Source organism: Nicotiana tabacum, chromosome 13 (genome assembly GCF_000715075.1).
Source record: "Nicotiana tabacum cultivar K326 chromosome 13, ASM71507v2, whole genome shotgun sequence".
In the NCBI taxonomy this organism is placed as follows: domain Eukaryota; kingdom Viridiplantae; phylum Streptophyta; class Magnoliopsida; order Solanales; family Solanaceae; genus Nicotiana; species Nicotiana tabacum.
Window position 1 is genome coordinate 117181284 of NC_134092.1, and position 71688 is coordinate 117252971.

General features: G+C 38.4%; 4 protein-coding genes across 6 annotated transcripts; 3 read left to right on the top strand and 1 right to left on the bottom strand.

Annotated features, from left to right (window-relative positions):
* Window positions 1-492: 492 nt before the first annotated feature.
* Window positions 493-6848, top strand: LOC107818104 (calcium-dependent protein kinase 1-like). The gene is made up of 7 exons (XM_075228380.1): window positions 493-1973; window positions 2765-2908; window positions 4082-4234; window positions 4707-4822; window positions 4927-5094; window positions 5462-5686; window positions 6568-6848. Exons 1-7 carry the CDS (start codon window positions 1172-1174, stop codon window positions 6691-6693), a joined length of 1734 nt encoding a protein of 577 aa, XP_075084481.1. The 5' UTR covers window positions 493-1171; the 3' UTR covers window positions 6694-6848.
* Window positions 6849-9929: 3081 nt separating this feature from the next.
* Window positions 9930-20136, top strand: LOC107818101 (uncharacterized). Of its 2 annotated transcripts, XM_075228382.1 has the most exons (11): window positions 10007-10378; window positions 11775-11821; window positions 12620-12735; window positions 13463-13655; window positions 13776-14078; window positions 14165-14251; window positions 14385-15023; window positions 15492-15853; window positions 17835-18070; window positions 18159-18446; window positions 18534-20136. In XM_075228382.1, the coding sequence occupies exons 1-11, from the start codon at window positions 10108-10110 to the stop codon at window positions 19871-19873; spliced, it is 3882 nt and encodes a 1293-aa protein (XP_075084483.1). In that variant the 5' UTR covers window positions 10007-10107; the 3' UTR covers window positions 19874-20136. The 2 variants fall into 2 exon arrangements, with proteins under 2 accessions (XP_075084482.1, XP_075084483.1); XM_075228381.1 differs by having other exon boundaries at window positions 9930-10378; window positions 18159-20136.
* Window positions 20137-24457: 4321 nt separating this feature from the next.
* LOC107818102 (mitochondrial acidic protein MAM33-like) lies at window positions 24458-44393 on the top strand. The gene is made up of 3 exons (XM_075228384.1): window positions 24458-24736; window positions 40753-41087; window positions 43923-44393. The coding sequence occupies exons 1-3, from the start codon at window positions 24569-24571 to the stop codon at window positions 44104-44106; spliced, it is 687 nt and encodes a 228-aa protein (XP_075084485.1). The 5' UTR covers window positions 24458-24568; the 3' UTR covers window positions 44107-44393.
* Window positions 24751-31036, bottom strand: LOC142167905 (uncharacterized). Of its 2 annotated transcripts, XR_012698158.1 has the most exons (3): window positions 27179-31036; window positions 26188-27098; window positions 24751-26102 (listed from the first exon to the last, which is right to left on the bottom strand). XR_012698158.1 is itself a non-coding variant. In XM_075228383.1 (2 exons), exons 1-2 carry the CDS (start codon window positions 27498-27500, stop codon window positions 26386-26388), a joined length of 1035 nt encoding a protein of 344 aa, XP_075084484.1. In that variant the 5' UTR covers window positions 27501-31036; the 3' UTR covers window positions 24751-26385. The 2 variants fall into 2 exon arrangements, 1 of the variants encoding a protein (XP_075084484.1); XM_075228383.1 differs by having other exon boundaries at window positions 24751-27098.
* Window positions 44394-71688: the final 27295 nt, after the last annotated feature.

Consider the following 71688-nt stretch of genomic DNA (forward strand, 5'->3'; position numbering starts at 1 on the left):
ATTTATTTGTTTGTTTGTTTTTGTTCTTCGTACCATGAAAATGAGCTTTAACTTCTATATCTTGATTATTATATTATTTGGTTTTTAAAAATTTCTATAATTAATAACTTACAAAAATATAACTGGTAACGCACTATAATAAATTAAGATACATTAATGGCGCAAAAATATTTTACACTATAGTATACAAGTTAAATCCTAGTATCTAAATATAGTTCGTTCCGATGGAAAATAGTTGGTATGAAAGTGGCCAAAACCTTGTGCGACGGGAGAGTACAACTATGCAAGAGCTGGGCCAAAACCAACCGAAGTTGACATAAATGGCAAAAAGACACCCAAATCCCAATAAGGCTTAAAAATAACAGTCCTAGGAAAAATCTTAGGCCAATTTGGACAATCTGACCAAAACGCGTTTTTCTTGTAAGTCTTGTCTGAATTACTACAACTATTTACTGTTACATCAGCACATACATATAATAGCAACTTCCCCTCTATCTATGGTTAAGCTGCATGTAAATATAGTATGTCAAATGCTAATGCTACAATTTTCCTTAAAATAAATGAAAACCCAATAAGAGTTTAAAGACCAATTCTTACTTTCTCGAGCTTAAGTTTTCACTATTTATTCTTCTAATCAAGATCTCAATTTTTTCTCCTTTCTCAGTTCTTTGACCTTCCCATGTCATAGCACAAATTCTCTTTCTAGTGATTTATCTTGTTCTTTGTGATTGTTGAAGCTTTATAATCAATTTACTATGTTTGTGCTTTTGATTACTTGGAAACTTTGATTAATCTTTTGGTTAATTGATTCTATTTTGTATATATCAAGGTTAGTTGCAGGGATTTGGATATTGTTTTTCAGCTCATTTTGAATCTTGATTTGGTAAGCATAGAATTAGTGCTGGATTTGAATTCTTGTTGACTTGTTTGTAGTTAATGAGGAGAAGTTTGACTTTATTTTTGGTATTGGATTATTTGGTTGAAGTATCAAGATCTTGTTGATTTCTAGGGACATTATAGAGCTCTATGAAAAGAAAGATCTTAGTGTTGGAAGGAAGTACAGTAACAACAACATATACAGTATAATTCCACAAGTGGTCTGAGGAGGGTAGTGTACTCCTACCCTGTGGAGGAGTGTAGGAAGGAACTATAGGGGTAATTTTAGGAACAAATGGGGAACACTTGTGTAGGACCAAGTATTTCAAAAAATGGAATCTTTCAATCAGTTTCAGCAGCAATGTGGCGATCCCGGTCGCCCGATGACACTGCGTCCACCACTAATGGTGAAAGTGCTAGAATTGAAACACCAATTTCCGTTAATGAACCTGATTCACCTTTGCCAGTTCAAGAGCCACCGGAGCAAATGACAATGCCCAAGTCAGAAAAGAAAGAAGAGGAACAACAACCAAAAAAGCCCAAAAAGCCTGCTGAAATGAAGAGGGTGTCAAGTGCTGGCCTTAGGACTGATTCTGTGTTACAAAAGAAAACTGGCAACTTAAAGGAGTTTTTCAGTATAGGAAAGAAATTAGGACAAGGGCAATTTGGAACTACATTTAAATGTGTCGAAAAGGCAACAGGGAAGGAATATGCTTGCAAGTCGATTGCCAAGAGGAAGTTGTTAACAGATGATGATGTGGAAGATGTTAGAAGGGAAGTACAGATAATGCACCATTTGGCGGGGCATCCTCATGTTATATCGATAAAAGGTGCTTATGAGGATGCTGTAGCTGTTCATGTTGTTATGGAGTTCTGTGCTGGCGGTGAGCTTTTCGATAGGATTATTCAACGGGGACACTATACTGAAAGAAAAGCAGCTGAGCTTACCCGGACTATTGTTGGAGTTGTAGAAGCTTGTCATTCTCTTGGCGTCATGCATCGTGATCTTAAGCCTGAAAATTTTCTTTTTGTTGATCAGAAGGAGGATTCACTTCTCAAAACAATTGACTTTGGGTTGTCAATATTCTTCAAACCAGGTAGTCTGTTTGATCCCTTCTTTGAAACTGCTGGGAGATACTTACTCAGTTGATGGGTACACAATGTGCTCAGAATCTAACTTATTTATTTAACTTATTTTCACTATTACTATTATTTTATTTTGGCATGATGATGATATGAGTTTAGCTTAAAGAAATAAATGAGGATTCATATCGGCGACGCCAACTTTGTTTGGCTTTGAGGCATAGTTGTTGTTGTAATGTGCTCGGAAACTATTAGAAAGAATAAGCATGAAATTGAAATGTGTTCTTCATGATTTTGCTCAGTATAGCTAAAACATGAAATAAGATTGTGATTTTCTTTTTGTGAAGTCCAAAAAGTATCTCCAGTGGCAGTGGCTTTAAGGAACCAATTCTTTACTCCAACCCTTTTCCTTCATTGGACACATTGATAGGATAGATTGACATTGTCTTTCTCTGTTAAAGTGCCTCTTTTTATTAGTTGAAATTTCCACACCGTGAACAATTTGAAGTTATTAAGTGTTTGGGTTGGGGTGTCTTCAAAATGTTGTTTCACTAAAGCTGTCTCAGAATAATATTGGGATTTTAATCAGGTTCTACGCGTAATCGTACTAGCAGTCTGTTATATTGACTTATATGCATACTATCCTTTTAGTCACTTTGATTGGGATTTTTGAACTCGTTGGCATCTTTAAAAAACACACTGTATAACCATCTAATCCATTTTAACATTTTTTCTCCTTTATTCTATGTTGACCTTATTTATTCTTTCCAAACTGCTTATTAATTATTATATTTCTCTTTTCCAGGTGACAGATTTACTGATGTTGTTGGCAGTCCATATTATGTTGCACCAGAAGTTCTCCGAAAACGTTATGGTCCTGAAGCTGATGTTTGGAGTGCTGGTGTAATTATCTACATCTTATTAAGTGGAGTACCTCCTTTCTGGGCTGGTAAGGATTCCCAAGTCATCAAAATTGGCACTTGTTGGACTCTTTTCACTTCATTCTGTAGCTCTTCTATATCTTGTACTCTAGAGTTCTTTGCTTTTCCACTTCTATTTCATTTTTAAGAAACCTAGAATGTGCATTTGTTATCCTACTGAATTATTTTAGTACATGGACATTCCAACACCTCTATCAGCCATCTCTTTCACTTCTTCACTACTACCTCTCAATCTAACCCAATTTAGTAGAGAGTGGCAGTAATTTCTATTCATTCGTGCTGCCGTTGTTTGTGTCAATTCCGGCTGCGCCCCACAAGGGAAGATGTGCAGAAGATTGAGATCTTTCCCTTTGTGAACCTATTCCTCCAGTGCAAGAAGGGAAGTGGTTTTATAAAACTCACGGATGACGAAATCAATTTAAATCCAAGTAGCATATTCTTTCTTCATTAATTCATTCGTGTGATTATTCATTGGATTTTAAATAGGCAAAGTTATTACTTCGTTTAAGATCTCCTTGCGAACTGTTTTGGAATTGGCTTCTGATTGTGTTCTGGTACTTAAAATTACTTAGTTACTGTCCAGATTCAAGGAGTGCAAGAATGAATGAAGAAATGATTCACAGAGTTTCAGTTTGTTGAAATAAAAGTGCAAGTATGTATTTAAGGACCATAGGAAAGTTTTACCAGGCTAAGATTGATGGTGTGATGGCCAAAGGAGGCTGAAATGTTCTGTTGGTTTATTCATTGGTAGAGAAGTGGACGGTAATAGAAAGATGACTGATGTAACGGTTGGCTAAAACAAGAACAGATGAAAGGGACCTCCTTTTTCTTTTCTTTACTTGATTTTTGGTGTAAGGAGAAATACCAGGTTGTATAGACAGTTGGTCAAACTTGGTAGATGACTCTGGATGATTCGGGCCAAGTCATTACACAACTGGTGCATATTCTTTGAGACCGACTTGTTTTTTTGTTATGAAATCTGTGTATGTTTGTACATTGTCCAGATAACTGTATGTTCAAAGCAAGTCTGTCAACTATTGCACTTAAGTAAAAAATGAAGTCATAAGTATGTTCATGGAACGGAACATGGAAAGATTTTCTGGAATCAAATACTGCCCTACAACCACGTATCATCTTTTTTTTTTAATCGTTTTCCTGAACTCATTTTTTTTATCATACAGAAAATGAGCAAGGAATATTTGAGCAAGTCCTGCACGGTGATCTTGACTTCACGTCAGACCCATGGCCAAGTATTTCAGAAGGTGCAAAAGACTTGATGAGGAGAATGCTTGTTCGAGATCCAAGAAGACGTTTAACTGCACATGAAGTTTTATGTAAGTAGTTAAACAGTTTAGTTTTCTCTGATTTTAAAGTGTAAATAACGACTGAGCTAATGGGGGTGAATTCAATAATATTTCATACTTGGATATGATTATCAATCTCTAGATTTGTTACAAGAGCGGCTGGCTTAAAGCTTCTCTCTCTCTCTCTCTCTCTCTCTCTCTCTCTCTCTCTCTCTTATGAAAAGATTAAGTTTTTCAAATTGACTAAACTAACTAGAATCTGTACATATTCCATAAGATTGCGTCTACAATGTAATTTGCTATAATCTCTTACGCTTATCATCTTGTGTAATTATCCGTCTTTAGATCATGTAACTGGAAAAAGTGCACTCTTGCCTTCTGGATTTTTTCCTTTCCGATTATTTAGAATCCTGTCAATATGACCTCAACCGTTCCATTCCATACATCTTTTGAGATGAGCAATTTGGATAGTCACTGAGGGTCGATATTGAAACTTTTGCAGGCCATCCTTGGGTTCAAGTTGATGGTGTGGCTCCCGATAAGCCTCTGGATTCTGCAGTTCTGAGTAGAATGAAGCAATTTTCTGCAATGAACAAGCTCAAGAAAATGGCTTTGAGAGTGAGTCTATCAATATGCAAATACTAATTTATGAACATATTGGAGATAAAATAGATTGGTTGAAACTAGTCTGCTAGATATTAGATATGTTATACGTGTTACAGGTCATTGCCGATAGCCTATCCGAAGAAGAAATTGCTGGTCTAAAAGAAATGTTCAAGATGATAGACACAGATAATAGTGGTCAAATAACTTTTGAGGAGCTCAAAGATGGATTAAAAAGATTTGGCTCTAATCTGAAGGAGTCCGAGATCTATGATCTTATGCAGGCGGTAAGTCTCTTATTAGTCCTTGATCCAGCTCTGAAGATATGTAACTTACTGCAAAAGAAACTTTTTGGTTGATGCTACCATTGTATTAATCCAACTGATATATAGCATATTTTTTATGCAATCAAAGTTTCTGTAAGTGGGCGTACTGGTGACCTATTCATTGTTCGGGGAAGGGAAAGAATTAAGACAAAAATTCATTAATTTAATCCTTTTCATTGTTGTGATACTTTATATTTCCAAATCTGTCATCAGTTTATAATCAAAGGTTTAGATTGGTTTAGCTTTGGGACATTCTTAAATCTCTTATTCAGCCAACACAAAGATGATGGCATACTTCAGTAACTCTTTAAATTGACTGAAATTGCAGGCTGATGTTGATAACAGTGGAACAATTGATTATGGTGAATTTATAGCTGCAACATTACATATGAATAAGATTGAAAGAGAAGATCATCTATTTGCTGCTTTCTCTTACTTTGATAAAGATGGCAGTGGCTACATTACTGCAGACGAGCTTCAACAAGCTTGTGAAGAATTTGGCATTGGGGATGTCCGCATGGAAGAAATGATCAGAGAAGCTGACCAAGACAATGTAAGTCCCATTTCTCACCACTTGATATTAAATCCTATTTTTTAAGGGGTTTCAGGGAAGGTTTTGATCAGAGAGAAAACATAAGTAAGTTGTCATAGTGAAGTCAATGGCCAAGTGGCTGAGGCATGGGAGTAACAACCAGAGATCTCGAGTTCGAACCCCAGCTACAACACTTTGGTGTGAGTCAATCTTTTCTAGTCTTGGAGGGTAGGATTATCTTTCATTAACTTTGCTTATGGGCTGGACAGGGTGTCTGGTTTACTAGTCGATTTACGCGCAATCTGGATCAAACACCGCCTATATTAAAAAGATGGTTTAGGACTTGCTCGGACTCTCCGAAAATTTCGCCGGGTGCGTGTCGGATCCTCCAAAAGTAGTGTATTTTTGGAGGATCCGACAAGGGTGCGGCAACATTTTGGAGAGTCCGCGCAACATAGCTGATTAAGACTAGTTTCTCTTATCACCAAAATTATCGGGATCTAGCTGCAATTTAATTCACCAACAAGGAACTTTTGATAGGATTAAAAGGATTTACTTCCTTTTTACAGAATTTCAAGCAAGTTATTGGTTCCAAAAACACTAGAGCTTTGTTGCCTTTCTCCTCTTCATATATTCCATGATTCATACTGGTTTCTTAGCATTCACATCATTAGACCTACTTAGAAGATGTCTGAATCCTAGTAATAGTAAACGTTTGTTAAAGAACTAAAGAATGTCTTCACTCGAAAATGGAAGATATCCAACAATGGCGGTGTTATTCCTATACAAATTGGTTTATATTGGCTTAATGATGAATTTTCCTATTAATTGTGATGATGCTACCATGTGCAACATGCGCTGATTGAGTGTGTTGATAGCAAATTCTCTTATTAAATTTTCAGGACGGGCGCATTGACTACAATGAGTTTGTTGCCATGATGCAAAAGGGAAATCCAGTGCTTGGTGGTGGCAAGAAAGGTCTAGAGCATAGTTTCAGCATTGGATTCAGAGAAGCACTAAAACTATAGAGATCTTTAAAGAGAATTTTTTTTCCTCCTTAGTGTTTGTCTATTTTTTTCTTCATTTCCTTGTGGAAATTTTTGTGTTTTTGGGAGTGTATAGTATTAAACAAGTGCTTTGCTAAGCAGCATCGTTGTTTCCAGCATTTTTCATTTCTTTTCAATCTCGTGCAATTTTCCCTTTAATTTGCATTAATTAATCTGGAAGTGATCCTACGCTCGGTAACTTGTTTAACATGGAAGTAACAATATTCAACTCCAATTTTTAGTCATCCTGTTTATTTGAATCTTCATTTACTCAAGGGGATGCTAACTATCATTGTATTCACAAATCTTCCAAGATACAAACCGTTTGTTTCCCCTAACCGTGGGTTTACACTAGGAAACTCCAAATTATTATGGATGATGTTGGCCAAGTTGAAGATTTGTGATGAGCTATTTCCCTCCCTCTTCCCTATGAAGCTGATCTCCTATTGTCTCACAAGCTGATCTTGACCCATGTTTTATCTAGTATTTACAGTTTACCTCGATTTAGTACTGCTCTCGTGATCCGCACTGAAACAATGCTTTACCCTAGATGTTCAGTCAACTACTACACCTCTATGCATTTCAGGGGAAACTAGTTAGCTCCGCGTTCAAGTAGCATTTCATCCCTAATCACAACTCATCCAATGATTTTTCAATATTAATCTATTTGGACCTCCACTTAGTTTCATGGAAACGCCGTCTTGGTCATGGATAGATCACCTAGTTTCGGGTCCATAAGCAGTAACAATTGCTCTACAAAGACTCGCTTTCGCTATACGGCTCCGGTTGGTTCCCTTAACTAAGTCACTGCGTATGAGTCGCCGGCAATGGATGATTTATACAACAGATTTCAATGAATTTGAGATTCATGCATGCAACGTTGATTATTGAAAGTAGCACTGGCTATTGATGTAGTAGAAGATGACAACTACATAATGACACAGTCTTTAAGTTCTACATATAAATAGGGAACGAAGTTACTAAATCAAACTGTTCATAACACGAGATACTATTCTTCTTCCTCCACTCTTATTTTACAACTGATAAAGTTATAAGAAAAAAGCCCTTTCAACCACTATGTGGCTGGGCAATGTGCATGGATGCAACTCTATAGCACAAAAGATATTCAGTGCAACGATTGCCTGAAAATGTGTTTTATTCAACAAAAATATAGATTAATGAATTAACTCATCAACTCAGGATTACGCTGGGTAGTCATGTGCATGTGACATTTAATGAAGTATAGCTAACATCTTTTCATGTGCATATTACATTTTATGAAATACACCTAGCATGTTTGAGCAATGTCTAATATAATTTCAAGGACTCAGGATTAGTGATAAGAACTTAACACGTGAAATATAAGTTAGACGCATGTCACACATTCGAACCTTGTTGCAGTTCAAAACTTTATATTCAACTGAATATATAAAGGATAAAGAGATCGAACCTTGCATTTCTGAATTATAAACAAAGGCAGAATACATTGACAACCACTTAAATCTGTCCACACTTTTCACCGAGACGCTCCATTTTAAGTCTGTCTCATTTGAACACTTCAACCACATCTCAAAATATGTCATTTAGACACAAAATTGATAGGCGGCCAAAATACAAAAATGCCTGCCATTCACACGCTTGACTGACACATGTAACTTTCTTAAAAAAGAACAATTGTAATTAAAAAAGAAAAAAAATAGCAGAAAACCCTCTCCCCTCCTCGATAAAATTCTTCTCCGACAAATCCTTTCCCTCCCCTCTCCTCCCCTCCCCACGCTGCTGCTTCTTCTCCCCTTCCCACCCGTTTTTGCTATATTAATTCTTTGGAACTTGTCCTAATGGCAATATTCTGGAAATAGCAAAGAAATTATTATGACTTTTACTGTGTGTTGCAAAAACTTGAAAGAATTCTGTTTTCCCACTTGTTCTTTCAAAACATATTTTTGGGTTGAGTTTGTTTTTCAAGTTGAAAAGGAAACTTGTGATTGGAAGACATGGCAAGGAACAGAGTATTCACGGAGGTGGAGGGAAGAGAAGATGGAGGAATTTGAATTTGTGAGCACCTATGAATTCTAAAGAAGTCCATGTTCTTGCCATCGATGATAATATCATAGATAGGAAAGTTCTTGAATGGCTACTCAAAATCACTTTTTGTAAAAGATTGAATGAAAATTCACACCCCATAATCTTAACCCAGCTCTTTTGCTTTTGTTTAAAATTACAAAAAGAAATCTTGATATTAATTTGCAATCTGAATTTGCTGATTTTGTTTTGGCAAAACTTGTTGGCCACAATTTCAATAGATAGTTTGGTTGGATTGGTCGATGCTTGGGTGTGAAAATATTAAAGGAGTTTGAGGAAGAAGGTGAAGATATGGGGCCACAGATCTGAAAAATGAAAAAGAAAAGTTCAACTAAATTTTTTTTGGCAAAACTATTCATTTTCCGGCAAGAAGTATGTGGAGTATGCTTTTTGGATGATTTTCATGCACGGCAGAAATGTGAGATACACTTGACCTGACATTTCAGCACATTGTGTTTAAACTACACATTTGAGATGTTGAAATGTTCAAATGAAACAGATTTAAGATAGAGTATCGAAGTAAAAATAATGGACAAATTTAAGGGGTTGTTATTTTACTATAAACAAACTAAAATACGGTACAATTCGCAAGAGCAAAGTGTACTTTGGTAAGTACTACTGAAGTAAGAGTCAGGGGCGGAGCTACGGTAGTGGGCGGGCTAACTCAGTGACTTTTTCCGGAACCATGCATTTGCATTAAAATATTTACTAAATCTATATAAATATATACTGCCAAACCTAAAAACAAAAGAAGTCTTGGTTCAACGATAAGGACTGTACATTTGGTAGAAAAAATAGGGATTCGATCTCCACTAAAAATAATATTTTATTTTAAAATTTAAAACTTACATATTTTCAATCCTAACTCCGCCCGGTATCACAGCACCACAAATATTTGTAACTTTGTGTAGTTGATCAGTACAGTCCAAGGCTACAAGCTTAGCAATACTAAAATTACAGTCACAGGCGGCCAAAATTTGGTCACCCCACTGGCCCGCCCACTTTTGTCAATTTAACAACATTCAAATTATACAGATACTCACGCTCCTCAGATCTTTTAAAAAAAAAAAAATTTAACTCCACACATTTTAAATTCATTTATTTTCCCCTATTTTACAAAATACTACAGTAGTGGAGTTTTTTTTTCTTTTTGCGCTTAATGCTTATTCCATTAAATTAAAAAATAATAATAACGGGCATCGCTTTCTGTGTCTATCCAACGAAAATAAAACCCTAATTTTCCCATCTCTCCATTTTTCTCTCTCCAATTTTGGTAATCGGTGCGGTGTCCTCTCTCTCTTCTCTTTCAGTAAAATGGCAACGGCGGGCGACGGCACGGAGACGGCGGCAGCATACGAAGGAGGAGGAGCCGGAGGAAAGTTTAGGAAAAGGCCGTTACGTCGGAACCAGAATAATACTCCGTACGATCGTCCACCGACGGCACTTCGAAACTCTAGTTGGCTTACTAAGCTCGTGGTGGACCCCGCATCAAAGCTCATAACTTCCGGCGCTCAACGCTTCTTTTCCTCCATATTCCAAAAGCGCCTTCCCCCTTCCCCCACGCCATTACCTCCACCTCCTCCAGGTTTTTACTCTCCCTGTGTGATCTTTTTTAACATTTTCTACCGTATATTGATATATATAATTGCGTGATTTATCGATTAATGTGATTATTGGTCTCATTTAGTGGAAAATATTGGATAGTTTGGAGGATTTTCAAGAGTTATTTTGCTAGGAGGTAGTTTTAGTACTATTGGTCTCATGTAGTGGGAAAGATTGGATATTTATGAGGATTTTGAAGAGTTAGTTTGATTTTTGTTGGAGGAAGAAAGGATGAGTTTTTTCATGATGATTGGATCTGAGTGTATGTTGGTTGTTCAATGATAAATTGATGCTTGAAAATAATTGTCTTTCGTTGTCTGTGATTTGTAGCTGTAAATTTTGGGTTCTTAAGGGATATAGTTTGAGATTTAGAGCTTCCAATTGGTAGTATTGCTTTGTCTAACTACGAAACTTGAGAAACTGATAGTTGTGTTCATTGGGGGTATGCAGCAGAACAGTTGATTACTGATTTGTGCTGCTGCTTGAGCTTGTATAGTTAAGTGGGTGGAGTTTTTACCATGTTTGATGTCGTTATGAGGTTTGACTTTAATATATGATTGTTTCTGCTTGCTACTCGAGCTTATATAGTTGCGAGGATGGAGTTTTTATTTTACCTTGTTTTTAATTGTTATGGGGTTCTAATGAAATAGACAATTTTTAGGTCTTTCTACTTGAGCTTATATAGTCACTGAGACTGAGGATAGAGTTCTTACCATTTTCGAGATCATTATGGGGTTTGACTTTAATATATGATTGTTTCTGCTTGCTACTCGAGCTTATATAGTTGCGAGGATGGAGTTTTTATTTTACCTTGTTTTTAATTGTTATGGGGTTCTAATGAAATAGACAATTTTTAGGTCTTTCTACTTGAGCTTATATAGTCACTGAGACTGAGGATAGAGTTCTTACCATTTTCGAGATCATTATGGGGTTTGACTTTAGTATGAAATTCTTTTGAATTTTCACTACTCTTAAGGTTTTATAGAATTAGTTGAGAAAGCACTGGAAGGGATGGTGAGCTGTACATTTTTACAGATGTGGATTGAACTATTTTCATAGAATTGGCTGCTTGTGGCTGAACTAGAGAATCTTTTTGACCTTGTTGAGTCAACTTAGATGTTCCTTTCTCCTTCCATCTGATCATTGTTGTCAGCTGAGAAACCCACTGGCTATTCAGCTGTTTGGTTGGAAGTGGCGATAGTTTCTGTTGGGATGATACCTTTGTTTGAGACCAACTAGATTGGAATTAAGATGTAGTTTTATGGATTGATATTATTAAACTGAAGTAATCTTTGAATGGTGTACTAGTAGCATTCTCTTAGCATTCTGCTTTCACCAATGACTTCATTTGAGACATGATTTCATTTTGATATAAACAGGACCAAGCCAAGAATCAAAGGATCTGCGTCAGGAGTCAAGTCCCAATGTAAGTTTATTATTCTTGAATTTTGTTCTCAAAGCTATGGTGCCTTATAATTGATTATGTGATTATATGTCTTCCAAGACATTGCAGCCTGTGTATTTTTTTTTGTTTTTCCTGCTATAATCATAATCTATTAAGAAATGTATGTTTCACTCAAAATTTATGATGAAAGCTGATAAACATCCCCGTGCTATTCTTGTGGGATCATTGTGCTGATGTACTAATTTTTGATTATGTGGATCATCTGTTTCCTAATTGGCAACTTTTGTATTCCTTCCGTGCTGACTGTCATCCTTTCTTTTAGTGACCATGTGTCCAAAAGAGCTCAATAATTTGTCCATTAAGTAGTTTTATTGAAGTCATCGCTTTCTTGCTCAAGCCTATGCAAAGCAAGGCGTTATTGTTTCCAGGTTGAAGTCACGCCCCTTGGAGAAATCTGTGCTCCAAACAATGACGTGCAAAGTGATAAAACGAAAAATCTGGATGGTCTTTGGATCTTAATCTGGAGGAGTTGGAACAATATCAGTATTACTGTATATTTGATACTGAAATTAGCTATTTTAGTTACAATTTGAGTAATATAGTACTAAATTCATATATGTTTGGTATTATTAATTTTTCGTATATTATGCGCTTCACTTATGACTTTTCACCTCAAGCCCCATGAACTTTGTCACACCTCTGGGCGCTTTGCTTTTGAGAACACTGCTATTAAGAAATGTATGCTCTACCTTAGATGTATATATGGTCAATGCTGATAAAAGTGTCCCCTCGGGGGAACATTTCTTCCTCTCTGTGAAGGAGTATACTGGAGCACTAGTGATGGCAGGACAAGGAGATGACCATGCTGCATGCAGCTTGGGGGACGACACATTCTCAGAGCTTGAGCAGCTGTTGAAACAGAAGACATTTACAAGGTAAGATTTGTGATAATTGACTGGGTCACCTAAAAAAGAACTTTATGATAACCCCTTTCCAGAAATTCTGGTAACTAGTCGTTGTAGAAGCATCTGTTTTTCTTTTGATGCAAGTAACGTAAAATCTTCTTCTTCCAGCCTCTAGTGGTGCTGGGCCTCTGCATTACAAAATAACAAAAAATCAGTATTACTGCACATTTATTGAACTAATAAATTCTATCATTTGATCTGTCTTATGTACATCTGCCTCATTTTGTATTGCTTCACTGCTTTGACCGACAAAATGATGGATTTAAAAACACTGATAAGTACCGATTTACCTCCCAATGACAAGTATCGTCTTTCCAATTTGCCAATTTCCTTTCACATTTACCTACAATCCTTTCAGCTTTGAAGCTAGTGGCATGCCCAGGTATTATTCCTACCTTGCATCCTGATATATCTTCCAGTCTTAGTATGTTGCATGCTTCATTGACCAGGAATCGGTGACTTTTTGATAAGTTTATGTAAAGGCTAGTTATCCCTTAAAAAACCAGCAGAATTAATCTAAAAAAAGGTTTTCCTTTTCTTTCTGCTTGACACAAGAGGGTGTCGTCTGCATATAAATTCTGACGTATGTACAATTCTCCTTGCCGTATAATTACTGGCATTAGATAGTGTTTAGTGGAATTTTCTGTTGCTCGATTTCAAGGTGGATGTTTACTAACATGAAGTGTTGTGTGCGCAGATCTGAGATTAATCGCTTGACAGAACTTTTGCGCTCAAAAGCTGCAGACGTGCCTATGGGAGATGAGGAGAAAAGAGCCGAGGCCATTCTATCTAGACATGCATTGGATTCTTCGAGCCGCTTGATGGAAGGAAATAGGTCTGTGAAGGTTACATCCGGTGGAGTTGTCGCAATTCCTGTCACGAATTCCAGGGTTAGATCCTATTCTCTAGTGTTCGTTTCTGACTATTTTCTCTGGATACTCAATCTGTTGACTTTGCCAGAATCGAATAGATTCTTGGTAGCCTGACATATTTATGGTTCATCTTTCCAGATTCTTGAAGATGATATTGCATCCCCTGCTGAGCTTGCAAAAGCTTACATGGGGAGTAGGTCATCAAAGGTGTCGCCATCAATGCTGAGCACGCGTAGTCAAGCTGTGAGAGAAGATACACCTCTGCTAAGAAATGTACAGTATGTCCAAAAATCACCTCTTCCATCAGCAACAACTAGGACTGCTGGTCTTCTCGGGGTTCGAGAGAATGAGTTTACTACTCCAAGATCTCATGGAAGATCTGCTATATACAGCATGGCTCGTACGCCATACTCTAGAGTTCGTCAAACTGAGGTTCAGAAGGTTTGTTTGTTTTCTGCTTACTTCGATCTTGGAAATCGTTTTATGTGTGACTGAACTTTTTTGTTTTAAAATTGGTCTACTACCAGGCTACCAGCTTGACAAATTATGTCAATGGTGGGTGTTCATCATCTAGGTCAGTGTCGGAGCACGATGTACTTTTTGGGTCTAAACAGGTATTTATTTACAGATTACTATGTTGTTCTGAACTCCTTTGCGTTGTGTACCTGTGTTATCATCAAATGAGCTTATTCTTTTCACTTCTTTTCCTTATTTGCTTATTTAGTTTGTAATTTTTCACTCTTTCAGGCCCTTAAACGAAGAAGCTATGTTCTGGATGATGATCTTGGATCTGTTGGTCCCATGCGTAGGATTAGGCAGAAACCTAATCTTCTATCTTTTGGAGTTTCACGTCCCAGTGCTGGAGTTGCTTCAGCCAGCAACCTGCATCCGGAGGTATCAAAAGTTGTTGGAGATGTCCAAGATAATAAAACCACGCCTACAAGGCATATTGCCGTTCCTCCAAAGTCCAGTGAGACTGCTGCAAAGATATTGAAGCATCTCGAAAAGATGACCCCAAAGGGAAAATCATCAGAATCCAAATTAGCTGCAGGGAAAGAGAATAAACTGACACCGAACATGCTTCATGGACGAGCTCTTAGAAGCTTGGAGGATTTGGATTCACCCAAGCTGCTGCAGAGCGCACACGATAGCTATAAGCTGGAGAACTGGTCTAAAATATTTCCTCCCAATCCCCGTGAACCGAAGCAAGGGGAAATTGAACAAAATGGGCGTAGTTCTGCTAGCGAGTCAGCTGCTAAAGGAAAAAACGACACAATCTTTTCATTTAAAGATACTCAACCCACTGTTGAAACCAATTCCACGGTAAACAAGTCTGCTACTCAACCTCCTCCCAAGAAACTAGCTTTTAAGATGAGTGCACACGAGGTGAGCATTTTTTTTCTCACTGCATGTAGATCCTTAGACTTTAACAAGTTTTAAATTGACATTGGATAGTGCTTTTTTCGTGGATACTGCTGACAACTTCATATTGTACTTATTTTTGGAAAATAATCTTCTGTGTATGAATGGTTATTTTTCTATAGATAAAGTTCTCTCCCGTTGTAGAGATCCATGTGATCATTTTGTTAGTTATTTAATTCTGCTCTATAATCATTACCACCACTATTCTGGTATTAGCATTTATGTAGGTGTGATATATTATTTGCTTGTTTCTTTTGTGTGACTTTAGCTGCTTCACTGGCCATTATGAATTCAATTTGCGGACTGCTTTGCTATTTTGTTCTTATCCGTTTATGCCTTTACGGTTCTTTTGAGGTTCAGGTCTTCACTGGCCATTGCCATTTAGATGGTTGACATTCCTTTTTATCGTGTCTGTTGTGGTGCATTCTACAGGATTCTTTTGAGCTAGAAGAGGACATAAACTCTAATGGGCCTTCATCTCAATTAGCTGAAGGGAGAGGGAAGCTGGAAATATCTGCTGCGGACCAGAAGCCATTATGTGCTGCTGAACCCACGAGCAAACCTGCTGCTTTGCTGGAAGTAAGGACACCTTCTGGTGTTTTAGGCAAAAAATCTGATACAGAGACTCCTGATAGTGGTGCCACCGCTGTCAAGAACACCATTTTCCTGCCTATTGCAGGTTCCCAATCAATAGAAACGGTGTCTAACAAGGAGACAAGTGTTGACAAGGTTCCACCATTTGTATTTTCGTCATCAACCCAAGTCACTGGGTCAAAGCCAGGTAGCTCGAGCAGGTTAGTTCTTGCTATAATATACTCCTAAATATGATCAACAATATTCTAACCATTTTATCATCTGATGCTTTCATTTATTTGTTCTGATAATAGTGTTAGTAGCTATCTGTTCCCTTCTGTTGCAAATATCTTGCTGTGACAACCTTATTTCTAGTGATATCCTAGTTGTACTTCTCAATATATATGGGTCTGGATCACTTTGTTTCCTTGAGATGCATTTACTAGCTGTTGTTTGCACTTGATTCAGAGCCCGTTCGGTCAAGCTGCCAAAAACTACTTATTTTGAAAAGTACTTCTCAAAAAAGTACTTTTGAAGATTAGTAGTTTGTGTTTGGCCAATTCGTTTGAGAAGTACCTTTTGCGATATTTTACAAATTGTGCTTGGGCAATCTTTCCAAAAAGTACTTTGAGTGCCAAATTACTATAAAAAATCGTAAAGGTTTAGTTTACAATTAGCATTATTTAATAAAGAATTTTTTTAATATGTATTATAAAAGAATTTAATTAATTTTTATTTTATTTTTATGCAATTATAGTAAAAACATAAAGTAATAATATATTAAAGATTTTAATCAATATAAAATATAAGTATATAAAAGCAATAATATTTGTAGGAACATATGTGCTTACAAGTTACATGTTTGAAAAACACTGTCAGTTCTTGACAAAATTACAAACTAGGTAGTATTGCATTATGTTAACTATATTACATGCATGCACGCCAAAACAAATATAAATAAAACTACAAACTGGAGATCCTATAATATAGGTAAACTATGAAAGAAAAAAAGAAATCTTACCTAATGACGAAAGTGCTTGAATTTGGTGATTAACCTTGTTATTTCAAAGAGTAATAGGAAACGAAGAAAAGAAGAAACGACGGAAGAGAAAAGAAGAGATCTATTTATAATAGAGAGATTATTCTAAGAGAAGAAGAATAAAAATACGGTAAAAATAAAAAAGAGAAAAAAGGGATAGTAGAGATAAAAAAAAGTAAAAAGTTAAATTAATAAGGGATAATTTTGGAAATATAATTTATGGTAAGGATATTTTTGTCATGAAAAAATTATTTTGTACTACTGCTTCTTGGAAGCTAGAATTTGTAGCTTCTTCCCAAAGCAGAAAAACTGCTTCTGCTGCTGCTCAAAAGTACTTCTCTGTTTTGACCAAATACCTCATATTTCCAAATTAAGTACTTTTGGCAAACAAGCACTTTTGACCTCCCAGAAGCTTGGCCAAACAGGCTCAGGGGAACTAGTGTTGGTTCTTTTCCCCCTTTTTAAATTTAATTTAAATCTGCGAAGTGCAAACTATTTTATCTGAAATAGATGTGGTATGCGAATTATAACTGTGAAATGCAATGGTTGACAAAGGTCAGTAGTCAACCAAAAATATAAGCAATTAAATGTTGAATTGTAAGCTTCTGAAGAATTCTAAGGTGGATGAGAGCTTGTATTTTGTTTTTCAAATTTATTACAAAAGTGATGAAGCATGCTTAGTTCTGAGTTTGTGTTATGATTTCGGGGTCATTTCAAGCTTCTTGAACCCTGAATTTGTAGTGCACAAAGACGAAAGAAGAGAAATTATTGCCGAGTATCATGCTGACATTTACAATTTGTTCACTGCCACTACCTGCTATCTCATGTGTGTCTTAAGTATCTGATATTCTTCTTATTATCACTCATCCACTATCAATTCATGTAAGAGTAGTAGTTTTGTTTTTCAATGTGGTTGATGAGTAAAGGAAACCCAAGAGGAAATTGTTTCTCGTGATTAGCAAAAAAATAAGAACTTTTGCATCCAAGAGTGTGGTCTAGCAGTTGCTGTAGTTTGTGTGGAGAGAAGATGATGACAGGTGTCAGAATGTTTTACTAGTTAGCTGTTAGGGAGTAGTTGGAAAAACAGTCCATTCTTCTGTGTTTTGTGCACCCTAGTTTATACTACCTGAAAGTGCATCTGAAATTTGTTGAAATGTCTGCAGCGTATCCAATCTAGCGTCCAGCCCAACTGATGCTCGGCCTAATCCTTTTCAGCTGGATAACTCACAGAAGGCTGTGGACAGCAATGGCAAATTAGAAGCATTATCATCTGGTCCATCAAGTTCAATATCAACAAGTGGTATTTTCTCATTAGGTGCTCCATCCAGTACTTCAAGTTTAAGTAATGGACTATTTGCTCCTAGTCCTGCTATCTCAACCACCTCTGCCTTGTTGTCAGGTAATTTTACAAATGGTATTTCTTACTAGTAGCTCAAATATTTTTGCCCCTTTGACGAGCATTGTGAGTATGATTGGTGCCACAACAGGCAGCTCTACCGCTTCCGCGAGCAGTCTCTTTGGTTCCAGTGCAGCATCCTCAGTTTCCAAGGAACCTCCTATCAAATTTGGTTTTTTTGGAGTTCCTTCAGAAACAGTTTCAGCACCATCAACAACTTCCACCGCAGAAACTACAGACGTGAAAGCCAAATCCGAGACTGGAACTACTTTTGGCAATTTGAAGAGTTCACCTTTTGTGGTTGCGTCTTTTGCAGCTACAGGCTCTGGAAATAGTATCTCTGGTTTTAGTTCATCAGTAATGTCAGTGGTTACTGCAGGTAGTACACAGTCTCAGGGTTCTGTTTTTAGTACAGGAGGTGAATCACTTGTTAGTGCACAGTCTCAGGGTTCTGTTTTTAGTACAGGAGGTGAATCACTTGTTAGTGCACAGACTTCTGTTGCTGGATCTGGCACTTCTGTCGTCTCTGGGAGCATGCCTGCTCATTTCGGTTCATCACCATCCATAGCAAACTTTCCCGTGTTTGGTTCTGCGCCTGGTACTACTGGCCAAGTTTCTGCTTCTCCTTCGAAAAACAACCTAGTTGGCACCAGCAATGCTGCTTCTGGAATATTTAATTTTGGTGCTAGTTCGTCAGCTTCCAGTGCAGCAGGCAGGTTAACTGGGTCTATAAATGGCACGGCCCCGTTGGCATTTGCTTTTAGTGCCAGTTCTGCAGCTCCTGCTTCGGAAACCAGTGTACCTGCCACCTCCAGCAGCGCTACTCCTGGGACATTCAATTTTGGTGGTAGTTCTTTAGCTTCCTCAACAAATGCTGTTAACATCTCCAGCAGTACTACCCCCAATATATTTAATTTTGGTGGTAGTTCTTTAGCTTCCTCAACAAATGCTGTTAACATCTCCAGCAGTACTACCCCCAATATATTTAATTTTGGTGGTAGTTCTTCAACTTCCCCTACAAATGCTGTCAACACCTCCACTAGTGCTACTCCTGGCATCTTCAATTTTGGTGCTAATTCTTCATCTTCCTTGACAAATGCCGGTAGCACAGTCAATGCTAGCCCATTCACCTTCGGTGCCACTTCGGCCTCTTCACAAGCCTCTAGCACTGCTGGAAATTTTGGATCCAGTTTGCAGCCCCATAAATCTCCTGGCTTCACTTCCCCATTTAGTTCTTCTGCCCTCTCTGGGTTTACATTTGGAGCATCTTCATCTTCTTTTGCTACTCCAAGCACTTCTCCGGTGGTCTTTGGAGCAACACCCAGCGCTGCAAGTGGTTCTGCTTTTCTATTTGGTTCAGCTTCTTCCACAAATTCATCTTCTCAGCCCATGTTTGGTAATTCTGCTTCAGCTTTTGCTGCGTCCCCTGGAAACAATGATAACATGGAAGACAGCATGGCTGAGGATCTTATGCAGGCTCCTGCACCGGCAGTTTCCTTTGGTCAACCTTCCGTCTCGCCCTCTCCAGGTGGCTTTGTATTTGGTTCAACACCTAGTACATTCCAGTTTGGAGGTCAACAGAGTCAGACTGCACCTCAGAATTCTTTTCCATTTGCAGCATCAGGCAGTCTAGTTCAGGCTGCTTCTCAGAATTCTTCTCCATTTGCAGCATCAAGCAGTCAAGAATTTGGTGGTGGAGGGAGCTTCTCGTTGGGTAGCAGTGGCCTTGACAAATCAAGCCGGAGGTTTGTGAAAATTAATAAAAACAAACACAGAAAGAAATGTACACCAAGCAAAGATAATTGATTCGTTGGTAGATATGAGTGGCAGGAGACAGACTAATCATTTGATTACAGCGCAGCAATCAAATGTCACAATTTTGTTTACAGTTTTTAAAAGTCAAGAATGATTGTATTTGTATGAGTAGGGGGGCCATGAAGGGTCCAAATTGTTTAGTCAACTTTGCTTTCTGTACTTCTACATGTATAATGGGAGGGAAGTGGTTGTGCTTCTAAACATATCTTTCAATGGATTTACTGGTAAATTGATCAACAGAAACTTCCCTCTTCTGTCTTAAAGAGTATAGGAAACTTCTCTGTCAATGGCCATCGTGCTTCCTGTAGCCGTCTAGCATCTGTTTTAGTTCATGATGTTGTGTGTATATCTATTAACTACCAGACGACAGAAAGTATTATACGGAAAGATGAGGTATTTGATGTCTGGAAGTCGTTTTCTTTAATGAAGTATTTCTAATGTTTGCTTACATTAAGATTTGGATAAATGTTTCACGAAATATATGTTTTCCACCAACTGGATGAAAATGATTTCCCAGAATTTATGAATTGTAGTCATTTTCATTACAGTTATGTGTGTAATGAATTTATGAATTGCTTACTTGACCCTTGATAGGAGGGTGTGGGGGTTGAGGATTAAGGTAAAAGGTTAGTTGGTAGTTTATAGTTGTTCGCCAATAATCTTAGTAGCATGCATGTCTCTTCATATTCTTAGATTTTTATTACGTTATGTGGTTTTGTTCGCCTCCTTTATTGTATTTTCCTGTTGCTATTATTGGGTACTACTTATCATTTATCTCTCCCTTTTTCTTTTCTCTTCCATCTTTCTTCCTTCCTTGCTTTCCTCTTTTTCTTCTTGCTCTTCCTGAGCCGAGGGTTTATTGGAAACAGTCTCTCTACCTGCATTAGGTAGGGGTAAGGTCTGCGTACAGACTACCCTCCCTAGACCCCACTTGTTAGGATCAAACTGGGTTAGTTGTTGTTGTTGTAGTCATTTTCATTACAGATTTCAGCTCTTTCCCGTATCAGTTGCTTCAGGCAGCATTAAAATAGTACTGTCAACCTAAAATGCTGAAGTATTACCAAAATGCGATCTTTGTATCCTTACACTTTGTATAGTTATAACACTTCGTCTATTTTTACCCTCAACTAAACACTAGAAGATATTCCAAAAATGATGTTGCAAAATAAGCTATTTTCCGCAGAATCCATCGTTATGGACATCGTTTTCCTCCAACCAAATGCAAATTAAAACAATGGAGCCAAAAACTCAGAGGTAATATGAAAGGAGCGACATTTTGGGTGCTATTCCAGCCATCGAAGCAAGTACGCGATACAATTTATTTCCAAGAGGAACACAAGCCACAAATTAATAAATTAATTAACTATCATTAAGTGATAAAATTTAGGGAAAATGGCCAAATATACCCCTAGACTTTCAAAAAATATTTAAATATATCATTCGTTATACTATTAGTTCAAATATATCCCTGCAGCTATACTTTGGGTTCAAATATACCCCTCATTTAAACGGAGGAACACGTGTCATCATCCTATTGGCCAATTCTAAATATCTCCTAATTAATTAAAAAGACTCATACCCATAATCATACCCATTACCCATACCCGAAAAGTAATTTTCTAAAGCAAGTTTTTGTAAAAACTGAAATTATTTTTACTAAAAACTGAAAAAAAACGAAAATATTTTTTTTTCCAGTTTTTACAAAAAATAATTGCTTTAACAAAAAACTGAAAAGAATTTTCTAAAGCAATTTTTTTGTAAAAAATGGAAAAAAACTGAAATTATTTTTACTAAAAACTGGAAAAAAAACGATTTTTTTTTTTCAGTTTTTACAAAAAATATTGCTTTTAAAAAAAAGCTGATTTTTTTTTTGTAAAAACTGAAAACTGAAAAATATTTTGTTGAATCTTTTTTTTTTTTTTCAATTTTTACAAAAACAATTGCTTTACAAAATTGTTTTTCAGTTTTTACAAAAAAATTGCTTTAGAAAATATTTTTCTGCTTTTTTCAGTTTTTTTTAAAGCAATATTTTTTGTAAAAACTGGATTTTTTTTCTTTTCGTTTTTCAGTTTTTAGTAAAAATAATTTCAGTTTTTTCTAGTTTTTACAAAAAAAATACTTTAGAAAATTATTTTTCGGGTATGGGTAATGGGTATAAGTCTTTTTAATTAATTAGGAGATATTTAGAATTGACCAATAGGGCGATGACACGTGTCCTTCCGTTTAAATGAGGGGTATATTTGAACCCAAAGTATAGTTGCAGTGATATATTTGGACTCATAGTATAACGAATGATATATTTAAATATTTTTCAAAAGTACAAGGGTATATTTGGCCCTTTACCCTAAAATTTAATGTAAAAGATCAACTATTATTTTGTGCTAACATCATGTACTAGAGAGTTGTATTTGTCAAAACCATACTCAAAAGTCAAAATCATCATCAATACAAATAAGATTGAAAGGGTTTTTTAGGCAACAAACACTACGCTGTACCTATGATCGATGGAAGGTAGCGGGTACCTAGCGAAGATTTAAACTCTATGGGTTAATCTTTAAGATTTTCAGCATTAAACCCAATTTTTTATAAAAAAAATATGAGTTCATATATACTAATAACTTTAGTGGATTTTACACATAAATACGTGCCCCGTGTCAAAAGAATTAGATTCAGTGAACCCAGTGTCCGTAAACTATATTCCCCCCTGAGTCGAGGTGCACGTAAGCTGTCAAAGGCACCATAGTCGTCCAAGAGAAAATTTGTTAGGTGGTAGCTTCTAAAATATATGTTGTACTAAAGTTTTTTGGGATTTTTACCTTCCTAAACTATATATGAAACTTTATTACCCTCCCTAATCAAGTTTTAACTCAATTACATCGTCATATATAATTTACCAATTGTATACAAATTAATTATAAATGAGTATCCATTTATATTATGAATTGAATAGGGAATTTCATCCATGCTCTTTCTCTCCGTCTCTCTCTCTTTCTCTCTCTCCGTGTCTCTGTGCTTTCCCCAATTTTCTTCCTTCATTTTCTCTACTTTTCATCCTTTATTTTTTAGGGAATTCATCAAAGAATTTAAGTTGTTATAATATATAGTTTAACTTAGCAATTTCCTTTCATGTTGCACAATTGGTGTTCGAATTAAAATTGTCAATCAATAAATTTTGAAGGTATTTGATTCTCCACCATTGACAGCCATTAAAAAGCTCCGAAGCTTTAAATTCGAATTTGAATTTTCATAAACTATTGTTTGTTTGGATTGGGTGTTGTTGCAAACAATTGAAAATATTCTTTGGAGTTTATATCTCAATTTTGATGGTGTTTGGTGAAGATTAGACTTGATTTTGTCTGAATATCATATTGAAACTCGAAGAAGAAGAAGACATGACATACAATATACTTACAAAATTGTATTAAAGTTGTATTTTAGTTATATGTAAATTGTATTATATTGTAGTTGTATATTTTTTATTTGAATATTGTATGAAAGTTAAAAAATAGTTGTATAATATATGAATCATTATATGAAATTTGTAGTTAAGTTATAAATACTATCTTTTTACATAAAGTTATTGATATATATCAAAATTATATTAAAAATTGAATGTTTGATTGAAATTTCCGAGAGGAAAAAGAACACGTCGCATACAAAATATATACAAAATACATACAAAAGACATATCGTATAAAAGTTGTATGAAAACTGTATTTAAGTTGTATGACATTGTAGTTGTATTTAATAGGGTAAACATAATATATGAAAGTTGTAGATAAATTATAAAAAAATTACATACTATATAATTAGTCGTATAAAATCTGTTTTTAGTTTATATATTGTTATAGATGTATCAAATTTGTATCAAAATTAAATATTCTGACATTTAACTTGTCTAGTTTAGGTTCCAAATAAAGCCATCGATAGCTCACTGAAAATTCTTTGTATAGTTTCGAAAGCATATATACCCTCCAAATACAAATACATAGATGATAATCGCAATGATTACTGTGGGTAAAAATTATTACGATCATGAGTTCTAATCGCACCCTTGCATTAATTCGGGGGAATAGTTTAGGATACAAGAATATTTTTGAGCATTTAAAACAAATTCTTTCGACTTGTCCTCTGTTTCAGAAAAGTCAAACCTTATATGTGATTTGTTCCTTTCATTATCGTCCATATATATGGAGGAAGTGATTCTTAAATAATACTTTCCTCCTTTTCATTTTTCATAAATACTACAGTTAATGCCTATGGAAAAGAGGAGAGGAGAGAAAAAAAGGAAAATGTGTAACTGAATCTCCTAATTTAAGGCACTAATAATAGATTATATATGGAAAAAGAGGACAAAGAATATGGAAAGAGGAGAGGAGAAAAAAAAAAGTGTAACTAAATCCCCTAATTTAAGGTACTAATAATGAATTGTATATAATTTGTAAGCAATTCTTATTTAGGGCGGGTAATATATAAAATTAGGATAATTGTGATAAATAAGTTTTAAATATTGTATAGGAAAAAATCCATTTTTTCACCAAGTATGGTTTTAAAGTAATAGACCTATAACTGAACTTTCAACAAGGGCTAAAAGAGAAGTTTCGGCACTCGCCACTCTTCTGTCCCCAACTCCAAGGCCTAAAGCACTAAAAACAGAGTTAACATAAGCTCCGAAGGAAAAAAAAAATGTTGCGGAAGGCTCTAACATGCGCCGGAAGCGCACTGCAACAACGACAGCCATGGCGTACAATAGCATGGCGGCGGTCGTCGAGTGTTTCCTCAGCCGTCAACAGTATAATTCTCCGGTCCCTTAAAGACCACTATCTTGAAGTCTCCAAAATGACCCCTCCTCCGGTAATCTACCACCCTGAAGGTCATATGTGTGCATTCATTTAACTGAATAATGTCTTCTCTTTAAGTTAGAATTTGATAATTTTTTCCAAGTTTAAATCTTTTGTGTATGGGGGTCACCGGGTCAGTGCTGCGTTTTTTTTTTTTTTTGTGTGTGTGTGTGTGTGTTATTTTTTTTTTGTGTGCATATGGAGACTGTATTGAAGGATTGGGGTTCATTTGTTAAATTTATGATAAGAAAAGGTGATTGATCCTCTTTACATAAAGTGGGGAGCAGTGGAATATAAGCTAGTCCATCCGTCCCCCAATTTATGTGAATGTGTCTGAGTGAGCATGTAGTTGTCTGAGTGAGCATGTAGTTTAAGAAAGAAAGGAGAGACTTTTGAAACTTGTAGTCTAAAACAAGTCATAGATAATGTTGTGGCTATAGTCTATAAATTATCTCATTAATTGTAAAATGGAAAGTCTAAAGTTAAATTATGTCTAAATATAGAAATGTGTCATTCTTCGTTGGATTAATAAAAAGGAAATGTGTCACATAAATTGGGATAAAGGGAGTGTGAGTTAAAAAATGGTTATGATAAAGGAAGTGAGAATGGTGGTTAAGAACTTAAGAGAGAGAGAGAGTTGAGGATGATGGCTCAAAGAAGGGTGTAACATTTTTGCTTTTAGTTTTTGTTGGGTGGATTCTCTAGCAGTGTTTTGGATAGCGTACGACGACAAATAGCGACGAGGGCCCGCTTCACTGAGGCGAGAAGCGCGCAGCGAAGCGCTCGCCTTTTTGATGTGAAGCGACAATTTATACAAAAACATAAAATATTATATACATATAACTAAAAACTCAATAACAATAATATATTAATAAATATATCATTCAAAAATTAAAGACTCAATAGATAGTCATAGACTCATAGTAGATTCATAAACTAAAGTCTAATAGTCTAAAACAAGCAACATCTATTCTTCTTCAAGATTTTCAAATTCTACAACTTCATGAATGTTAGCATTATATTGGCTATCATCTTCTTCATCCTCGGAGTTTTCATCAATTAGGGACCGGCTTGAACTTGCTACTCCCTTTCCCCTTGTAACTTGAAGAACTCCCTCTAAGACTATAGATATTCTCCTCAACTCCAACCGCCATAGAAACAGTACCCCAATCAAGATCATCTCCTTCATACACTTGTTCATCTTCATGATTTTGGGGGGCTCCAGTTAACCATTCATTTGCCTCGTCAATGTTGTCCAACAAAATTAGATCAATGGTATCGCGAGCTTCATAACGTCGCCTCAATGTTCTATTGTATTTAATATACACTAGATCATTGAGACGCGATAGCTCAAGCCTATTCCTTTTCTTGGAGTGAATCTGCGCATAAGTTGTTTAGATTAATTAATCGATACTAATAATAATACAATATAAAATATATTAATATAATAAATCTACTTCTTACATGCTCAAATACGCTCCAATTTCTCTCGCATCCAGATGCACTACAAGTTAGGCTTAGTACTTTGATGGCAAACTTTTGCAAGTTTGGAGTTTGATGTCCAAATTGCTTCCACCATTCAACTATAGAAAAATATTTTAAAAGTTAATAAGTATAAATCAAATAAATTAATTTAAAGTTATAAGGATATCTATATTAAAGTTAGTTACCTGACGACCTTATGTCTCTGGCTCTAATGACCGCTTGTAAACCAAATAGGCCCTCTGCTTGTGAGTACCTACCAAACTCCTCCCCTATTTGATCTATCGTCGCTGAATTAGGGACCAACTTCTCAAGACATGCATGGTATCCAATCCACACCTCTGAAGCCAAAGTTTCATCTCTAGTGTTCTTGTAAAATAATCCCGGGTTCAGAAGATGGCCTGCTGCATGCAAAGGTCGATGGAGTTGATTCTCCCACCTGATATCAATTATCTCAAAAACTTTCTCATATTTTCTAACATCTCCCTCAAATGACGCTGCAATAGTCTCTTTGGCTCTATCCATAGCCTCATAAAGATAGCCCATTGGTGGTTTTCTCTCCCCATCCACCATACGAAGTACCTTAATCAAAGGACCACCAACTTTAAGAGCCCGAACGACGTCATTCCAGAATGATGGAGAAATAAGAACTTTGGCAGTTTCTTTTCCCGCAACTTCCTTTGCATATCTATTATCTTTCCATTCATTTGAAAGAACTAGCTTTCTCAATTTTTTCTTTTGCAAGTAAAAACTATGCAAAGTTAAGAAAGCCGTTGCAAATCTAGTCTTGGCCGGTCTCACCAAATTTCTTTCATTTGTGAATTTCCTCATCAAATTCAACAACAACGGCCTCTGACTGATGTAAGAATATACCCTGACGGCCTTAGTGAAAACTGTAAAAGTAACAATAACAATTTTATAGTTAATACTTAATAGGATAGGACATAAGTATAAATAACTATATTAAAGTTACCTGAAGCATATGGGTTTTCCTTGAATATGTCACCAAACATCAAGTTGATACAATGGGCAGCACATGGAGTCCAATAAATGTGTGGATACATAGCTTCCATCATCCTACCCGCACTAACATTCTCACTAGCATTATCTGTAACAATTTGTACAACATTTTCCTTTCCAATTTTATCAATAGTCTTTCTAAACAAGCTGTACATTTTGCTTCCATCCGTAGAAGAGTTGCTAGCATCGTGAGATTCAAGAAAAACACTCCCTCTTGGAGAGTTCACCAACACATTTATGATCATTTTTCCATTCCGTGCTGTCCATTTATCCATTATAATGGAACATCCAAACTTGTTCCATTCCACTTTATGCTCCTCAATAATTTGGTCTATCTTCTTCACCTCTTTTTAAAGATGAGTTACTCTAACTTCATGATAGCTAGGAGGCTTCATTCCTGGGCCATATTGTCCTACAGCTTCAATGAATTTATCAAAAGTTTTGTAGTTAACACAGTTGAAAGGAAGCCCTGCATCATACATCCATGCTGCAAAGGCACTTACGGCGCGGTCTCTCAAAATCTTCTTGGCTTCTAAACCTAGACCTTCTTCACCTTTTCCCTTTTCTTGTTGTTTTGCCGAGAAATAAAGATTGAGAGGACCTTTTGTCACTGTACGTGCCGTCGTGGATGACCCACTAGAACTATTTGAAGATATCTTATGAGTTTTTTTGGGGGGGGGGGGGAGGTCTCATTTCACCATCTTCATCCATTTCATCATCTTCATCAATTAGATTCACCGATGCTTCAAAATTCATTTGAGTTCTTGTCACATTTTTCTTATCAACAAACGCTTTTACTTCCTCCCTAACCTCGGGCGGACAAAGGGGACATTGTACTACATTTTTAAATCCACCTATCAAATGTTGCTTGTGACGAGTTATCCCACCATTATATGTTTTTTCACAAAACACACATTTAATTGCGGATCTTGATGAGCCTTGTATAGCATAATTCCAAGCTATATCATTTCGTTTATTACTATCGGATGACGTCATTTCAACGCTGTTTTATTGAAAAAAAAATTATCAAGTCAATATGCAATTAATTCTACTCTATAAGAGACTATAAGTCAATAATTGAAAAAAAAAAAGCAAAAAAACGGGGCCCGAAAGAAACAGAAAGTTTGTTAAGAGAAGAAGCAACCTCTGTTATTTTGCAAAAACAGGGCTTCGAAACAACCTCTGTTATTTTGCAAAAACAGAGCTTCAAAACCTCTGTTATTTTGCCAAAACAGAACCAAAAAAAATAGAGCACAAAAACAGACCTCTCTTTCTGTTAAGAGAAGAAGAAACCTCTGTATTTTGCTCGAAAAATAGAGCAGAAAACAGACCTCTGTTTCTGTTCTTTTCGACAAAAAACAGAGGAAAAAAAATAGAAAGAAGAAGAAGGAGAAAGGAGAAAGGAGAAAGAAGAAAGAAGAAAGAAGAAAGAAGAAAGGAGAAGAAGCATACCTGGACTTTCAATGGCTGGAACCTCAAGCTTCTGAAAGAAGAAGACGATGGCTCGCGAGTTCAGAACGTCAAAGAAGCTCTGTTGTTTTGTTCAAGTTGAAGAAGATATGTTGTCAAGCCCTAATCACGACCCTTTTTGTTGAGTCTTTGCTTTTTTTCTTTTTTTTTTTTTAAAAAAACAAAAGGCGACGCTATGGTCGCTTCTCGCGACACTGTCGCCTCTCGCCACGCAGGCAGAGGCGAGCGCTATTTCGAAACGCAACGCAACAGAGGCTCTGTGGCGACACTGTCTCGCCTCGCCTCGCCTCAGTGCTAATAGCGCTGAGGCGAGCGCTATTTATAACACTGTTCTCTAGATACTAGAGTAATTCTTGAGTGAGTGAAGAAGGTATCAAGCACAACGGTAAGGGTTAAGGGTACACTGAACTATGGACAACTCATTCAGTTACAATGGAAGTATGTAATTGCCCTAGTGAGCTAACATGATATGCATACAAGGTGAATGCAGTTTGGCAATAGTGTTCTCCTGGTAGCAGCTAGTGTGTATACACCCAAGTACAATATCTATAGGTAATACAATCAACTGTTTTGAAATGTAAGAACACGGGGTTGAATTCTATCTCGGTGCAGTGAATATCAAGCTAAGCAGCTAAAGAGCGATCTGTGATAAAGAGCATTTAGCATCTTGCCTCAAGCTACATAGCCACTGCCACATAAGCTTGATGGTTACTGTTACAGGGTCAATTTTTTTCCGTTTTGACACTGCACGACAGTCACACGACAATGACTCAGCCCTCTTCCTTTTTCCCTTGCGTTTTGGTTTGATACTTAGAATATAAAAGGCAACAGAAACTAGACAAGGCACATGAATTACTTCCCAACTTTGTATTAAACTCGTACTACAAAGAAACACGTACAAAAGCCTTACAAAAAAAAGCCAAAGACAACCAACACTCTGCCTAGCCTAAGCATATATATGCAAACGTTTTTGGCTCACAACCTTATCCTAACCAGCAGTTGACATCCCCAACTGCAAAGGAATTCAAGCTGAAAAACAGGAAACTGCCCAACTGCCTTGCATGTGCGTGGCACATGCTTTGAATTTTGACGTCAACATGCCAACTCTTATCGTGTCTTCGCGCCATGTCCTCGTGCAGCATGCCTTGCGCGCATGTCTGCCACTGCCGCATGCCCAGCTTGCCCATGACACTGCCTTGCCCGCGCCCATCTGCCTTGCCACGCCCTACCTTAGCTTGCCTTAGTTTTTTCAGCCCTTGCTATGCTTTTGCTGTCCGTTGCCTTTGCCTTGCCATGGCCAATGCCATGGTCTTGTCATGCCTTGGCACCTAAGCCACATGCCGTCGTGCCACAGTCCATGCCTATCAACACCTACCCATGTCGGACTGCCTTGTCAACATGATGCCACGGTCATCATAGGGCCGTGCCGAGGTCCATCATGTAAATCCCTCGTCACGCCCATGCCATATTCGATCAATCAAGTCGAGGGGCTAACAAACTTCCCCCACCAGATGAGCTCGTCGCCTCGACGAGGCAGAATCCAGATACGCCTTGATTTGATCCTGAAATTGCCATAGAGACGGTCCTTTCTCCCAAGTTGCATCACACTCCTGCTTTCCCCTCCATTGAACCAGGAACTCTGTCCGCCTGTTCTTTTTGCATTGACCTAGTTTACGGTGATCCAAAATCTTCTCAATAGTCTCCTCAAATTGCTTGCGCTCTATTGGAGGAGCACGTTTTGGCATCGCTCTTGTAGGATCCTCAGCATCTTCATGGAACCATTTCAGGAAACTCACATGAAAAGTTGGGTGAATTTCGAGACGTTCCGGCAGATTAAGCTGGTAGGCCACTTCACCCACTTTCTTTACAACTTCAAATGGGCCGTCATACTTTGGACTCATACCAAGATGACGCGTCATGCTACTGATTTTCTTCTCAAATTTGTGTAGTAAGCTTCAGCAACACCTTGTCACCAACATTGAACTCCAAAGGCCGCCTATTTCTGTCAGCATTCCTTTTCATTCTTTTAGCCGCTCTTCTCAAGTTGTCTCGCGCCTCAGCCAGCAACTCATGCTTGTCGCGAGCATATCTATAAGCAGCAAGACACTTGCCCCCTGATTTCAACTAAGCAACTTCCAGCTGTGTGTCAGGCTGTCTTCCCAACACAATCTCAAAAACAGACTCATTTCAGTTGCCGAAGATCTGTGCAAGTTGTAACAAAACTGTGCACTGTTTAGTAACTCAACCCAGTTCCTCTGATTAGCAGTCACATAATGCCTCAAGTACTCTTCAAGCAGATGATTGATACGCTCGGTCTGCCCATCGGTTTGTGAGTGATTTGTAGTCGAGAATTTCAAATCAGTCCCCAAGATTTTGAATAAAGCAGTCCAAAACCGGCCTGTAAATCTCGGATCGCGATCACTCACAATATCCCTTGGAACCCCAAAGTGTTTCACATCAATTTCACATACAATGGATCGTTCATAGCACATAACTTGATTGTATCCAGAAAATCAGATTCATTTCGAGTAAGTGCATAAGTTGCAGCAAATACCTCTTTGCCACCGAGTGCATCGACAACCTGATTTTATTTTCCAGGTTTGTGCACCCAAACGAAGTCATATTCAACTAAGAACTCTTGCCACCGGGCCTGCTTCGGACTCAATTTTTGTTGAGTCTTGAAGTATGTATTAGCCACGTTGTCTGTTTGCACCACGAACTTTGTTCCCAGTAAGTAGACTCGCCAAACTTGAAGGCAATGAATTACTGCAACCATCTTTCTCATGTGCAGAATAACGTTGCTCCGCATCGTTCAACTTTTTTCTTTCAAATGCAACTAGATGATCTTCCTGGACCAGCACACCGCCAACAAGATAATTTGAAGCATCAGTATGCACTTTAAATGGCAAATCAAAATCTGGCAGCTTCAAGATTGGTTCAGATGCAATGGCCTCCTTCAATGCATTGAAAGCTTTGTCACACGAATCCGACCAAACCCATTTGACATTCTTTTTAAGCAAATCCGTCAAAGGAGCAACCCTTTTTGAATTACCCGCAATGAACTTCCGGTAATAATTTGCCAAGCCCAAAAATGATCTAAGTTCCTTTATCCCGCTTGGTGCTTGCAAATCAACTATTGCTTGCACCTTCTTTGGGTCCATCTGCACTTGGTTTTCACTAACCAAATGACCTAGAAATTTTATTTCGCGACTTCCAAATTCACACTTCTCCATCTTGACATAGACCTGATAAGCTCTAAGTCTTTCCCGCACTTCCCTTAAGTGAGACAAATGATCGTCAAGGGTCCGACTATAGATGACTATGTCGTCTAAGTAAACAACTACAAAGTCATCAAGATACTCGTAAGGAACGTTGTTCATTAAATTACAAAAAGTGTTCGGGGCATTGGTTAGCCCAAACGGCATTACAAGAAATTCAAAGCTACCATATCTACCATATCTAGCCCCTCGGCTATCCTAACCTGGCAATGGCATGACCTTAGGTCTAACTTAGCAAAAAAACTAGCCTTGGAGAGCCTGTCCAGCAGATCTTGAATCAAAGGGACCGGGTACTTGTTTTTGACAGTCACTTTGTTCAACGTCCTATAGTCAACACACATCTGCAGCGTACCATCATGCTTTTTCTGGAACAAAACAGGAGCACCGTATGGAGCCTTCGATGGTTGAATCAACCCAACATCAAGTAACCCAGACAATTGCTTCCTTAATTCAGTCAGTTCCATGGGCGACATGCGGTAAGGAGGCCGCGCAGGCGGCAGTGATCAATCTCCCTCCTCGATGGTAACTCCCTTGGCAATTGTGGAGGCATCACATCTTTGAATTCCTTCAGCAAATCTGCAACACAATCCGGGACCTCAATCTGCACATCTGGCTTGACTTCAACGAGTGCAGCGAGGTAAGTCTCCTCACCCCTCTTCAAGCCTTTCTCAAATGCAATGGCAGAAATCAAAACAACAATCCCAACGTTCTTTCTTTCATCCCCGTAGGGCCGAATACCTTTCACAAAGCCTGGGTTTGTCTCCTTTATGAACATAAGTCCATCCAAATGAGGAATTGGAGCGACTTTGTTCTTCTTCAGAAAATCAATTCCCAATAGCACATTGAAGTCATCTAATGGCACAACAGTCATGTTGAACTTTCTAGACCAATGGCCCAATATCATCGGGACATCTAGCGCCACCCCATAACCAGGTTGCGCCTTTGAGTTCACAACCCGTACTCTTGAACAATTCTGGAGGCAACAAAGGTGTGCATGACTCCAGTATCAACCATTGTCACGACACTCTTGTTTCTGATTTTCAGATCCGCATACATTAGTGTGGAAAAAGCATCAGCCAAATCATCCCCCGTAGCATTCACTTATGCAACCTCTTCCTTGGCAGCATCTTCTTCATCATTCGCCATAATTACACAAGCCAAAGTGTTCAACAGCCGCAACAGATTCGCATAAGCAGCAACTTCCTGTCCCTTTCCTTGTTTCTCCTCTTCAGCAAGAAGAGCATTTATTTTTCCTTGATTTGGACAGTTTCGTGCATGATGTCCAGGTTTTTGACATGTCTAGCAAACCTTTTCACCACTCGTTGGCTTGTTTGTTTTTGATGAAGAAGCATCCATCTTGCCTTTGCCTTTGTCATTTCCATCTTGCTTCCGATTGTCCTTCCGGTCCTTACTCTTCTCCTTTTTCTTTGACTTAGAAGAAGAAACAGGATTAAAAGTTAGACCAATTGAGCAAAAATCCACCATTGCATCCGCTGCCGCAATTGCACTAGGCATATCTTTAACTTTCTGCCTACGAATTTCGTTTTGTGCCCAGCCTTGCATTCCGAAAATGAAATTGTGCAGTTTATCCTCATCCGACATGTTTTGGATGTCCAGCAACAAGGATGAAAAATCCTTCACATAGTCCCAAATAGAACCAGTCTGTCTTTAACTGCTTCAAGCGATCCCTAGCAACCCAAGACGAGTTGCTAGGCAAGAACTTATCCCTCAGCGCGTCACGAAGTTTCTCCCAAGTATCAACCTTGGGTCTGCCAGCACTTTCATCGTCTGCATTTTTCGTACGCCACCACAACAATGCATCTCCTCTGAAATAACGCACCGCTATGGTCAATTTGTCCTTTTCTGGGACGTGAGCAGTAGAGAAGTAATTCTCGAAGTCCCATAAGAAGTTTTCCAGTTCCTTGGCGCCTCTCATCCCATCAAATGCCTTTGGCTCTGAAATCTTAATTTTGGTGTGTTCTTCACCTCCTTGGGGCACATTTGCAACAACCCGTCGAAGGATCTGAATTTCCGTCTTAAGATCCTCATTTTCCTTCTTTAATTTTTTCAACTGCCCTGCAACAGTTTCGTAGAAAGCCTGCAATTCCACTAGTTGGGTATCAGCACTCTCACGAACGTGTTGAAGTTCTGTGTTAACACCGTGGATCTGCGTCAAAATATCCACCAGATCCACAACGTCATCAGTTATTCCCACCAGCGCCTCCAACTTCTGAAGTCTTTCACGAAGTTTTGCATTTCCAGCCATGATAATTCCAAGATCTTGTCGACGTTGCTTCGTTTTGACACTGCACGACAATGACTCTGCCCTTTTCCTTTTTCCCTCACGTTTTGGTTTGATACTTAGAATATAAAAGGCAACAGAAATCAGACAAGGCACAGTTTACGGGAATTACTTCCCAACTTTGTATTAAACTCGTGCTACAAAGAAACACATACAAAAGCCTTATAAAAAGAAGCCAAAGACAGCTAATACTCTACCTTCACAAGTCTACCTAGTCTAAGCATATATAGGCAAACGTTTTTGGCTCACAGCCTTATCCTAACTGTGAGAAAGCACGGGAGAAAATATATTATTGATATTAGTATTTCAATATAATACAAGAAGTCCTATTTATAGCTATACTCTACAAAGTATATATTACTCCTATTCCAATGTGGGACTAGACTTACTTATATACATAACTGTGAACTAACTAACACTCCCCCTCAAGCCGGTGCATACAAATCATATGTACCGAGCTTGTTGCATATATAACCAATACGAGGACCAGTGAGGGACTTGTGAGAATATCTACAAGCTGATCATTCGACTTTACAAACTTTGTAGCAATCTCTCCTGAGAGTATTTTTCTCTGACAAAGTGACAGTCACTCTCAATGTGTTTAGTTTTCTCATGGAACACCGGATTTGATGCAATATGAAGGGCAACTTGATTATCGCACACAAGTTCCATTCAGCTGATTTCACCAAATTTCAAATCCTTGAGCAATTGATTTCACTATATTCTGTTTCTGCACTAGACCGAGCAACTACATTTTGTTTCTTGCTATTCCAAGACACCAAATTGCCTCCTACTAAAACACAATATCCAGACGTAGAACGTCTATCAGAAGGTGATCCTGCCTAATCAGCATCTGAGTATCCAACGATCTGCTCATGACCTCGATCCTCAAACAATAACCCTTTGCCTGGAGCCGATTTTATATACCGAAGAATGCGGACAACTACATCCCAATGACTATCACAGGGAGAATCCATAAACTCACTTACAACACTCACAGGAAAAGAAATGTCAGGTCTAGTCACTGTGAAATAATTTAATTTACCAGCCAACCGCCTATATCTTGTCGGATCGCTAAGCGACTCCCCCTGTTCTGACAGAAGTTTAGAATTCGGATCCATCAGAGTGTCAACAGGTCTGCAACCTGTCATTTATGTCTTCTCAAGAATGTATAAAGCATATTTTCTTTGTGAAATAACAATACCTGAGCTAAACTTAGCAACCTCAATACCTAGAAAGTACTTCAATCTGCCTAGATCCTTAGTTTGGAAGTGCTGGAAGAGATGCTGCTTTAGATTGGTAATACCATCATGATCATTGCTAGTAATAACAATATCGTCAACATAGACCACTAGATAAATACAGAGACTTGAAGCAGAATGCCGATAAAACACAGAGTGATCAACTTCACTACGAGTCATGCCAAACTCCTGGATAACTGTGCTAAACTTACCAATCCAGGCTCGAGGAGACTGCTTTAGACCATAAAGTGACCGGCGCAAGCGACATACAAGGCCACGGGACTCCCCCTGAGCAACAAAACCAGGTGGTTGCTCCATATAAACTTCATCCTCAAGGTCACCGTGAAGAAAAACATTCTTAATGTCTAGCTGATAGAGAGGCCAATGACGAACAATAGCCATGGATAGAAGAATGCAGACTGATGCTATTCTAGCGACGAGAGAGAAGGTACCACTGTAATCGAGCCCAAATATCTGAGTATATCCTTTGGCAACAAGACGAGCCTTAAGTCGATCAACATGGCCATCCGGACCAACTTTGATCGCATAAACCCAACGACAACCAACAATAGATTTACCTGAAGGAAGAGGAACAATCTTCCAAGTACCACTCGTATGTAAAGCAGACATCTTGTCAATCATAGCCTGTCGCCAGCCTGGATGAGACAATGCTTCACCTGTAGAGTTAGGGATGAAAACAGAGGACAAAGAAGAAAAGTATAATGTGGGATAACAGACGATAACTTAAATCGACATAATGAAGATTAGGATTAAGTGTGGTCTGTATACCTTTTCGAAGTGCAATCGGTGTACTAGGAAGAGACAAGTCCGCAGTAGGAGCAGGGTCAGGTGCAGGACGAGAATCAGCTGGGCTTGATATTGGGCGCGAACGATGATGATGAGTCAAGAGTGGTGTTCCTGTGACTGGGGATCTAGGAGGAGCAACACTAGACTCCTCAACGGTTGGTATGGGTAAGACTTCTGTGGCTGAAGGTGGAGGAGGAGCTATAGTAAATTCTTCAAAGGTTGGTATAGGTAAGACCTCATATATATCATGGTGGTCAGAAGAGGTAAAGAAAGGTTTAGACTAAAAAAATGTGACGTCAGTTGACATAAGGTACCTACGAAGATCAGGTGAATAACAACGATATCCCTTCTGAACACGAGAATAACCAAGGAAGACACACTTGAGAGCACGATGAGCTAACTTATCTTTCCCAGGGGCTAAGTTATGAACAAAACATGTGCTCCAAAAGCATGAGGGGGAAGAAAGTATAAAGGTGACTGGGAAAATAATACTGAATACGGAATCTGATCCCGGATGGGAGATGAAGGCATCCTATTAATCAAATAACAAGATGTGAGAACTGCATCGCCCCAAAAATGCAACAGAACACGAGATTCAATGATAAGTGTGCGAACAGTCTCAATAAGGTGCTTATTCTTTCTTTATGCAACCCTATTTTGCTGAGGGGTATAAGGACAAAATGTCTGATGAATAATTCCTTGAGAAGTCATAAATTGCTGAAACTGAGCTGAAATTGAGAGGATAAATATTCTAAGGCATTATCACTGTGAAAAGTGCGAATAGAAACACCAAATTGATTTTTGATTTCAGCACAAAAATTCTAGAATATAGAAAATAACTCGGAACAATCTTTCATTAAGAAAAACCAAGTACATCTTGAATAATTATTAATAAAACTAACAAAATAACGAAATCCCTAGGTTGAACTGACTCTACTAGGACCCCATATATCAGAATGAACTAAAGAGAAAACAGACTCTGCATGACTCTCAACACTACGCGGAAAGGAGGCTCGGGTATGTTTCCTAAGCTGACACGACTCACAATCTAATGTAAACAAACTAGATAAACTACGCACCATCTTCTGAAATTTGGATAAACTAGGATGTCCTAAATGTCTGTGAATTAGGTTTGGAGGATCTGTACCTAGACATGCTGTGGAAGGATTGAGTGAGTTAAGGTAGTAAAGGCCTTCTGATTCATGCCTTGTGCTAGTCGTCTGTCCCGTACTGCGGTCCTGCATAATAAAAGAATCATCAATAAAATATATACCACAATGGAGGACACGAGCCAAACGACTAACAGATGCAAGGCTAAAAGGACAGCCAGGGATAAAGAACGGAATCTAGGGAGACAAAAGATATGGGATTAGCTTGTCCAACTCCTTTTGCTTTAGTTGACACCCATTGGCTAAAGTAACAGTGGGAAGAGACTGTGAATATACAATATTTGACAAAAGTGATTTACTACCAGAGATGTGATCAGAAGCGTCTGAGTCCATGATCCATTGTCCAAGAGTACGAGACCGGGAAACACAAGCAAAAGAATTACCAGCAACAGAAGTATCAGTCTGAGCAACCGAGACTACTTGTGGAGATGTCTGCTTACTTGCTCGATACTAAAGGAACTCATTATATTCCCCTTCAGTCTCGGTCTGGGCAACATAAGCATTTTTGGGTGGACGACCATGTAAGGAATAAAACACTTCACGAGTGTCCAAGTTTGTGACAATAAGAACACTTCGGCCTAGATCTTCCAAAACGACCTCCTCATCGTCTATTCTCCATAGTTTGAGATGCCCGATTGTCCATTGTCTGGGATGCGAGAACAGGGGAGTCAAGTGTCTGTGATGAAATCATTGGGTGACTTGGTGCTGCAACAAGGCGGAGTAATCAAGAGAATAATTCATCAACTGTGGGGACAGTCGGACTAGCCAAAATCTGGTCGCGTACTGAATCAAGATCATTAGGAAGTCCAGCGAGGGTAAGAACTGGAAACATCTTCTGCCGCTGCTATTGTTGCTTTTCAAGACTAGCAGAAATTGGAATCAACTTTTCAAATTCCTCCATGACTGCTTGTACTTGTCCCAAGTAAGAGAAAGAATCAACTGTAATCTACTAAAACAGATGAAAGAAACATTGTAGTTACCGGAAATTTACTGTAGCTGCTGGAAAAAATCAGTGTAGTCGCCGGAAAAACTCAAAGTGGTCAGAATCAAACGAAAACAGTACGGGTGGGGTCAAAATTAGTAGACGACCCAACTGTTCTGAAGAAATTTTTAAAAAAATGGCTGGAAGTGGTCGTACTCGCCGGCGCGTGAGCTCACGCGCTCGCCGAAACCCTAGCTTATGACGGCGTGTGAAGGCGCGTGAGGAGGCTGCTGCTGGAGATGTTCACTGGGGTTTGGTCGCCGGACGATGACGGATCTTGTGATAGTGTTGGATTTTTCACAACACTGACTGAGAGAGATGACGCAAACAACCTTGTAAAGTCGTCGGAAAATTGAGGCACGGTGACTTCTGACTCTGTATTCTAGTTCCTGGATGTGTCTCACCACCATGGCTCTGATACCATGTGAGAAAGCACGAGAGAAAATATATTATTGATATTAGTATTTCAATATACTACAAGAAGTCCTATTTATAGCTATACTCTACAAAGTACATATTACTCCTATTCCAATGTGGGACTAGACTTATATACATAACTGTGAACTAACTAACACTAACCTAGCAGTTGACATCCCCAACTGCAAAGGAATTCAAATTTCGAATTTCAAAACAAACAACTGCCCACAACCCCACACAGCCACTCATGTTGAAAAACTGGAAACTGCCCAACTGCCTTGCATGTGCGTGGCACATGGGCGCAACCTTTGAATTTTGACACCAACAGGCCAACTCTTATCATGTCTTCGCGCCATGCTCTCGTGCAGCATTCCTGATTGTTTGACTAGTATTTTGTGGGGATGAAACACATATTTTATATATATATATATATATATATATATATATATATATATATATATGCGCATGCACCGTGTTTAGCTTGCCCATGACACTGCCTTGCCCGCGCCCATCTGCCTTGCCACGCCCTGCCTTAGTTTTTCCGGCCCTTGCTATGCTTTTGCTGTCCGTTGTCTCTGCCTTGCCATGGCCACGCCAATTCCATGGTCTTGTCATGCCTTGGCACCTAAGCCACATGCTGTCGTGCCACAATCCATGCCCATCGACACCTGCCCATGTCGGACAGCCTTGTCAACATGATGCCACCGTCATCATAGGGCTTTGCCGAGGTCCATCATGTAAATCCCTCGTCACGCCCATGCCATGTTCGATCAATCAAGCCGAGGGGCTAACAGTTACACAAGCCTACATGCTTTTGAGCAATGATATTTGATTATTTGTAAATTGTGTTAGATATGAGTTTTTTTGACTTCTGTTGATGTGATAGTGAATATTGGTCAAGATGGCGTTGAAATAAGAAGCATGGCTGTTTGCATTAGGTTTAGGGAGCACAGAACATCAGTTGTTTATTTTTAGACCTTTATGCTGGTCTCTAGGAGCCAGATGTTTGAGCACTTCTATAAGACTAGCTTTAAGGCGTCTACTTCCTAGACTTACTGCGAGGAGGGAGTTCTTATGCAAGTCACTTTTGTAGACTTGGATTGTCAGTGGTGTTAAGTTATGGACCATAAAGATGATTCGAAGCCATGTGTCCATAATGGCAGAAATTCCTCCATTATGGCACAAATTATCAATCTATTGTGAAGCTTGTGTCTCAGGTATACTAGTAAGGGACTAGTGTTGTACAGTTAGGGATTACAGTTTTTTTGTGTTTACACACTTCAACTCACATATGTATTAGCAATAACTGTGTAGGATAGTCTTATAAATTTATAATAGTTCTTCTCTTAGGAAATATGGGGTGGGATGGCAATACGATGCAATAAGTTGCCATGATGCTGGGTGCAATTTTGTTCTTCTGGGATCTGTTAGAGTTTGTGAGTGAAATAGATAATTATGGGGGATTGTTGTGGGAAGAAAATTTTCAATGGAAAAGTGTAAACCATGTCTTTGTTTTAGTGTACGGTTCTTCTTGTACCTAGAAAAATATCATCTAAGATTTATTATCAAAACACCCAAAAAAGAAAAACAAAAAGGAACGATCAATGAAATTTGAATATATTCTTTAATTGATTTTGTTACTGTTTTAAGTGATAGCCTCGTAGATGATGACATCCATACCTAACACTTGTAACGAAGGTCGTGATGCTTAAATCTGAAGCAATATCTTGTCATTGAGTGTGGAATTTACAAACTTCAGTTTTAAATTTTATTTAAGCTTCAAATGATTTGCTGCTATTTGTGACAACTCCTGTTAATGTGATTTTTGATTTCCTTTTTGCATTTTTCGGGTGATTGACAGAAAGTTAGCCCTCCTACTCCATTCACTGTGGTCAAGGGGGCACTTGATCAAGGTGGTCCCGTTCTAAGACGAACACATGGAAATGAGGAAATCAGTATCTCTGTCATGCGGTTGGCCAACATTATTCCTGGAGGTGGTGGAGCTGAGGAGGAGGATGGTATCAATCAGCTTTTTCTACATGTTGATATTTCAAAGCCAGGACAGAAGGAATCTCTGCATTTTCTTTGCGGGCTATATCCAGATGCTCTGGGAATACACTCGGTTTCATTGAGGCCAAAGGCTGAGTCTACTGGGTTTCTTGCTGTTCCAACCAATTACAGTGGCCCAGTTTTTCAGTAAGTCTTTTTCCGATGCTTGTTATGCTGTTGGGTTTGGCTGTACCCATTCAGACATCATGACCTAGTTGTCTTTTCTGTTCATTCTTCTGTATACAAGACGATTATATTTGGATGTTTGGCTGTCCGTCTGTTTCTACTGATTCAGACACCATCACCTAGTTGTTTATTCATTTGTTCTATATAAAAGGCGATTGGATTTGGATGGATGGAAGTCCAAAATTCAAGCTCCTTAGTTTAGTGAGACACCAATTGATACAAAAGTGAATTTTTTTTTTTGAGTCCCATATTTGATAGCATAATCAAAATTCTTAAGCACACAATAAAAAATAATGGCACATTTTATTTGGTGGGCAGTGCTTTTGACTTGCTGTGCAACTGGAGTACACTATACAATAGATAACTGCTGATTTATGTTTGCTTGTCATGTTTCCGCAGTTTCTCGTCCATAGAAATCTTATTTCACCCATGTATTCATTCATTCATTCATTTAGGTAAATAGTTTCTTTTTCCTTTAAAATATCCTGAACCTGAACTAAAAATTGCCTGAACCTGAAACCTTACAATCCCATATCTTTCCATCAGGATAGTTAGAAAATTATGGATAACATGTATCTTGTAGAGATAAGTGATGCAACCACACCATATATCTTCCTAGCATTCAGATCAAGAAAGTAAAATTCGAATTTTTTTTCCGTCTGGACACCAAAGCCAGTCACTTGGGAGTTTAAATGCCTAGATTACTTATTCTTCTTCATCTAGGTCAGGGTTTTGTAAGATGATTTAGGATAAACTATCATAACCTACTACAACACGCCGTAGGATATTTTTAAATTTATTTTGCAAGGAGAATTTCAAGTTTCTTTCAACTGAATCTGCATGAGTATTATCACTATTCGTGAATATGCATTAAGCATTTTTGCATGATAACAGTGTAGAATCAGAGTAGGGGGGTATCAAGAGAGTCAAGATTCAACACTTTAATCAAGAGAAGGAGATGGACGCTCGTACTAAATGAATAAATGATGTTCCAACTAAAACAACACAAGGTTATATAACAATCAATCACAAGCTATCCATTAGGAGTTGATTGGATTAGAATGGAAAGGAAATGAAGTAGAATGACCAGAATGAGAACAATGAGTAAGATATACTTATAGAAAAAGAGTAATGAGTAAGATTACATAGATTGACTTGAAAATGCACCATTCTTTCTTATCCATTCTTCCCTTCCATTCCCAGTTCTTAAATCAATCTGTTCCTTAATCTAACTTTTCCAGTATCGACCTGGTTCTTATATGGTTTTTTTCTCTTTTGATTTCTTGTTGGGTAATTGGGTTCACCCAGGTAACGATGTGATGCCTGAATGGTCTTCCAGTTACACTTCATAACCCTACATTTGATTTGAAAATTATTTGGGTGTTTGCTTCTGTTAATTCGGTTCTTCCACACAATTTGAGAATGCAATTCATTGACCACCACTTCTTTGCTTTTCAACTTCCCAAAACTTTGATGGATGAGAGTCAATAATGGAAATGGTAGCTAAAGGGGTACTTGGCCTTGAAAAATATCTTTGAGGCAGAAGCGTGAGCACCGGAGCCTTCATATATGGGTAACATCAAAGTGGATGGCCGAAAGACTATTCTTGGCCAAGTAGTATCTTAGTCAATATTTAAAACAAAAGTAGTATCTGTTTTGTTGCTGGTGCAGTGTGAATTTGTCTTAAGTTGATTGGATGTGAACAACTCTGAACTCTGATGCAGCCACCTAGGAATTTGACCCAAGCAAATAGTGAAGCATTTTGATGATCTGAAAATTTATTCTAGTAGCTTATGAGCTATTCTCGGTCACCCAGTTTGCAAAAGTGTACTAGATAAACCGGAAGAAAACAAGGTTTTTATGGCCAGTGTTGAAACAAATGTTACTATTGTTGTTTAAGGGATCTGTTCCTCTTGGCTGTCATGGGGGTTTATCTAGGGTGTATGCCGACCTTCATGGAGACACATGTTCAGAAATGTAGACTTGTTAAATTGGTTGTGATAATTAGAATGATCAAAGTTATAAACAGTGCATGGTGCTGGTACCTGATCATTTTGAGTATAGTTAAAGAAAGAGAATATGTAGGAGTAAAAGAGTTAACTGGGTAAGAAAGCCACCTTGGCTTATGTAGGAAAAGTGAGATATCTGTCAGCCTAGGATGAATCCGGAATTTGGTCATTCTTTGTTTCATGTGTTTTGGGATGGGTTCACACAATTCTGTTAAATAAATTATTTACTTTTCTAGAGGTTCTTCGTTGAGCAATGGAATCAACGGTTTGTGAGCATGGATCATAGACACCTGCTGAAGCTGCTTACAAGGAGAAGTTTTATTAGTTGAAGATGTTGTTTGCTAAAACCCATTCTCTTCTATCTGTGCATTTGTATGTTGTCAATGAAAGGGTAACTGTTTTTTCTTAACTCTTTTAACTGAGCTGTTTAGATGTTTAGATCAACCGGAGTGGAATTTTAATTATCTTGCTGTTTTAATGTTTACTTCCTGTTTTTAATGTCTGATATTATTCCAGTTTCTGATTTATCAAAAAGATATTGTTGTTCCAGTTTCACAAGGGCTTGTTCTCTTTTGGATGTTGTGTGCGATTGAGTTTTGTTTCTATATTTTTTCTTTGTTCTCAAACAAGATGACTCTACTCTGATGTATTTATGCATTTTATTATTCATGCACAAAAAAGGTCAAGTGGTGGAGGGCCTTTTGTTGTTAAACAGTGGGTCTAATGTGCAACTGAGACTTGGAAACTTTGTGAAGTGGAGCATCTTATTTATTTTATGCAAATGCAGAGATATTGATGAGGCAATGAGAGATGCACTGCATAGGTTCATTGAAGAGCGAGGAATTAATGAAAGCCTCTTTCCATTTCTACAAGCTTGGCTCTATGTGAAGGACCATCGGAATCTTATGCGTTGGTTTAAAACAGTTGGTTCACTGGTTAATGACAGCAAACAAGGATCTTCTCATGCCTAATCTTCATTTTGATGGTTCTTTGAAGTGGTTTGTGTACCATAGAAAAGTGCAAGACTTCTAAAAATTGTCAGCGTATTGGAGAGTCAGAGAGTTAATGGAAGGTAAAACGGAAACAGTTATATGCCCGCTTGAATGTCTTAGTGAATGTATAGTTTGCTTGTGACAACTTTCAATTGTCTTGATCGTGGAATATCATTGACACATTGGGATCGTTTTGATGTTTTGAGAGACCATATGCTTTGTTTTCTATATCTGATCCAAGCTATGCTTTCTACTTTTTCAGTTCACAGATTTTGTTTTTCATCTTTCTGATGTTTACCTAGCCTAGCGTCTTCAGTAATTTATAGGATTTGTGAGGTACATTTACCTTGGAGTTTTATCAAAGCATGATATCGAGGTATCTATCATTGCTATTCCTTTGTCCTATTTTAAGTGGCCTAGTTTGACATTGGTTGTCATTCAAAAATTGATACATCTCAAGGAATGATATAGTACAGTTTACCTATAAAACTTGTACACTGTTAAGTTTGATAACTTATTTTTTTTAATTCACACTATTTTTTATGCTTAAAGTTTCAAGTACGGTAAAGAGATTTTTGATTTCATGTCTTTTTATCATTTGAAGGGTGCGAAAAATTTTACTTAATCTTTTTTATTATTTGAAGAGAGAACAATTTTATACCAGATTTGAAGCATAAAGCAACTGGAGGGAAGATTTGTATTGCAAAAACATAGGATCAAATGATACCTCAAACCAATTGTCAGCCGGGGAGGTGGTGTGGTGGGTGGGGAGGTTTGTAATAATAGCACATTTTATAACAAACGTAGCATATTGTAATTGTTAATTCCTTAACTCTTTTCCATTATTAGGGGTACGTTTAGATTCTTATAAAGTATCTTATTTATCTTTCTCTCTCGTCCATAAATTATATTTCTCTTTCCTATTCATAGTCCTAGGAAAATATTCTCTACCTTATTTAATGATCTGGTAAAAAAATCTCAGCTTCTCCTATTTTCTTTCTCTTTCATAAAATTAATTAAAAAATAAAAAAGCAACCCTTTCTAATTTCTAAATAGACCAGAAATATTTTCTAAATAAAATAGAAAGATAAACATATAAGAATATACAATATACAATTATTATACATGTTATATAATTAAGCACTTTTCTAACTAAATTTACAATGTACTAGAATTATTTTTTTAAATATTTAACGTGTGTATATACACATACATGTATATATAATCTTATACATTTTTTTTACCTATTCTGTAAATATACTAAGAATATTTTTTAAATAACGTGGATAAACATGCACATATACAATGTATAACCATATATTTTTAAATTAAATTTTATTTTATATTCTGTTACATTTGAATATAACAGTTGCATATTCATGGTATCTTTCTAGAATAAGTGTAAAGATTTATGTTATATTTTTAGTATAAATCTTTCATAATAAATTTAAAAATACTTAAAACCATGATTTTCTCTTCCTTTTCACTATTTTCTCTCCCTTCCATAAAATTCAACCCCTAAAGAAATGAAAGGCTTTATCAAAAGTGAAGCATTCATGAATCATTTCTATACTTTATATATAATAGTAATATTATATAGTAATATTTTACACAACTATAATGTGCCCTAAATATATAATATTTATACAATAAATATATGGTATATTTTATATTATAAAATTTAATATCCCGAAAATACATCGTGTATATTTATCATATTGAAAAAAAAAAATGATATGATATATATATATATATATATATATATATATATATATATATATATATATATATATATATATATATATAATAGACTAAGTTTATAAATATCACTTATTCATCCAAGCATACACTATTATACAAGCATTTACATTTTATCAATAAAATATGGTAATACCATCAAATAAAACGTTATCATAATTGAAAGAGCCAACAAAATCATAATTAACGACAATTCCATTTTAAGAAGAGAGATAAAAGATAACAATCATTTGTTGGTTTTATTTTTAAGGAAATGAACATTATGGATGCGTGATTTTAGGGACATGGTTTAAAGTTTTCTGCTAAGAATATAATTATTTAGTTGCCTTATGTGTAAAATACCTATTACTGCTAAGTTTGTGAAATTTTTTCTTAAATTTTGTCTATTTATGTTTTTTGCTCTTATTTTATCTATTTTGCCACCACTATATGTCATACTGAAATGGTTACTCAGCCAAGGGACATGATTGGGATTGTTGCAACCTCAACCATCGGCTATGGATCTCGGGTTTGAGCTTTGGGAATAACGTCAAGAATTGTATACTTTGGGTTAGTATTGCGTTGGGCTCTACATGGATCAAGCCTTTAGTTTCTGGGTTGGGTGATTTTGTATTGGGCTCTATATGGGAGTCCAATATTTGGTGATTTTGGGGTACACTTAGGTCTATGTATAAGCCAACAGTCATCATACTGTAGGCAATTTGAAAGCGAACTCATTTTTAGAGTACAAGAAAAAAATAGATAGTCATGGTCCAATTTTTTGTAACGGTGTAACAAATTTTTCATCGACTAAAGTTCCTTCAAATATTTTATAAGTATCTTCAATTATGAAAGTTTGGAAGGACTTTTTATATGATTTATAGAATTTTTTTATGTAGTTTTTACATATATAATATTATTTTTTTATTAAAAAAAAAATCATAAAATCGATATTTGAATCATATGCAGAAAGTTAGGTAATCCAATCTTTATATTTCAAATTCTGTTGTTCTTTTTCAGATCAGCAGGATAATGAGTATTAGGCATGAAGTCAACCATATAATTTCTAAGTGTGAGTACAAAATTTCAATCCAGCAAAGCAATGGGGAGCAATGGGCCATCAAATTTTCCTACTCTTGACTTCTAATTTTTAAAACAATTTTTTCCCCTTCTCTCATGGATACATTTTCTTTGCCCTCCCCTAGCCACCACCACCTCAAAAGGAAGAAAATATATCATAGAAAAAAAACACTATATGGATTGTGAATCATGAGATCTTATGTTCAAATTCCAGCGATTAAGTGATTTCTTTTGTTTATCCATACTTTGATGGACAAAATTATCTGATACCTATGTTAATGGATAGTAACATATATCACATGAAATTAATTGTGATACGTGCAAATTGAACCGAAGATAAGATCATATTAAAAAAAAGTCATTAGTATGATGTCAATCCCACATAGTGGTGTGATGAAAAGAGAAGTTATTGTAAAGGAAAAGGTGATGTGTTATATGAATTGGTCAATTGTTGTATGTCACAAGCTATACTAGTTCATAAATGGACTCTGATAAGTTTTATCAAAATGGACCCTATTATGTGATGTGGTTTTGACTTACTCCAATTTTTGTCATAATTAAAGGAAAAGTGTTTTTTTTGTAAAGTCAAGGACTCAAGAATTGAGGGGATTTTAACAGGAAAGCTAGTGTAATATCAGTGAGAACAATCAATTGTTTTATTTTGCTGGTGGTTCTTGAAATCAAGCAAGTATAATATTTTGTTTGACTTCTTTTTGCTTAGGCTTCTGTTTTTATATCTTTTTTTTGACCTATAAAATTATAGGATGGCTAGATAAAATAATAACGACAAAGAGGACTTGAATTAGGTACACGAAAATTAGATTTTACGTTGTAATGAAATGTTTTGCTGATTGAAACTATCTATACGAAAATGTCAATTGGACGAAATATGTGAAAATATCTTTGTTTATAAGTGATTGTTACTGGAGTTAGCTGGATTCACTATTTACTTTTTCTAATCAATATACATAAATTATATATTGTTGTATATACATGAATTACATATATATTTTTTAATTTAAGCGATTGGATGAGCTATTTAGGTTAATTCTATTGGATGAGCTATTTAGGTTAATTCTTCATTTTCTTAACACCATGTTAAAGTATGTGAGATTGACGAGTGAGGTTTGCTCAGTTGGTAAAAAGCACCTCCACCCACGACCGTTAGATCCTGAGTTAGAGTCACGCTGCAGGGGAAGTGAGAAAACACTATAAATTCTCCTAATTTCGGAGGGGTTTAAAAAAAAGTGTGAGATTTTACAAGTTCAAGATATTAGAGATGTGGTATTATCATTTATTAAGATAATTCAGAATTCCATTTTACTATTTACTAACACAAGTAGATAGTACCACGAGCTCCAAATTAAAACTTATTGGAACACTTAGGTCACCACCAAAAATATGGTCTACAGTTCGGAATTTTGAAAATATTACAAGGATTAATGAGGCAAAAATGACATGATAGTCATTATTTCTTGTTTGAAATTGTCAGCAAAAAGCATGATGATAAATGCTAGTAATCTTGTCTTAAATTGGTAACGTTGAGAAGGAAACAGCATCATCCATGTGTTTGTCATATGTTGTAACTTTAATTATGTTCATTCTTCTTTGACTTTCGACAAAATTATTTAGTAACACATAATATTGCATTGGCCCCCTCTTTCCCCAAATAATTGTGGTTGTTTTTTTCTCTTTTAAAAAAAAAGTAAATATATGAAAAAGTCAAAAAAATCCAACACATAGTATATATAAATAAAAAAATTACTTATTTAAATAGTGTAATTTTTCGCAAAAGGGCATCAATTAACACAAGTTGAAGTTATGCAGCACCACCACTGGACACAACTAAACTCTCTATATCTCCAAATGAAGACTAAGTTCCAAAGCAAAGAATCTGTAGATCAGAAATATGCATATTGAACTCAGATAGCTTACTCTTTGCCAAGATATATGCAGCGTAAACTGGTGCAACTTTCTGCCCAAAAAATATAGATCTTGGCTCAAATAATTAAATTTATGTAATTAGGGGTTAAATCTAGTTAATAATAATATCTCTAAATAAAACTTTCAAGGGTGCAATAAACAATAGATGAGATTATTCAATAGAACGAGCAATAATGTAGCATTCAATAGCAATGAATAACAATAAATGACATTTAAGTAAATAAGAGGAATTATTCACCCAATAAAGAATGAAATAGATGGATGTTCCTCCTGACAATGATGAGCGACAGACAAATTCTTGAATATTCGAGTTATTCTCGGATATGATGGAAAAGTATGGAATACTATAGACAAGAATCTTAGTGAAAATGTGGTGTTTGTATCTTAGCAAGAGAGAAAGAGAGAATCTTTTTGTCAAAATGTGTTATTACAAATGAATATCACATGCCATATTATTGTCTATTTTTTCTATATATACGGGACATGTTCCCAGGAAATCCTAATAGTACAAATGCAGAGAATATCAACTACAATATCCTCTTTTAATATCCTATCTTGAAAACCTAGCCGTTACAACTCTTATCAACGATATTCGACCTCGACCTCGACCCTTGTTGACATCTCGTCTACGGCTCTTGTCGACACTTCGACTAGGGACTTTGCTGCTTCTTGGGTCATTTCGACTTACGTCGACTTGAAAACTCTTCCCTTAGTATTATCTCGACTTAAATACTCTAGAGACAGATTTTGATCCATACAGTTAGTCAGGGGCGGAGCTACAATAGTGAATGTGGATTCGGGCAAACCCAGTGACTTTTTCTCGAACCTTGTATTTGCATTAAAAAAATTTACTGAAAGGATATAAATATACAACGGCGAACCCAGTAACAAAAAGGCTTTGGATTCTGTGGTAAGAGTTCTGGGTTCGGAGGCAACTCATATGGACCACGCGGGTTCGATACTGCCCAGAAGCAGTGCAATTTTTACTCATTTTAACTACGTTTCCTTTTCCTTTTTTTTGAAAAAATCCACAAACTTATTATTAAGGCAAAAAAGAAAAAGACAAAAGCTCCAAAACAGCCTCAACTGTCCTTCACTTCTTTGAGAGAGTTATTCCCCAATCAAAATCAAAAGAAAAGTGAGGGAAAGAGTTAAGGTTTTTAAATTTTTTGTCATTACTTAAAATCAAAATCAAAAGTACAGTCATATTTTTATTAAAGGTCCATCCCTGCTATTCCATCTTCTTTTATTTGTTTGCCTTTCTTTTATCTTTTGATTTTTTAAGTAAATGTTACTTGATTTTAAATTTTTTGATTCCAAAGGCTGAATTTTTAATTTTGACTTTTATATTTGTATTTATTTGCTTCCCCTAAAATCTTAGACACATCTCTTAATTTTTCTAAGCTTTGCCACGTGAATATGATTTATGTATTAATTGGAGGGTGGACCATATATTTTGTTCTTTTTCATTACTTATAATTTTTTTATAATATTTATATATTACTTCAAAAGTTTCATTGACAAGCACTAAGCTATTTAAATTCTTCACCTCTTTTATTTCTATTTATTTTATTGTGCAAAATCAAATTAAAGTGAGATATTCAATTTGTAATGGTTGACTACAAAATAATTTATTTATTTTTTAAATTTTTTACAATAATATTTGTTTAGGCTAGAAAAGGATGTGGACATTTAGCTGGTGACATCTGATAATCTTCTTCATATATTAGCAAAAAGAAAAAAAAGAAAAGTAGAAAAGCTTTTCTATGCTACTAGTATTCATTATTCAGTGAACTTTTAGAACAAATATTCACGAGATATGGAGACTTGTTTATTTGCTTAAATTTGATATTTTTTTTGGCTACTACAATGGTAGAAAGAACTTTTACTTTTATGAAGTTTTGCATTGATCGTAACTTTTTTAATGATTGTTTATTTTTTATACACTGAAGAAAATATTGAAACTGACTGGAAAGCCCAAACTGAGCCCGGCGGGGGAATGCTTACCGATACCGAAGTTCCTTCTAGATTACTGTCAAATAGGTTCTTCTGCCGCTTCATTGGTTGATCGGCATACGAGGGTGTCAGCACTAAGAAAGCAAATCGGACAATAAAGCACCCTCCGCACTCGATTGGCTAATCAAAGTCAAAGCGGCCAGCTTCTTTTGAATGGGTCACCAATAGAACCGTCGGTTCTTCAGAATCTAACATCGGGACCACGGGGGGCGGTTTGGTTTCAAGGCCCTCGCAGCAGGAAGAGGCAGTTGTCATTTGAAAGGAAAGGCCCTTTGTATAGAGTTCGAACCCGCGACTTCTGGCGTGACAGACCAGCACTCTAACCGACTGAGCTATTTCCTATTTGCTTTAGGGATCGTTCCTGCGCATCTCCTTACTTTATAGCAGTTATTGCTCCGGTTCCAGAAGGTATAGCTCTCGCCTCAGCTTTTTCTTTGAAATCGGAGACTGTTCCAATTTCCTACTGAGATAGGCAAGCGGAGGGAGGTGCTTAGGCCTACCCACCCTATTTGTTCCATGATCTATGGGTCTACTGGAGCTACCCACTTCGATCAATTAGCCAAGATTTTGACCGGATACGAAATCACTGGTGCTCGATCTAGTGGTATTTTTATGGGCTCTTATAGTGTACTACATTACATGAAACGTAGTTCATGATTTCCCCTTCGCTCTCTTTAGCATTTTGGTTTAACACCACGCAGGCAGCTGGTACCTTCCCAGCTTCTTCATCAGGTAACCTGCCAATTCAACACATTGTCAGCGGCATTTTGCCTGTAAAAAGCCGAGTCGGCTCCTATGCCGCTAGCTATGCCCTGCTTGGTCCCCCTCCCCCGGCACGGTGGAGGTTCCGTAGCACGTCATGAGCACCGGGCAGCTGCGCGAAGTTGCGCCTTAGCGCATCCGTTTTCTTGCAGGAGTGCTAACGCGCGACCTTACGTTTTCTTCCGCTTGCTCTGCAGTACGAGCCTCATACAGAGCCGCGCTCCTTTAATATGATGAGAAGAAGGGGGGCCGGCCAGTAATTAGACTCTTCGCCTGGTTTTATGCTCATTAAAATAAACTTCAAAGGAGAATTCTTTTTATTGGCCATTGTTTTGTTTTCTAATGGTCAATTTCAGCCTTCTAAATTGGAACTTGCAGAAAGGCTGAGATACATTGGAACAATGATCCAAATAATCTTTAATGTTTTGTATTATAAAATGCCGCCAACCAGATTGTGTCAACATCATAGCATTAGGGACACTTTGTATAATCCGATGTCTTTTCTTCAAATGGCCGAACTCTCACAAATAATGCAATACTTAGGGGTGACAGTAGTGGAAGTAGCTAGTATGAAATTTCTTGGGCACTTACCCGCATGATTTGGCCCATCTTTCTTTCCTCCATGAGAAAACACTGCTCAGTGAGACAATGTCCTTTTGATAAGTGTGCCACGAGTGCTCCCTTCTAAGGCTTCTGCTTCTCTCTAATAACGAGAAAATGACTCTTTCAGAAAGCAAAGCTACAACTCTTCAGTCTAAGCTATCTAAGCTAGAACTTAAGGTCGACCCCTTTTCATTTCCCTATTTGATTTAGTAAGGGGGAAAGGCAGTCCGCTTACCATATACAGAAGATCGATATCGCACAGAAGGCCTGATATCGCCCTATTTGAGATTCCTTTCTATTCTCACTCTCATCCGACTGATGAATGCAATTGGAGTAGAATCGCTTTCCCTTACTAGGTTTAGGAATCCATAATTCTTCAAGAAGACGAGATTAACCCGGATCAAAAGAAAGCTTCTTATCGAGAGACAGATTACAGGAGAAAGCCCTATATCAGATGGCGCTGCATTTTGGCAGTGGTTAGCTCTCTCTCTAACTAGAAATTTGATAAGAGAAGTGCGAAAGGATTGCAGGCTAGATTCAAGGTATGCCAGTTGTCCACGGAACTTTCAAGATTGGTTGAGTCTTAAGTGTACTTTAGTAAGAGTATGAAGGATCTAGTGGCCGTAATTATCTGTCCACTCAAGGCGTTGCGTTCGGAACCCAAAGGCAATCGTTGAGTGAACTGTATCTTTTTTGTGTTAGTTGACCTAAGCCGCACCCTTACTGCTGGGGTGGGGCTCGGCCTCCGAACCGTACGTGGGACGAGTTTTTGCCTCATACAGCTCGGGCCGAAGACCGGGGGAAGTTTAGAAGAGATGGGGAAACCTAGCAGCTGCCGGTCGGGGCGGGGATAAGCTTGCTTCTTCACAAGCCTATCCCCCCAAAAAAACCGACCCTGTAGCGCGCCGACGACTTACTACTGGGAATCGTGGGTTCCGTCGAGCTTCTCATAGAAATACAAAAACGTATCGCCCACTTCCTACAATCTGGCTTGAACCTTTGGGTAGACTCTGCAGGATCAACAACCATAGCTGCACGGAGTACGGTAGAATTCCTCGGTACGGTCATTCGGGAAGTCCCTCCGAGGGCGACTCCCATACAATTCTTGCGAGAGCTGGAGAAGCGTCTACGGGTAAAGCACCGTATCCATATAACTGCTTGCCACCTACGCTCCGCCATCCATTCAAAGTTTAGGAACCTAGGTAATAGTATCCCGATCAAAGAGCTGACGAAGGGGATGAGCGGAACAGGGAGTCTACTGGACGCGGTTCAACTAGCGGAGACGATCATAGGCCTGCCTGTGCCTTCAGACGAGAAAGAAAGAGTAGAAAGATAGGTTTTCCATCGATTAGTCAAGCAAAGCTAACCGAAGTGAAGGTATTCATTCAAGCAGTAATGGCATACCGATAAAAAAGGATCTCCTTCCGACTTCGACGAAGCAGATAGAGAAAATAAGGTTGTTTCCGGGCGAAAGCTTATTAGCTTATTATGAACCTTTCTATTCCTCTTCTTCGATAGCTTTGCAGAGGAGAAAGACTGATCTTCTTATCCCCTTAGACCTACCTAATGATGTGATCATTTTTTATTTTTCAAAACATGACAAGTCGTCAAGTGCAATTTTAACGATAATGTTTATAGCCATATATTATGTTAAGTGGTCGTTACTTTTTAAATATATATTAAATATTAGTACTCGTTTCTTAGTGTTATAATTGTGTATATTATCTTGAGGCCGCGATCATATCTTAAAATTTTGAACCCATACACTTAAAATTATGGTTTCGCCTATGCAGTTAGTCCCTCCGCTTATTGAGATCGGCTTCAGGAGGGGTCGATGAGCGAATTTGCTCGTTATGGTCGAAACAATTGAGTGAGCAGTTCAGGTCGTGGTGGTCATAGAGAATCGGCAACGTGGCCCTATGTGGACCACTTATTTCAAAACGTCTCAATTTTCCCGATTGGTTTGTTAGAGTTGGACTGTCAACAAATTAGGATGACGTGATGCGTCATAATGATATATTTTTCCGATGCGTTGCTTCGTTTCGCGTGTATCCCTTGATTGAATCTTCGCTTCGGTTACAGTTCTAGTAATGATGGACCATTTTCGGTTCTAGTGCCAGGTTCTTATAAATAGAGGTGTTAGGGTGTGATTTTGAAGTTTCAAACTTTCTGCTTCGAAACCCCATATCTCTTTCTTTCTTCTCTCTAATTCGACACTTTTCCTCTCTGTTCCAGGGGCTTTCATTGTTTTCGATTCTTCATTGCTTCATACTTCACTTTCTTCTGATAAAACATGACTAACGTATCTTCCGAATCTAGTGAGGGAAGTGATGTGATCCCTTTAGCGATGGTGCTCCCTCCTCTTGAGGGGAATGCTTCTGCCGCCGTCGAGGACAGAGGCTTCCCTTTGGTGGAGGATATAATTCCTCGCAATCCTAACATCAGGTCTGACTTCTCAAAATCCCCTGACGCCGACCCTGGATCCTTTCGGTCAGTGATGAAGTAGAAGAAATTGGGAGAACTTAGGGTTAAATACAACATCCCCGATCACCTCAAATTAATCCCGGCTGGGTGGGATACGGTGCAGGTCCATCTCCCCGGATACTGTGCCTTTTACGCCTACTCCTTCCAAGTCGTCTATACTCTCCTTCTGTTGGCAGAGGAATTTTACCGTTATTATGGCGTGTGCCAGTCCTAGCTCGCCCCATATGTTTACAAGCTCATAAGGATGCTCACCAAATTCACCAAGCTGGTCGGGGTCGAACTCACACTTCGGCACTTGATACACCTGTCCGCCCCTAACTTTTACAGGGGACGATATTAAACCTTCGCCACCGAGGAGGCAAGTGCTTGGTGGTGAAGATGGACGACAAAGCTAACCGCCAATTTTGGTTAAACTACTTCTTCGTCAGAACCGAAGACATGGTGGCCAACGTCAATAGTTTTCCTGAGGTTTGGAATTGCACTCGTAAGTACCTAACTTCCTTGTTCGTATGTGTCTGATTTTTCTCCCTTGCTTGGTTGTGGTTTTTGATTTTTGGTCATTTCTCTTTTTTGTGCAGCTAAGATCTCGCCTCCTCTTTTGGTCGAAGACATTTCCAACTGGGTTAGTCGGATCCTCCCTCACATCATGGGGATCCGTGAGTGGCTGGGCTTCTTCAAGAGATTTGGGCCGGCTCCCCCTTCAGTTGGTAATTCCCTTGTTTTGTTGGAGTCTTAGTTTCTTTTCTATTCTTTTCATTTATTTTGCTAACATTCCCCTTTTCATGTGTTTTTCCTAGCTTCTGCTAGGGGACCTTTGAGGAGGTCGAGAGCTCCCGCCCCTTCATTCCAAAAAAGAAAAGCTGTTGTGCCCTCGGCTTCTGCTCCATCTACGGTGGCAGCTATTTCTTCTCACTCCTCAATACTTCGACGTAAAAGAAGGCATCGACTTCCTAGCCGACTGTTGATACTTCTTTGCTGACTAACGAGAGAGGTATAGGCGTTGCCGAGGAAGGCGATGAGTTGGGTTCGGACGTTGATGCGACCGACCTGAAGATGATGGAGGAGGGTTTTACCCAACTTGATATAAGGTTGGAAGGGTCTACGAGGACCATTGAGATCCCTATGGATCGCGACTTGTTGAAGAACACAAAGAAAGTGGTTCCTGCCCTCGGCCCTCTTTGCTCTGAAATAGAGGGTAAGACCCTCAAAGAATTGGATGACGTCACCTTGTCGAGGAGCAAAGCCGGTCTTGCTCTTAGGGTGAGTGCTTAGTGTTTTGTCCTTCTCTATTTTGCCTTTGTTAGCAGGGGCACTTTCATTTTTGCCTTACTTCTTTTTCTTTTTGTGATTGCAAACTGTGATTTTGGAGATTGAAAGTGCCCTAAGGGAGGAGAAGCGTAGGGAAATATTTGGGTTGAAAAATAAATATTTCGAGTAGCGCGAGTTTCATATGCGGTTTAGTGAGGGCGGCAATATGCAGGCCTTCGTGATGAGTTGAAGGAGAAGGATAACGAGCTGGTGAGAGTCATCGAGAAGTGTAGTGTCCTTGAAGAGACATTGAGGAGTATGGAAGAGGAGCTTGAGGTCAGCAAAGCCGTGAAGGCCCAGTACGGTGGCCTTCAGGCACAAGTGGTCAAGTTGTGCATGCAATTGAAAGAATGATGGCTTCAGATGGAGGTCCTTAACGGTGAAGTCGTCGAGAAGCAGAGTGAGCTTGAGAAGGCGGAGTCTTCCCGTTTGGAGGCTCGGAGGAAATCGAAGATGCTAGAGTTGGCGAATAGGACTCTCCGAGCCGAGTGGGAGATTGACCAGTCCGCGGTGAAGGTAAAAGAGGATCGATTAGAGTAGAGGATCAGAGAGCTGGAGAAAGATAACTCCCTTATCTAATATCGGGTGGCCGCTTTAGAAGCTGAGAAGGACCAACTGCTTGCACAACCGTCTTCTTCTTGTACTTCAGATTTTTCCAACGTTCCTCGAGACCTGTATGAGAAATGAATTCACGCCAAGGCTCAGTTGGACCTGTATGGTGTTCGCGTTAAGGCCCGTAAGGCTCGGGTCACTTGTGGATATGATCCCGCCACACCTGAGGCCGGTGATGACGAGGGGGATAGGGGTGTGGACCAGCTTGAAGAAAATGCCCGGTATGATGCTGCATACCTTGAGGGCGAAGGTGCGGTGGTGAGAAGGGATCAAGACGGCCCGGGCATCGATGACCATGGTGGTGAAGGTGCAGAAGATCATGATGGTGGCAATCAGTAGTTTTTCTTCTTCCTTTTTAGTAAACTTGTGTATTTCTGCCCGCGTCTTCATGAGCCTTTGTAAAGAATGTTTAAGTATGAAATGCTAAAGTTGTTCTGAACATATGCTTCTTTTTCTGTGGTTTATTTTCTGCACTTGTATGTTTTTTGCTTCTGTTGTTTGGCTGCCTTTGCTCTTTCTTTATGCATTGAAACATGGACGAGGTCGTCGACTTGTTTGGTCGTGACCTTTCAATAAATTACGTCCAAGGACTGATAGGTATTTGTTCGAGCAAGGTCGAACATAACCTAACTTTAATTATGGCCGAGGGCCGGTAGGTGTTAGTTCGAGCAAGGTTGAACATAACCTGAGTTAATTATGGCCGAGGGCCGGTAGGTGTTAGTTCGAGCAAGATCGAACATAACCTGAATTTAATTATGGTAGAGGGCCAACAGGTGTTAGTTCGAGCAAGATCAAACATAACTTGAATTTAATTATGGCCGAGGGCTGGTAGGTGTTAGTTCGAGCAAGGTCAAACATAGCCCGAATTTAATTATGGCCAAGGGCCGGTAGGTGTTAGCTCGAGCAAGGTCGAACATAACCTGAATTTAATTATGGCTGAGGGCCGGTAGGTGTTACTTCGAGCAAGGTCGAACATAACCTGAATTTAATTATGGCCGAGAGCCGGCAGGTGTTAGTTCGAGAAATGACGATCATAACCTGAATTTGAGAAAGATGTTCTGAAAAGTGTAAAGTTTATTGCCTTGACATTGTTGCTTTTGTTACATTCTTGGAGAAATTTGCAGAATTTTGGGTGTTGACTGGCTCTCCAGTCCCGTCCCGGTCTATCTAGTCCCTTCATTGGTCGATCTGGAGAATAGTGAAAGGTCGAGCAATGAAATAGTAACCACTGCCCTACCTTCGTATTTGCCGCCTCGTTAAAAACGTCCTTGAGAAAACTCAAATGGGACAAAAATCAAGTGAGGGAAAAAATAGTACGGCTTGGGGGACGCTTTTTCTCTTAGAAGTTAAAGTATTTGGGGTGGTTGATATTCCAATTGTTTGGCAGTAGCTTTCCTTCTAATATTTCTAAGTGGAATGAACCCTTGTTTGCTTTGGCTATGATTTTATATGGACCATCCCAATTTGTTCCCAGCTTGCCTTCCCTAGGATCTTTGCTCGCTTGAGTTTTAGCTTTTAGTATGTAGTCCCCGATTTTGAGCGGCCTGACCTTTACTTTCTTGTTGTAATGGCGTTCTGCTTGTTGCTTTTGGGCGACCATTCTTATGTAGGCCATATCTCTTCGTTCATCGACTTCATCGAGTTCCTGCCTTTTGCTCTCGTCGTTACTCATGCCGCTCTCATGGGAGTACCTTAGGCTGGGTTCTTCGACCTCGACTGGTATTACTGCCTCGGTCCCATAGACCAAAGAGTAGGACGTTTCTCCTGTACTTGTTTTTGGAGTTGTTCGATAGGCCCATAATACTTCCGGTAGTATTTCCGGCCACAGTCCCTTGGAGTCTTCGAGCTTCTACTTCATGATGTTTAGTATTGACTTGTTGGATGATTTTGCTTGTCCGTTACCAGCGGGGTGGTACGGGGTCGAGGGTATCCTCTTGATGTGCCATTTCTCTAAGAATTCAATGATTTTATTTCCTGTGAACTGGGGTCCGTGGTCACAGCTGATTTCTTTGGGAAAGCCGAATCGGCAAATGATGTTTCTCCTTATAAAGGCGATTATTTTATGTTCCCGTATTTGGGCGAATGCTCCTGCTTCCACCCATTTAGAGAAATAGTCAGTTAAAACCAAAAGGAATCGTACATTACCTCGCCCCGCTGGTAGGGGGCCCACACTGTCCATTCCCCATTTGATGAACGGCCAAGGGGATGCGACCGAGTGGGGGTATTCACCTGCTTGGTGGATCACTGGGGCGTACTTTTGGCACTGTTCACATCGCCTTACAAAGCCTGCGACATCCTTTTTCATGGTGGGCTAGTAATATCCTTCCCGTATGAGGCATCTGACCAGTGCCCGATTGTCGGAGTGAGCCCCGCAATGGCCTTCGTGAACTTCTTCGAGGACACGCTGAGTTTGGTTTGGGCCCAAGCACTTCGCCAGAGGGCCGCCGTAGGCCTTCTTGTACAGATCGTTACGGAGGATATTATACCTGGCCGCTTGCATTCTTAGTTTCTTGGCCTCCTTTTCGTTGCTTGGGAATGTTCCGTCCTACAATTATGCTACAATACGATTGCGTCAATCCCGAGTTAGGTTTATGGTTCTTACCTCGACTTGGTCTAGTGATGAGTTGAGGAGGTGGACCACATTTTTGTCTCCGATTGTGATGCTTTTGGTGGCTACGGTTAGTTTGGCGCGGCCATCTGCCTCGACATTCTGTTCCAGTGGGATTTAGTTGAGATGACATTCGTCGAACTCCGGTAGTAGCTTATAAATTTTGGTCTGGTACCTTTGCAACCTTTGTTCCTTGATTTGGAAAGTCCCCGTGACTTGATTGACTACGAGCTAGGAATCACAACGTAGTTTCAACCATTTTTCTCCATATTTGAGTGTTAGTCTTGGACCTGCAATTACGACCTCATACTCGGCCTTATTATTAGTCATATCCGGGCACCTTATGGACTGATGAATCACTTCGCCTGTTGGGATTTCGAGTACTAGTCCCATTCTGGACCCTGACGTGTTGGATGCGCCATCGGTGTATAAGACCCATAGGTCTTGTGTTTGGAGGGAGGTTTGAACGACCTCCCTTTCGACTTCGGGCATTATCTTTGCGTTGAAGTCGGAAAATACTTGGGATTTTATCGCCATTCATGGCTGATAGGTGATATCGTGCTCGCTCAACTCGATGGCCCACTTGGCCAGCCTTCCCGATAGTTTGGGTTTATGTAAAATGCTTCTGAGGGGGAAGGTCGTGACGACCGAGATGGAGTGACATTAGAAATATGGTCTAAGATTTCATGAAGCTACGACTAAGGCCAAAGCCAATTTTTTGAGTTGTGGGTACCTCGTCTCGGCGTCGGTGAGTGTTTTGCTAATGTAATAGATGGGAGATTGCGTACCTTTGTTTTCTCGAATTAAGACTGCACTTACAGCTACCTCAGATACGGCCAGATAGACGAGGAGACGCTCCTTCGGCTCGGGCTTTGAAAGCAGATGTGGAGATGATAGGTATACCTTTAGTTATCGCAGGTCCTGGACGCATTCGGAAGTCCATTCAAGGCCGTTATCTTTCTTGAGTACGCCGAAGAATTTATGGCATCTATCCGACGACCGTGAGATGAACCTCGATAGAGCGGCGATGTGACTAGTTAACCTTTGGACTTGTTTCTTGGTGGTCAAGAGTTTCGGAATCCCTTCGATGGCTTTGATTTTGTTGGGGTTGACCTCGATCCCTCGCTGTGATACTAAAAAACCCAAGAACTTTCCCGAGGCTACACCAAATGCGCAGTTTTTCGGGTTCAACTTCATTCCGTACCGTTAGAGTATGTTGAAAGTTTCTTTCAAATGATCGATATGATCTTCTCCCCTTTTGGACTTGACCAACATGTCATCTATATATACCTCTATTGTCTTGCCGAAATGGTCCTTGAACATATTTGTCACCAACCTTTGATAAGTAGCTTCTGCGTTCTATAGTCCAAAAAGCATGACCTTGTAGCAATATGTTCCTTGGTGGGTGATGAACATGGTTTTTTCCTGCTCTTCTTCTTCCATAAGGATTTGATTATTGCCTAAGTATGCATCCAAGAAGCTTAGTATGTCGTGCCCGGCCGTTGCGTCGATATGTGGCAACGAGAACGAATCCTTCGGGAATGCCTTGTTCAAATATGTGAAATCCACACACATTCGCCACTTTCTATTCTTCTTTTTGACCATCACTACGTTAGCGACCCATTTGGAGTACTTCGATTCCCTGATGGAACCATTTTCTAGTAGGTTTTCCACCTCCTCGCGCACTGCGTCATTAATTGTAGAATTGAATTTATGCCCGACTTGCCTCACTGGGGGGTGGAGCGGGTCGACGTTTAATTTGTGTGTGGCAATTTCTTTTGGGATACACGACATATCTGCATGGCTGAAAGTAAACAAATCTGTGTTAGTTGTTGAGAATTGACTGAATTTACCTGGTTCCCGAAGCTTGCAGCCGTTATTTGCCTTCTTGCTATGGTCGTTGAGATCCAACTAAACGGGGTCAAGGTCTTCTATGGTCGAACCAGCGCCTTCAACCGTATCTGGTTCCTTGATGACGTTCTCTATTTCCTCTTGCTACAACCTTGACCCTGTTGATTGCTATGCCTCTTATTCTTTGTCTTTTCTCTGTTAGGTGGCCGTGCCATATAAGTCAATGCGGTAACATTCTCGTGATGTGTGCTATTCTCCTCGTATACAGAAGATCCCCCATGGAGTTTGGAATTTAATTACTTGGTATAAGTTGGATAGGACGACTTTTATGGGATGTATACATTATCGTCCCACTATGGCGTTGTACGCGGTGGCCTGGTCCATGATGTGGAATGTTGTCTGCAAAGTTACGTTGTCGGCCAGAACAAGGAGTGTAATTTCCCCAGATATCTGTTCAACTGCATTGTTAAAACTAGTTAGTATGATGCAGCGCGACACTATCTTATCTTCGAGTCTCATTTGGGCAAGCACTCGGGGATGGATAATGCACGCACCGCTCCTGCATCTATCATAATGTGTTTAACATCGGTATCTAAAATACATAATGTAATAACGAGGGCGTCATTATGAGGAAAGGTCAAACCGCCGGCATCTGACTTGTCGAAGATGATACTTTCTTCGAGTTCGTCGTACTGCTCACGAGTGATAGATCGCTTGAGTTTGTGGGTAGTGGTGAACTTCACGCTGTTGATAGAAGCGTCATCACTGCCGCCAATGATCATGTTGATGGTACGAGCTAGCGAGGGTGGTTTTGGCTGTCCTTAGTGTTCGCGCCCTCTGGCGAAGTTGGTTCTTCCCCTGTCGCTTAGTAACTCTTTGATGTGACCTTGTCTCAACATTTTTATGACTTCTTGCCTCAAGGCGATGCAATCTTCAGTTTTGTGTCCTCATTCCTGATGGAACTCACAGAGGGCGTCAAACTTTCTGGTGTTCGGGTCCGATCTCATCTTCGGCGGCCACTTCACTTTTGGTCCAAGTTTTTTCAGAGCGTAGACTATCTCTGTAGGTGACACACAAAAATTATGAGCAGATAACAAGGGGGGCATACCTCGATCGTTCCGATGAGTTCCCGTCCTTGGTCCGGATGGACCTTCTTCGTAGTGGGGGGAGGGTGCAATACCCGTCCTGATATATGGTTGATGTTGTTCCCTATTAGGTTGTGGAATTAGATGATCTCTTCTAGCGTTGTCTCTTCGATCTTTTCTTGATTCGGCTTGTACTGAGGTTAGACGGTGAGTTGGTCCATTGAGGTCGTCCTCATCTACACGGACATCACCGCAGTAAGCATTATGGATTTCGTCCCAAGTGGTTGGGGGATAATTCATCAACAGTTTTCTAGTTGCTCTTGGACCATCTCTACTTAGCCCATTTTGAAAGGCTGCGACGTCCATCCCTTCAGATACGTTTGGCAGAGTCATCCTCACTCGGTTGAACCGGGCGAGGAAGTCCCTTAGTCCTCTCCCATGGACTGCTTAATAGCGAATATGTCGTTCACTCTTGCCTCGGCCTTCTTGGCTCCGTCATGGGCCATTACGAACTTGCCGGCCATTTTCTCGAAAGTCTCTATAGAGTGTGTTGGTAGCTGCGAATACCATGTTAATGCCCATCCTATAAGGGTTTCGCCAAACTTCTTCAGCAAAATGGAAGATACTTGTTCTTTGGCGAGATCATTGCCTTTTACGGCGGTGATGTAATGAGTCATATGATCTTCATGGTCGGTTGTGCCGTCATATATTTTGTGGTAGGGCGGCATTTTAAAGGTTTTTGGTATAGCATGTGGGGCTGCATCATCATTGTACGGCTGTTCGACGAATCGACTGACATCCCTCTTCGGCAACAGCTTAGGAGCGCCCAGTATTTTATCGACTCTTTCTTGGTGTTCTTTCATTTGATCTTGGAGTGTCTTGTTTTCATTCTCCATTTCTTCCATCCTTTTTAGAATGGATGCGAGGGCGTTGACACCTGCACTATCAATGACGCTGTAAGTAATACCTGTCGTTATAGGAAAGAGTTGGTTGCATTGCTCGTCTGATTGTTGTATCGTACAAGTCCTTGCGTTTTCTGTAGTCATGTCTCGAGCGGGCTTGTTGAGGACGCTGGTTAGCGTGTCAGTTACCACGCTTCGAGGAGCTTTTTTTTTTTACAGCCAGGGGCATCTCTTCTTCCATAGACGTAGAGGCTCCCTTACCATGGGATTTTGTTATGTTGTAGTGAGGGGGCAGTGACCCATCTCGTCTAGGGGAAGCACTGGGCGTCGCTCCCTCGTCTACTGTTTCACAACATTCGTTGATGACGTTCATGAGGTTGGTTGAGAGGTCACTTATTATTCTTGTCCTTTTTTCTCGGTTACCTGCCATGTTGGGATTTGTGTAAACAAAGAAAGGAGATCTTGTTTTTTTTACGTTAGTGACCCGTGCTAATTGTAGATCTAGAAGAAACTAAAAGCTTAACTAAGAAATCCCCATAGACGACGCTAAATTATTTGACCAAAAAATACAGATCTTGATTCAAATAATTAAATTTATGTAATTAGGGGTTAAACCTAGTTAACAATAATATCTCTTGATGAAACTTTCAAGGTTGCAATAAACAATAGATAGGTTCGGTCAGATAGTGATAACAACGTGCAATAATTGTTCTAAAAAGCACGAGCAATTATGTAGCATTCAATAGCAATGAATAACAATAAATGACATTTAAGTAAATATGAGGAATGATTCACCCAATAAAGGATGAAATAGATGGACGTTCCTCCTGACAATGATGAGCGACAGACAAATTCTTGAATATTCGAGTTATTCTCGGATCTGATGAAAATGTATGGAATGGTATAGACAAGAATCTTAGTGAAAATATGGTGTTTGTATCTTAGCAAGAGAGAGAGAGAGAGAGAATCTTTTTGTCAAAGTGTGTTCTTACAAATGAATATCACATGCCCTATCATTGTCTCTTTTTATATATATACGGGACATGTTCCTAGGAAACTCTAATAGTACAAGTGCAGAGAATATCCACTAGAATACAGAGAATATCCACTAGAATATTCTATCTTGAAAAACTAGCTGTTACATCTCTTATCAACGATATTCGACCTCGACCCTTGTTGACATCTCGACTATGCTCTTGTCGACACTTCGACCAGGGACTTTGGTGCTTCTTGGGTCATTTCGACTAACTGCGACTTGAGAACTCTTACCTAAATATTATCCCGGCTTAAATACTCTAGAGACAGATTTTGACCCATACACTAGTTAGAACGATGACACACTCGTGCCCTAAAAATAGTAACATGATTCAGAGTGGAAATAACAATTCAAAATCAAATTTGAACTGCATTTATCAAATCTTTCACACATTTTATGTCAGCAAATTACGGATTTACGATTTGAATTTTATGAATAGTTTAGTAAATTTTTTAATATATATTCAAGGTATAAAAAAAAAATTAGTGAATTTACGTAAATCCGTAATCAACCCTCTAGATTTGTTCATTTATGTGAAATGCCGAGACGAGTCACAATACGTGCACGTACAGCCACCATGACGTGATCTATTTTTCAAATTTGATCTCTTTCTTTCAGAGTTGTTGATATACGCTACTTATTTCATTTACTTACTTTTCAAAATTTATCAATAACTAGAGGTGGATCTAAATTTTTTATAACATGAGTGCATCATTAAAAAAAGAAAAAAAGAAAAGTATTAAATGGAATTTGATCCCTAATCCTTTAGGTAAATAACTTAATATTCAACTAAATACACTATTTAACCTCTTTGAAGCATGAGTGCCAACATTAATACTTGATCAATTATAAAAAAAAATATGTACATAAAATACTTAGTTTGACAGAAAGACCATATGTTCACGTGCCAATGTATTTGACTTTTGTGTAAACGACATTGGAATCGAGTTTTGAAGGTTCCAATAGGTTCGTATGATGATGTTGGACTTGGGTGTATGTTCGAGTTGAGTGTCGGCTGGTCCGGGAGCATTTCGGCATGTATTATGGAAAGTTGGCATTTTTGGAAGTTCAAAATTTCATAAGTTGGTTTGAAGTGGATTTTTATGTAATCATTGTCCGTTTGGGATTCCGAGCCTTGGAATAAGTTCGTATTGTGATTTATGACTTGTGCGCAAAGTTTGGCGTCATTCCAGAATATTTTGATATGAATCAGACGCGTTCGTCGATTTATGATTTTGATGTTATTTGGGGCTCTTCGAGCCTTTGGGTAAGTTTGTATGAGGTATTGAGACTTGTTGGTGTGATTAGATGAGATCCCCGGGGCCTCGGGTGAATTTCGGATTGGAATCGGATCGAAATTTGAAGTTGAGGAATGCTGGTTTTGGCCAATTGCTAGTGCAATATACCTGCGAAAAAATGGCCGCAGATGCGACTCCGTAGAAGCGGCTAGGCTAGCGCAGAAGCGGATTTTGCTGGGGAAGGCTGAGACCGCAGATGCAGTCGAGTGTCCGCAGAAGAGGAACCGCACCTGCGGGTGAGGCGTCGCAGAAGCGACCTCGCAGAAGCGAGGAGGTGGGTCGCAGAAGCGATTGGAGGTGATCAGGGCAGAGGCTGCAGGTGCGAAGCAATTTCCGTACCTGCGTGATCGCAGATGCGATGCCTGAAGCGTAGAAACGGGCAGTGGCTATTGGGCACGACTTCGCGGAAGGTCGTCTGGGCAGAGGTATTCTTTTAAAAGCGGGATTGGCCTATTTTCTTTCATTTTCACTTGGTTAGGGCGATTTTGGAGAGCTTCAAGGGGAGATTTTCATCAAGCAACACAAGGTAAGTGATTCCCACCTATTACAAATTAAATACATGGTTTGTATATGGATTTAAACATGGAAATTAGTAAAAATTTCGGATTTTGGTAGAAAATCTAGAATTTGGTAATTTTGAATTTTGACCACGAAATTGAACATGAAATTTGGAATAAGTTATATATGTTAGTTCGTGGTATGGGCAAAGTTTATCTTTGAAAATTTTGAAATCCGGGCACATGAGCCCGATGGTTGATTTTATAGACTTTTCGAGCGGAGTTGGAAATTATTATGAATTGAATTATTATGAGTATTAGAGTATATCTTTATTGGTTTTCATATTATTTGACTAGTTTTGGAGAGGCGGACATCGGTTTGAGGTGCTTGAGTGGCGTTGGAGTCAGTTATGGAATTTCGGAGCGAGGTAAGTCTCATGTCTAACTCTGTGAGGGGGAAACTGCCCCTAAGTGATGTATTTGTTATGTGCTATTCGTTGCGGGGGTTACATACGCACGAGGTAACGAGAGTCCGTACGTAGCTAGATTCATGTTATGTCCGGGTAGACTTAGATTCCCGCCATGCTATAATTGTATTATTTGAGTTGTCTATGCCCATTAAATTCATTTATTTAAGTTGCGACTTGAGACTAGACTTGTGTAGAGTGATAGACTTGCTATTGTAGAGATTCGACGGGCTTCATGATTATCCGTGAAATAATTGTACTCCTCTTACGAAGTTCTCTCACGTTATGCGTTCTCATCGAAAGGTTTCCCTTAAAATTTATAACTCACACATCTATTCGTGAGTGAGGTCTAAGACCCGTCAAAGCTTCTTATTCTAATGGGATCGGGCCGTTCGCCTCGGAAGTATAATAGATACATCTATGGTTCGTGTCGTTCGACTCTCGGCAGTGCGCACATTATAATGGGATCAGGTCGTTCGCTTCGACAGAATTATGTATCACACTCTCATGGGAGCGGACCGTTCTCCTCGGCAATAAAAATAGATGTATCTTTTGCAAAATGGGTGTACCAGTTGGAGATGCTTCGGTATTTCTATAAAATATTCTTATGAAATCGTGCGTAATAATTGGCAAGAAGCCAACATATCTTTGAGCGTTTCCCGATTGAACTGTGATGACCTATATGGTAAGGTCCATTATATACATACTCTGATTGAGGAGGTAGACACTAGCTGAGAGTTTGAGTTATTGCTGAGAGGAGAACACTCCGGATTGAGGAGGTAATTACTAGCTGAGAGCTTGAGTTATTGCTGAGGAGAATTGTACCACGTATTTACACTTGTTATTTCGTTTATTTACTCTTACTCATATCTGTTTACTTCTACTGTATCTGTCTTATTAGACCACTAGTAAGTGTCGATGCCGACCCCTCGTCACTATTCTCTTGGGTAAGGTTAGATACTTATTGGGTACGCGTTGATTTATGTATTCATGCTACACTTATTGTATAGGTACATATATGTCTGGTGGTCTTTGGGCGCAACAACGTGGCTATTGCAGGGACTTTACCGTGAGCTGCATTGCATGTTACGATCCGCAGCCTGCAGAGTCTCTATCAGAGTTATTTATATTCTCCTGTCTAATTTGTATTCTAGACAAATATTATATTTTATTATATTTCCTAGTTGATGCTCATGCACTTGTGATATCGAATTTTGGGGGTTCCTACAGGTTGTTCATTATTGTAGTTCATATAAATATTATCATTTACCCTGTAAATCTTATTTCATACTATTTAAATAATGAGAATTATGATTTCAAATACTAAAACGAGTAATTAAGTTGATCAATCACCGTTGGCTTGCCTGACGGCGGTGTTAGGGGTCATCACGACCTTTAGTGGATTTTGGGTTGTGACAGTATGATATGATACTTTTATTAAAAATAAAGAGTTGATAAGTCACGGGTTCGAGCCGTGAAAACAGCCAATAATACTTGCATTAGAATAGACTGTCTACATCATATTTCTTGGGATGTTGCTCTTCTTCCGAGCCTACATGAATGCGGGATGCGTTGTGCATCGAAAAATTCGGAAGAAAATTGATTTTAATACGTCATATGGTACTTTTATTTATTTTATTAAATCTGGGGGTGGGTTGGTTGTAGATTTACAAAAGCATGTGTGTGGATAAAAGGTCAGCTATATTTTAGAATAATTTTCTGGTGTGACATTTTTCAACTTAGAAAAGAATGGTTTTAGATGGTCGTTACCTGCCTTTGTCTTTAATGCTCAGGACAGATAGAGCTTAATGTGAACAAATACAGAGTTACCTATTATGGTAGTTAGGTGAGTAATAGAGAAAAGAGTTGTATTGTGATGAGAACAAAAAAAACAAAGGCGTAATAAATTAATATATGTAATTTATTTATTTTCCACTTTTAACAATACCAACTTTAATAAATAGTATTAGTTATTTATTTTAAAGAAAAGGGTTAACCATTTATGATACAATTGTAAAGCTAAATAGAATGGAAGTATTACTAGACATGGAACGTACATTATTTTTCTTTTTGCCAAATGATGCATCTGAATGCAATATAACAGAAACAGACACAAGAAACCATTTCTCTGCAATGTGGAAACTAGGTCATTTTCGTGTAGGATTTCTTTTGTCCAAAGAAGTGTATAATAACAATTAACAAACAAGAAAAAAGAAAAAGGAAAAAAAGAAAACAAAATTACTACAAACAGAAAACAACAGTTTTACACCCTAGCTTTCCTAGAATTGCACTTTACTAAGTTCCAAGACTACCACAAATGCCATTGAAATAATAATTCATCGATGTGTTAGACGATAAATCTGACCTAATGTGATATTGAAATCAAAATAGAGTAACATATCTCTGAAAAAATACTAAGTTCCAACGTAAGGATAATATTGAGAGAAATTTGTTGATCACTGAAAGCTTAAATCCAATTATTTCAAAGGCACCAGGTATTGGACAGATGTATTTCCGCCAATTTGAAATCGATAGTCAAGGTTTTGCTCTAAAATAGAAATCAATTTGGAATGATTTTATTTTATGAGTTTAACTGTTAAGTTTTTATATAATTATGGCCAATATTTTGGCTAATGGAGTCCATCTCACATAAGTATAAGTATTTTTGCAAAGTGTAGACTTTGTTGGCAATATTCTTTGGGACCCAAAAATATTGCATTGTGTGTTGGACATCATTTGCACAAGTTGTATCTCTTCTTTTACACCTAAGAGGCCAAGACTTTTTTGCCTATAAAAGGGAAGGTCATTAGTTCATTTTAGACATACCAACAAGACTTGTGTCTTCATTTCTTGTTTCTTCCTTTCTTCCTTTATTAGGAGTGTTTTGTATGAGAGTTCAGTGTTGGGAAGCACTTGTGTGAACCCTTTCTTTGGAGTGATATTGTGAGATTATTCCCTTAGGGTATTTGGGATTAATTAGAGTATTTACTCTAATTTTGTACTCTCTTTTGCACTCTTATTGTTATAGTAAATTGCTCCTCTTCGCTTGTGGACGTAGGTCACTTTGACCGAACCACGTTAAATTTGTGTTTTCTTTATCTACTTTAATTGTCGTTGTTATCAGCTTTTATTGTCTTTGTTATTGCCATTATACCGTTATTTGGTTATATTCCGCACTACCCGGGTTTCCGATCGTAACAAATTGGTATCAGAGCCGGATCTAACCGGGTTAGTTTCAATAGCCAAAATGACTCTAACAAAGACCTATGTTGAGAAATTTGACCGAAATGCAAACTTCGGAATGTGGCAATTAAAGATGGAAGCTATCCTAATTCGGGATGGCTTAGACTTGACGTTGCAAGGAAAGGAGAAGAAGCCGGATAAAATGACGGACGAGGAGTTTGCCATCATAGACAAAAAGGCAAAACAGGTATCATTTTAAATCTCTCAAATGAGGTTTTACGTGAAGTTTCTGTAGAAACCACAGCTAAAGGCATGTGGAAAAAATTGAAAACCTTATATATGAAGAGGACGGAGAAAAATAGACTTTACCTGAAGCAGAAGCTTTATACAATTTATATGGGTGAAGGTACCTCTATTCTCTCTCATCTTGACACTTTCGATTCCATTCTTATGGATTTGATTAATATAGATGCTGAAATTAAAGATGAGGATTAAGCCGTGTTACTGGTTTGTTCTCTACCCCCATCTTTTAAGCATATAAGAGATACTATGCTTTATGCAAAGGATAATATCTCTTATAAGGATATTAAATCTATCTTAAAATCAAAAGAACAAATAGATAGTGATATTACTGGGGAAGCTAGTAGAACTCAAGCGGAAGATGGCTTGTTTGTTAGGGGTAAATCCGACTCCATATCCAAATACAATAATTTAGAGTATCGTTATTGTCATAAGAAATGTCACATTATCTCTGAATGCTATAAGTTGAAAAATAAAGAAAAGCATAAGGAAAGGAAAAATGAGCACAAAAATACTGACACTGCCGAAGCAAGTGTAGCTGCTGATCAGACAATGAGTGGATTTTAGATTCCGGTTGTTCATATCATATGTGTCCTAGCAGGGACTTGTTTTCTACATATGATTCGGTTGCAGGTGAAGTTGTCCAACTGGGTAACAATGTTACTTGTAACGTTATTGGCAAAGTATAATTTGAATCAAAATGCACGATGATGTGGTGGGAATTCTCACCGATGTTAGACATGTTCCTCACTTGAAGAAAAATCTCATCTCTTCGGGCATTCTAGAATCTCCTGGGTGCAAGTACACAGGTGAAGGTAGAGTTCTAAAAGTTTATCATGGTGCTCTTGTGATCATGAAAGCACACAGATCTGATTCGTTGTATACTTTATTGGGATCCACTGTTATAGGCCTTACTACAGTTTCGGTATCATACAACTTATCTGATTTTGATGGCATTAAATTTTGACATATGCCCATTGGAGCTTTTGCGGAGAAGGTGGAGAAAATTTACTATATCAGCCAAAATTAGGCCAAGGTGAAGATTTATAATTATGGCCAATATTTTGGCTAATGGAGTCCATCTCACATAAGCATAAGCATCTTTGCAAAGTGTAGACTTTGTTGGCAATATTCTTTGGGACCCAAAAATATTGCATTGTGTGTTGGACATCATTTGCACAAGTTGTATCTCTTCTTTTACACCTAAGAGGCCAAGACTTTTTTGCCTATAAAAGGGAAGGTCATTAGTTCATTTTAGACACACCAACAAGACTTGAGTCTTCATTTCTTGTTTCTTCCTTTCTTCCTTTATTAGGAGTGTTTTGTATGAGAGTTCAGTGTTGGGAAGCAATTGTGTGAACCCTTTCTTTGGAGTGATATTGTGAGATTATTCCCTTAGGGTATTTGGGATTAATTAGAGTATTTACTCTAATTTTGTACTCTCTTTTGCACTCTTATTGTTATAGTAAATTGCTCCTCTCCGCTTGTGGACGTAGGTCACTTTGACCGAACCACGTTAAATTTGTGTCTTCTTTATCTACTTTAATTGTCGTTGTTATCAACTTTCATTGTCTTTGTTATTGTCATTATACCGTTGTTTGGTTATATTCCGCACTACCCGGATTCCCGATCCTAACATTTTACGAATAAACTCAAATGGCCTCAATGTCGTGATTCATTTTCCTTCTTCCAAAGTGTCGATATACATAACTGACTCCATTTACTTCAATTATTATGACTATATATGATAAGAATTAATTAATTAATTAAAAATCTAGTTAAAAAGTA

Excerpts from the sequence above, each read along its gene's own strand:
- LOC107818104 (XM_075228380.1), top strand. The coding sequence starts at position 1,172 with ATGGGGAACACTTGTGTAGGACCAAGTATTTCAAAAAATGGAATCTTT. Across the intron at positions 1,974-2,764 it reads GTCAATATTCTTCAAACCAG|GTGACAGATTTACTGATGTT; the intron begins GTAGTCTGTTTG and ends TCTCTTTTCCAG. Across the intron at positions 4,823-4,926 it reads TCAAGAAAATGGCTTTGAGA|GTCATTGCCGATAGCCTATC; the intron begins GTGAGTCTATCA and ends TACGTGTTACAG.
- LOC107818101 (XM_075228381.1), top strand. The coding sequence starts at position 10,108 with ATGGCAACGGCGGGCGACGGCACGGAGACGGCGGCAGCATACGAAGGA. Across the intron at positions 14,252-14,384 it reads TACTTTTTGGGTCTAAACAG|GCCCTTAAACGAAGAAGCTA; the intron begins GTATTTATTTAC and ends TCACTCTTTCAG. Across the intron at positions 18,071-18,158 it reads CACCTCTGCCTTGTTGTCAG|GCAGCTCTACCGCTTCCGCG; the intron begins GTAATTTTACAA and ends GTGCCACAACAG.
- LOC107818102 (XM_075228384.1), top strand. The coding sequence starts at position 24,569 with ATGTTGCGGAAGGCTCTAACATGCGCCGGAAGCGCACTGCAACAACGA. Across the intron at positions 24,737-40,752 it reads CCAAAATGACCCCTCCTCCG|AAAGTTAGCCCTCCTACTCC; the intron begins GTAATCTACCAC and ends GGTGATTGACAG. Across the intron at positions 41,088-43,922 it reads TACAGTGGCCCAGTTTTTCA|AGATATTGATGAGGCAATGA; the intron begins GTAAGTCTTTTT and ends ATGCAAATGCAG.
- LOC142167905 (XM_075228383.1), bottom strand. The coding sequence starts at position 27,500 with ATGGATAAATGGACAGCACGGAATGGAAAAATGATCATAAATGTGTTG. Across the intron at positions 27,099-27,178 it reads GGAAAACCCATATGCTTCAG|TTTTCACTAAGGCCGTCAGG; the intron begins GTAACTTTAATA and ends TTACTTTTACAG.